This window comes from Triticum urartu, chromosome 7 (assembly GCF_003073215.2).
Source record: "Triticum urartu cultivar G1812 chromosome 7, Tu2.1, whole genome shotgun sequence".
In the NCBI taxonomy this organism is placed as follows: domain Eukaryota; kingdom Viridiplantae; phylum Streptophyta; class Magnoliopsida; order Poales; family Poaceae; genus Triticum; species Triticum urartu.
Window position 1 is genome coordinate 133304487 of NC_053028.1, and position 72089 is coordinate 133376575.

Here is a 72089-nt window from a genome sequence, read left to right on the forward strand (position 1 = left end):
ATAAATGTTTCTTATTCATGCTAGAATTGTATTAACCGGAAACATAATACATGTGTGAATACATAGACAAACATAGTGTCACTAGTATGCCTCTACTTGACTAGCTCGTTGATCAAAGATGGTTGAGTTTCCTAGCCATAGACATGAGTTGTCATTTGATTAACGGGATCACATCATTAGGAGAATGATGTGATTGACATGACCCATTCCGTTAGCTTAGCACTTGATCATTTAGTTTACTGCTATTGCTTTCTTCATGACTTGTACATGTTCTTATGACTATGAGATTATGCAACTCCCGATTACCGGAAGAACACTTTGTGTGCTACCAAACGTCACACGTAACTAGGTGATTATAAAGGTGCTTTGCAAGTGTCTCCGATGGTGTTCGTTGAGTTGGCATAGATCGAGAATAGGATTTGTAACTCCGATTGTCGGAGAGGTATCTTTGGGCCCACTCGGTAATGCACATCACTATAAGCCTTGCAAGCAATGTGACTAATGAGTTAGTTACGGGATGATGCATTATGGAATGAGTAAAGAGACTTGCCGGTAACGAGATTGAACTAGGTATTGAGATACCGATGATCGAATCTCGGGCAAGTAACATTCCGATGACAAAGGGAACAACATATGTTGTTATGCGGTTTGACCGATAAAGATCTTCGTAGAATATGTAGGAACCAATATGAGCATCCAGGTTCCTCTATTGGTTATTGAATGAAGACGTGTCTCGGTCATCTCTACATAGTTCTCGAACCCGTAGGGTCCGCACGCTTAAAGTTCTATGACGATCGGTATTATGAGTTTTTGTGTTTTGATGTACCGAAGGTAGTTCGTGAAGGAAATATGCCCTAGAGGAAATAATAAAGTTATTATTTATTTCCTTATTTAATGATAAATGTTTATTATTCATGCTAGAATTGTATTAACCGGAAACATAATACATGTGTGAATACATAGACAAACATAGTGTCAATAATATGCCTCTACTTGACTAGCTCGTTAATCAAAGATGGTTAAGTTTCCTAACCATAGACATGAGTTGTCATTTGATTAACGAGATCACATCATTAGGAGAATGATGTGATTGACTTGACCCATTCTGTTAGCTTAGCACTTGATCGTTTAGTATGTTGCTATTGCTTTCTTCATGACTTATACATGTTCCTATGACTATGAGATTATGAAACTCCCGTTTATCGGAGGAACACTTTGTGTGCTACCAAATGTCACAACGTAACTGGGTGATTATAAAGGTGCTCTACAGGTGTCTCGGAAGGTACTTGTTGAGTTGGCGTATTTCGAGATTAGGATTTGTCACTCCGATTGTCGGAGAGGTATATCTAGGCCCACTCGGTAATGCACATAACTATAAGCCTTGCAAGCATTGTAACTAATGAGTTAGTTGCGGGATGATGTATTGCGGAACGAGTAAAGAGACTTGCCAGTAACGAGATTGCACTAGGTATTGAGATACCGACGATCGAATCTCGGGCAAGTAACATACCGATGACAAAGGGAACAACGTATGTTGTTGTCGGATCACGGGTTCCGGCAGACCCTTGAGGTTCGAACTCTGGGGTGCGCGTGAAATTATTTCCCTCCTTTCGATCTACGCCCTAGCTCGCTAAGGTCTCGCAGACGAACTCGACGCACTCGCAACACAAAGACACAAGGTTTATACTGGTTTGGGCCACCGATGTGGTGTAATACCCTACTCCAGTGCGGTGGTGGTGGATTGCCTCTTGGGCTGATGATGAACAGTACAAAGGGGAAGAACAGCCTCCTGAGGTTGAGGTGTTCTTGTACTTGGTGTGCTAAGGGTTGGCCTTTTTATCAGGTCGGGTCTCCCTTTGGTGGTGGCTAGTCCTACTTGTATAGGCCCTGGTCCTCTCCCCAAATGTTGAGCAGGAAGGGAGCCAACAACGGCGGCCAATTTGAAAGGGGATAGCTAGTACAAGCTATCCTGACAAAAGGTGGTCTTCGCCTGCCAAAGGTTCTGGTGGTGACGCCGTCCTGGGCTCCATGGTGACCTCCGTCCTGCCGTCCTTCTGGTCTTGGTCTCGTTGCACTGATATGGAAACCTTTGCCTGATGCATTGGTACTCTGTGCCTCCAATTGCCTCCTTAGCACCAAAGAGGAAACAAGGCCGCTGCGCGCGCTGGCGCCCGCCTGGTGTCGATCGTCATGGCGCACGTCACGAGAGCCTCGCGAGGTTCTCCTCGCCTTGATATCTCCGCTCCTCGCGAGGCAGCCTAGTGAGGCCGCTCCTGAGGAGGTCTTGTGTTGTCTGCCTCGCGAGGGTCTTGGATGCCTTGTTGATGATGATGGGTCGTACAGACCTGCCAGCATAGCCACGCCATGGGCCGCAGGCAGACAAGTCTGGGGACCCCCATTCCCAGAACACCGACAGTTGTTATGCGGTTCGACCGATAAATATCTTCGTAGAATATGTAGGAGCCCATATGGGCATCCAGGTTCCGCTATTGGTTATTGACCAGAGAAGTGTCTCGGTTATGTCTACATAGTTCTCGAACCCGTAGGGTCCGCACGCTTAACGTTCGTTGACGATATAGTATTTATGAGTTATGTATGTTGGTAACCGAATGTTGTTCGGAGTTCCGGATAAGATCATGGACATGACGAGGAACTCCGGAATGGTCCGGAGATAAAGTTTGATATATGGGGTAATAGTGTGTGGTCTCCGGAAGGGTTCCGAAATTCACCGGAAGGGGTTCCGGATGTTTCCCGAAATGTTTGGGTATGAGAACACTTTATTTAGGCCAAAGGGGAAAGCCCGCAAGGTTTTTGGAAAGTGCAAAAGGAAGTTTTGCGGAGTCCAGGGGCCATACGCCAGGGTCCCAAGCGTCTGGGTCCAGACACCGGGAACCCTGGTGTCTGGCCCTGGAGTCCGAGAAGGACTCTTGCCTTTCGGGTGAAACCGACTTTGTGGAAGCTTTTACTCCAAGTTTCGACCGCAAGGCTCACCATATAAATAGAGGGGTAGGGCTAGCACCCAAGACACATCAAGAAACACCAAGTCGTGTGTCGGCAACCCCGTCCCCTCTAGTTTATCCTCCATCATAGTTTTCGTAGTGCTTAGGCGAAGCCCTGCGGAGATTGTTCTTCACCAACACCGTCACCACGCCGAAGTGCTGCCGGAACTCATCTACTACTTTGCTCCTCTTGCTGGATCGAGAAGGCGAGGACGTCATCGAGCTGAACGTGTGCTGAACGCGGAGGTGCCGTACGTTCAGTACTTGATCGGGACGGATCGTGAAGGTGTACGACTACATCAACCGTGTTGATAAACGCTTCCGCTTTCGGTCTACGAGGGTACGTAGACGTACTCTCCCCTCTCGTTGCTATGCATCACCATGATCTTGCGTGTGCATAGGAATTTTTTTGAAATTACTACGTTCCCCAACAGTGGCATTCGAGCCTGGTTTTATGTGCAGATGTTATATGCACGAGTAGAACACAAGTGAGTTGTGGACGATACAAGTCAACTGCTTACCAGCATGTCATACTTTGGTTCGGCGGTATTGTTGGATGAAGCGGCCCAGACCGACATTACACGTACGCTTACGCGAGACTGGTTCTACCGATGTGCCTTGCACATAGGTGGCTGGCGGGTGTCAGTTTCTCCAACTTTAGTTGAACCAGTGTGGCTACGCCCGGTCCTTGAGAAGGATAAAACAACACTAACTTGACGAACTATCATTGTGGTTTTGATGCGTAGGTAAGAACGGTTCTTGCTCAGCCCGTAGCAGCCACGTAAAACTTGCAACAATAAAGTAGAGGACGTCTAACTTGTTTTTGCAGGGCATGTTGTGATGTGATATGTTCAAGACATGATGCAATATTTATTGTATGAGATGATCATGTTTTGTAACGGAGTTATCGGCAATTGGAAAGAGCCATATGGTTGTCGCTTTATTGTATGCAATGCAAGAGCCCTGTAATTTCCTTACTTTGTCACTAAACGGTAGTGATAGTCGTAGAAGCAATAGTTGGCGAGAATACAATGATGCTACGATGGAGATCAAGGTGTCGTGCCAGTAACGATGGTGATCATGACGGTGCTTCGGAGATGGAGATCACAAGCACAAGATGATAATGGCCATATCATATCACTTATATTGATTGCATGTGATGTTTATCTTTTATGCATCTTATTTTGCTTTGATTGACGGTAGCATTATAAGATGATCTCTCACTAAATTTCAAGATACAAGTGTTCTCCCTGAGTATGCACCGTTGCCAAAGTTCGTCGTGCCGAGACACCACGTGATGATCGGGTGTGATAAGCTCTACATTCATCTACAACGGGTGCAAGCCAGTTTTGCACACGCAGAATACTCGGGTTAAACTTGACGAGCCTAGAATATGCAGATATGGCCTCGGAACACTGGAGACCGAAAGGTCGAGCGTGAATCATATAGTAGATATGATCAACATAATGATGCAACATAATGATGTTCACCATTTAAAACTACTCCATCTCACGTGATGATCGGACATGGTTTAGTTGATTTGGATCACGTGATCATTTAGATGACTAGATCGATGTCTATCTAAGTGGGAGTTCTTAAGTAATATGATTAATTGAACTTTAATTTATCATGAACTTAGTCTTGGTAGTATTAGCATATCTATGTTGTAGATCAATTCCTCGCTTTTAGCTCCCCTGTTTTATTTTTGATATGTTCCTAGAGAAAAATAAGTTGAAAGATCTTAGTAGCAAAGATGCGGACTAGCTCCGTGATCTGAGGATTATCCTCATTGTTGCACATAAGTATTATATCCTTGATGCACTGCTAGGTGACAGATGTTGTAGATCAATTGCTTGCGTTTAGCTCCCCTGTTTTATTTTTGATATGTTCCTATAGAAAAATAAGTTGAAAGATGTTAGTAGCAAAGATGCGGACTAGCTCCGTGATCTGAGGATTATCCTCATTGTTGCATAGAAGTATTATATCCTTGATGCACCTCTAGGTGACAGAACTATTGCAGGAGCAGATGCAGACATTTTGAACGTATTGACAAAAGCTCGGTATGATAACTACTTGATAGTTTAGTGCACCATGCTTTACGGCTTAGAACCGGGACTTCAAAAATGTTTTGAACACCACGGAGCATATAAGATGTTCCAACAGTTGAAATTGGTATTTCATACTCATGCCCGTGTCGAGACGTATGAGACCTCTGACATTACTTTGCCTATAAGATGGAGGAGAATAGCTCAACCAGTAAACATGTGCTCGGATTGTCTGAGTACTACAATCACTTGAATCAAGTGGGAGTTAATATTCCAAATAAGATAGTTATTGACAGAGTTCTCTAGTCACTATCACCAAGTTGCTAGAACTTCGTGATGAACTATAATATGCAAGGGATAACGGAAATGATTCCCAAGCTCTTCGTGATGCTGAAATCAACGAAGGTAGAAATCAAGGAAAGCATCAAGTGTTTATGGTTAACAAGACCACTAGTTTCAAGAAAAGGGCAAAAGGAAGAAGGGGAACTTCAAGAAGAACGGCAAGCAAGTTGTTGCTCGAGTGAAGAAGCCCAAGTCTGGACCTAAGCCTGAGACTAAGTGATTTTACTGCAAAGGGACTAGTCACTGGAAGAGGAACTGCCCCAAGTATTTGGCGGATAAGAAGGATGGCAAAGTGAACAAAGGTATATTAGATATATATGTTATTGATGTGTACTTTACTAGTGTTTATAGGAACCCCTCGGTATTTGACACTAGTTCAGTTGCTAAGAGTAGTAACTTCAAACGGGAGTTACAGAATAAACAGAGACTAGTTGAGGGTGAAGTGACGATTTGTGTTGGAAGTGGTTCCAAGATTGATATGATCATCATCGCACACTCCCTATACTTTGGGGATTAGTGTTAAACCTAAATAAATGTTATTTGGTGTTTGCGTTGAGCATGAATATGATTTGATCATGTTTATTGCAATACGATTATTCATTTAAGTTAGAGAATAATTGTTATTCTGTTTACATGAATAAAATCTTCTATGGTTATACACCCAATGAAAATGGTTTGTTGAATCTCGATCGTAGTGATACACATGTTCATAATATTGAAGCCAAAAGATGCAAAGTTAATAATGATAGTGCAACTTATTTGTGGCACTGCTGTTTAGGTCATATTGGTGTAAAGCGCATGAAGAAAATCCATACTGATGGGCTTTTGGAATCACTTGATGCTTGTGAACCATGCCTCATGGGCAAAGATGACTAAGACTCCGTTCTCCAGAACAATGGAGCGAGCAACTGACTTATTGGATATAATACATACTGATGTATGAGGTCCGATGAGTGTTGAGGATTGCGGCGGGTATCGTTATTTTTTGACCTTCATAGATGATTTGAGCAGATATGGGTATATCTACTTGAGGAAACATAGGTCTGGAACATTTGAAAAGTTCAAAGAATTTCAGAGTGAAGTGGAAAATCATCATAACAAGAAAATAAAGTTTCTATGATCTGATCGCAGAGGCGAATTTTTGAGTTACGAGTTTGGTCTTCAATTAAAACAATGTGGAATAGTTTCACAAACTCATGCCACTTGGAACACCACAGCGTAATGGTGTGTCCGAACATCATAACCGTACTTTATTTGATATAGTGCAATCTATGATGTCTCTTACCGATTTACCACTATCGTTTTGGGGTTATGCATTACAGACAGTTTCATTCAAATTAAAAAGGGCACCATCTAAATCCGTTGAGATGACACCATATGAATTGTTGTTTAGCAAGAAACCTAAGTTGTCATTTCTTAAAGTTTGGGGTTGCGATGCTTATGTGAAAAAGTTTCAAACTGTTAAGCTCAAACCCAAATCGAAGTAGTGCGTCTTCATAGGATACCCAAAAGAAACTATTGGGTACACCTTCTATCACAGATCTGAAGGCAGGATATTTTGTTGTTAAGAATGGATCCTTTCTAGAGAAGGAGTTTCTCTCGAAAGAAGTGAGTGGGAGGAATGTAGAACTTGATAAGGTAATTGTACCTTCTCCCGAATTGGAAAGTAGTTCATCACAAAAATCAGTTCTAGTGATTCCTACACCAATTAGTGAGGAAGCTAATGATGATGATCATGAAACTTCAGGTCAAGTTGCTACCGAACCTCGTAGGACAACCAGAGTATGGTTCGCACCAGAGTGGTACGGTAATCCTTTCTGGAAGTCATGTTACTAGACCATGACGAACCAACGAACTATGAGGAAGCAATGATGAGCCCAGATTCCGCGAAATGGCTTGAGGCCATGAAATCTGAGATGGGATCCATGTATGAGAACAAAGTATGGACTTTGATTGACTTGCCCGATGATCGGTGAGTCATTAAGAATAAATGGATCTTCAAGAGGAAGACGAACGCTGATAGTAGTGTTACTATCTACAAAGATCGAATTGTCACAAAATGTTTTCGACAAGTTCAAGGTGTTGACTACGATGAGATTTTCTCACTCGTATCGATGCTTAAAAGTATGTCCGAATCATGTAAGAGTTGCTGCATTTTATGAAATCTAGCAAATGGATGTCAAAACTGTATTCCTTAATGGATTTCTTAAAGAAGAGTTGTATATGATGCAACCAGAAGGTTTTGTCGATCCTAAAGGTGCTAACAAAAGGTGCAAGCATCTCAGAGTTGGAATATACGCTTTGATGAATTGATCAAAGCATATAGTTTTATACATACTTGTGGTGAAGCCTGTATTTACAAGAAAGTGAGTGGGAGCACTACAGCATTTCTGATAAATATATGTGAATGACATATTGTTGATCAGAAATATTGTAGAATTTTCTAGAAAAGCATAAAGGAGTGTTTGAAAAGAGTTTTTCAAAGAAAGACCTCGATGAAGCTGCTTACACATTGAGCATCAAGATCTATTGAGATAGATCAAGACGCTTGATAAGTTTTTTCAATGAGTACATACCTTGACAAGATTTTGAAGTAGTTCAAAATGGAACAATCAAAGAAAGAGTTCTTACATGTGTTACAAGGTGTGAAATTGAGTAAGACTCAAAGCCCGACCACGGCAGAAGATAGAAAGAGAATGAAAGTCATTCCCTATGCCTCAGCCATAGTTTCTATAAAGTATGCCATCCTGTGTACCAGATCTATTGTATACCCTACACTGAGTTTAGCAAGGGAGTACAATAGTGATCTAGGAGTAGATCACTGGACAGCGGTCAAAATTATCCTTAGTGGAATAAGGATATGTTTCTCGATTATGGAGGTGACAAAAGGTTCGTCGTAAAGGGTTACTTCGATACAAATTTTTTCACTGGTCCAGATGACTCTAAGTCTCAATCTGGATACATTTCAAAAGTGGGAGCAATTATCTAGAGTAGCTACGTGCAGAGCATTGTTGACATAGAAATTTGCTAAATACATACGGATCTGAATGTGGCAGACCCGTAGACTAAACTTCTCTCACAAGCAAAACATGATCACACCTTAGTACTCTTTGGGTGTTAATCACATAGCGATGTGAACTGGATTATTGACTCTAGTAAACCCTTTGGCTGTTGGTCACATGACGATGTGAACTATGGGTGTTAATCACATGGTGATGTGAACTATTGGTGTTAAATCACATGGCGATGTGAACTAGATTATTGACTCTAGTGCAAGTGGGAGACTGAAGGAAATATGCCCTAGAGGTAATAATAAAGTTATTATTTATTTCCTTATTTCATGATAAATGTTTATTATTCATGCTAGAATTGTATTAACCGGAAACATAATACATGTGTGAATACATAGACAAACATAGTGTCACTAGTATGCCTCTACTTGACTAGCTCGTTAATCAAAGATGGTTAAGTTTCCTAACCATAGACATGAGTTGTCATTTGATTAAAAGGATCACATCATTAGGAGAATGATGTGATTGACTTGACCCATTCCGTTAGCTTAGCACATGATCATTTAGTATGTTGCTATTGCTTTCTTCATGACTTATACATGTTCCCATGACTACGAGATTATGCAACTCCCATTTACCGGAGGAACACTTTATGTGCTACCAAACGTCACAACGTAACTGGGTGATTATAAAGGTGCTCTATAGGTGTCTCCGAAGGTACTTGTTGAGTTGGCGTATTTCGAGATTAGGATTTGTCACTCCGATTGTCGGAGAGGTATCTCTGGGCCCACTCGGTAATGCACATCACTATAAGCCTTGCAAGCATTGTAACTAATGGGTTAGTTGCGGGATGATGTATTATGGAACGAGTAAAGAGACTTGCCAGTAACGAGATTGAACTAGGTATTGAGATACCGACAATCGAATCTCGGGCAAGTAACATACCGATGACAAAGGGAACAACGTATGTTGTTATGCGGTTCGACCGATAAAGATCTTCGTAGAATATGTAGGAGCCAATATGGGCATCCAGGTTCCGCTATTGGTTATTGACCAGAGAAGTGTCTCGGTCATGTCTACATAGTTCTCGAACCCGTAGGGTCCGCACGCTTAACGTTCATTGATGATATAGTATTTATGAGTTATGTATGTTGGTAACCGAATGTTGTTCGGAGTTCCTAATAAGATCGCGGACATGACGAGGAACTCCGGAATGGTCCGGAGATAAAGTTTGATATATGGGATAATAGTGTTTGGTCTCCGGAAGGGTTCCGGAATTCATCGGAAGGGGTTCCGGATGTTTCCCGAAATGTTTGGGTACGAGAACACTTTATTTGGCCCAAAGGGGAAAACCCACAAGGTTTTTGGAAAGCGCAAAAGGAAGTTTTGCGGAGTCCAGGGGCCAGACGCCAGGGTCCATGGCGTCTGGGTCCAGACGCCGGGAACCCTGGCATCTGGCCCTGGAGTCCGAGAAGGACTCTTGCCTTTCGGGTGAAACCGACTTTGTGGAGGCCTCCAAGTTTCGACCCCAAGGCTCAACATATAAATAGAGGGGTAGGGCTAGCACCCAAGACACATCAAGAAACACCAACCGTGTGCCGACAACCCCGTCCCCTCTAGTTTATCCTCCGTCGTAGTTTTCGTAGTGCTTAGGCGAAGCCCTGTGGAGATTGTTCTTCACCAACACCATCACCACGCCGTCGTGCTGCCAGAACTCATCTACTACTTCGCTCCTCTTGCTGGATCGAGAAGGCGAGGACGTCATCGAGTTGAACATGTGCTGAACGCGGAGGTGCCGTACGTTCGGTACTTGATCAGGACGGATCGTGAAGGTGTACGACTACATCAACCGCGTTGATAAACGCTTCCGCTTTTGGTCTACGAGGGTACGTAGACATACTCTCCCCTCCAACTGCTATGCATCACCATGATCTTGCGTGTGCGTAGGAATTTTTTGAAATTACTACGTTCCCCAACAGTTCGGAGTCCCGGAAATGATCACGGACATGACGAGGAGTCTTGAAATGGTCGAGACGTCAAGATCGATATATTGGACGACTATGTTCGGACACCGGAAGTGTTTTCAGGAGGTTTCGGACATATACCGGAGTACCGGGGGGTTACCGGAACCCCCCGGGGAATATATTGGGCATAATGGGCCTTAGTGGGAGAAGAGGAGGGGCGGCCAGGGAAACCGCGCGCCCCCTCCCCCTCTAGTCCGAATTGGACAAGGAGGGGGCGCCCCCCTTTCCTTCTCTCCTTCATTCCATTCCTTCTCCTCTCCTACTCCTACTTGGAAGGGGTCCTCATGGGGCGCGCCATAGGAGGCCGGCCCTCTCCCCCTCCTCCACTCCTTTATATATGGGGAGGGGGGCACCCCTTGTAGACACAAGTTGATCATTGATCTCTTAGCCGTGTGCGGTGAAGGAAATATGCCCTAGAGGCAATAATAAAGTTATTGTCTATTTCCTTATATCATGATAAATGTTTATTATTCATGCTAGAATTGTATTAACCGGAAACATAATACATGTGTGAATATATAGACAAACAGTATGTCACTAGTATGCCTCTACTTGACTAGCTCATTGAATCAAAGATGGTTAAGTTTCCTAGCCATAGACATGAGTTGTCATTTGATTAATGGGATCACATCATTAGAGAATGATGTGATTGACTTGACCCATTCCGTTAGCATAGCACTTGATCGTTTAGTTTGTTGCTATTGCTTTCTTCATGACTTATACATGTTCCTATGACTATGAGATTATGCAACTCCCGTTTACCGGAGGAACAATTTGTGTGCTACCAAACGTCACAACGTAACTGGGTGATTATAAAGGTGCTCTAAAGGTGTCTCCGAAGGTACTTGTTGGGTTGGTGTATTTCGAGATTAGGATTTGTCACTCCGATTGTCGGAGAGGTATCTCTGGGCCCTCTCGGTAATGCACATCACTTAAGCCTTGAAAGCATTTCAACTAATGAGTTAGTTGCGAGATGATGTATTACAGAACGAGTAAAGAGACTTGCCGGTAACGAGATTGAACTAGATATTGAGATACCGACGATCGAATCTCGGGCAAGTAACATACCGATGATAAAGGGAACAACGTATGTTGTCATGCGGTTTGACCGATAAAGATCTTCGTAGAATATGTGGGAACAAATATGAGCATCCAGGTTCCGCTATTGGTTATTGACCGGAGACGTGTCTCGGTCATGTCTACATTGTTCTCGAACCCGTAGGGTCCGCACGCTTAAGGTTTCGATGACAGTTATATTATGAGTTTATGAGTTTTGATGTACCAAAGGAGTTCGGAGTCCCGGATGAGATCAGGGACATGACGAGGAGTCTCGAAATGGTCGAGATGTAAAGATCAATATATTGGACGACTATATTCGGACATCAGAAAGTGTGACACTCCAAAAAATTTCATTTGGTTTTCAGCAAAAACCTTGTTGGATTTGAAGAAGGTCATTTAAATTCTTCCTAAAACCTCTCTCTCAAAACTTCTTATTTTCCTTGGCAAGGATTTTACTTTTTTTGTATCTTCTTCAACTCTGGTGTTTAAATTATGAAAACTTCCTTCTCAAATAAATACTTGGAATTTATTTATTTCTTTAAAAAGTAATCCTATGAGTTTTGGGACCTCTTTCATTTTGAGACCACACATGGTTTTACCATGCCTCAGGTGGTAAGAGCTTCCCAAAACCCCTCCCTCCATTTTGGGCAATCAAAAACTTTCTGTTCCAACAAGTCCAAACCATTTTTGAATTTTATTTCAATTATTTTATCTCCCAAATCAATTCTGTCATTTATTTTGAACCTAGGTGATTTTCAAAGCAAGTACCATATTGCCTTTGAGTTTTGATCTCAAACCAACTCCTCTGGATAGTCCTTAGCACCCACAACCTAGAACCATCAAGATCCACTATTCTTATTTTCGAATTTTTCAAATTTCAGCCTCTGCATGTTTGGACCAGATTTGTCAAATTTGATGAAATTCATATCTTCTCTTCTCCAAAAATTCCACCAAAATTTAGGCAGCCCCTAGATGCACTGAGAGTCCACCCCACCAAAATTCAGCTCAAGGAGAGCCTCCCACATACCAAAATCATTTTGTCGAACACCTGGCCAGCACTGTTACTATGCACTTTAAGAAAAATTCAGAGTTTCAGAAGATTTCAGTGTCGTTTCTTCGTCAGTGTTCGGTCACCTGTCAATTGTGCGCCTGGCGCGTTGTGCACGGCCCCTCCTCCCTGTCCAGAGCGCCGCACGCGCACTTGGCTGGTTCCAGGCATCGGTGGCGGCGAGCATCGCCGGAGTTGGCGGCTTCTGCGGTGGCAGCACCACCAGTGGTGGCCAACAGAATACAGCGCCAGCTCGCAACGCCGTTCGGCGGCGCCCAACGCACCCCTGCCCTCCGCGTGGCCTCATGCACGCCAGCACACCCCGCTGCACCGTCGCCGTGGCCTGGCACACACAGGGCGCGCTCTCTGCCGCCGACGTGCTGCACAGCCGTTCTGTTGGCGACAGGCCGTAACCGCCCCTGCCTTGCGGAGTTAGGCACCAAGATGGAGTAAGTGCTCGGTCTAGACGTTGCTCAAGCCCTAAACCAACCGTCCAGCCACTGCGCCGCCGTAATCACTCGCCGGACTTATCCCGTTCACGGCAACCGCCTCGGGCCGGCTATAAATAGCGCCCCGAGCTCGCTCTCGACTCCGAACATCTCCACCACCTCACCAGAGCCCGCTCAACCACTGGAAGAGCATCGAGGGGCCCTTCTTCCCCAACTCCGGCCGCCCCGATCCGCCTCGGCCACCAACTTGATCCACTCCGGTGAGGCCATCCCCGACGCCCAAATCTCGTCAGTAGCCTCCTCTAGCACCCAGTGAATTAACCCCGGCGTCAATTTGGCCTTCGCAGCCCTCCCCGACGAGATCCAATTCCACCCGAGCCGCCGTCCGCCGGAGCAAGGACCGCCGTCGACGTGGTGCTCGCGGACGACCACCACCACCACCCATCGACGCGGAAGAACACACTGAGCACGTAGGTACCCTCCGATCCTCCTAACTCGCCGTGGATCGCCGCCGGCGACCACCGCAGCTCTCGGGCGCAGACGCGCTCTGTTCCTCCCCCTGTTTGAAATTTCAAACCTGACGGGTGGGACCCCCTCGTCAGTCTCTCTTTTCTTTTAAACGAAACATTTTCTGAAGGCGCCTTCTGCCAAAGTACGTTTCCCCTCTGGGCCGGCGTATTCTCAAACGAAGCGTTTTCTGTTTTTATAAGTTGGCCCCTGGAAACTTTCTGTTTCATCACAGATGAGTCCCTGGACTAAAACCTTTATAACTTTTAAACAGAAAATGATCTTTGATTGATTCTTTTTCTGCCCTCTTTAAATTTTTGTCTAGTTTTTTATCAGATTTATTTGAAAAATATTTGGAATAATTTTTGTGCACCTCATGGTATTTACGTTAGCGCGTATGTTTCTTTACACCGTAGATACCGAAGGAGGTGACGGAACCACGAACTTCACCGAGCTAGGCTCCGACTACTCTGAACCAGGCAAGCATGTTTGAACTTTTGATATGATGAGTGTCATTGGCATGTTTGCATTAAGTAGTTTCATGACATGTTTATGAGCATTTCGATGAATGTCATATTGCATGCAAAGTTGAGGCAAGTGAGTTTCGAAAATCCATAAGTTGTTGGATGTGAGTTTTGCATGGCCATGTGTTGGCATGAGAATGGGTAAGATGGCAGTGTTGTAGCATGCCAGTCTTATGCCAGACTATTTGACTCCAGTGTCAACATGAATCAGTCCAGTTCCCATCCGTTTTCCCTTCCTGTACTACCACATGTTTTCCGCAAGGGATATGGATTAGTAAGTTGCAAACCGCTTTCCTGGTACACACCAAATCGAGAGGCCGTGATGATGGTTCCATGGCCCTGGATTAAAGCCAGTCATCCGGTCAGGGGGCATGGGTGTTTCCGGTTGGGACCGAGAGGGGGGCACCCCTTAGAGCGCGCGTATATAAATTTGATCCCATGCTATTCGAGATTGTGATCTCCCCGTCTCAAAGTTTTTCTTGAACGCGGTCTAGGGTGATTCCTGGCATCGTGAGGTGGGATGGGTGTGTACTGGTTAGATGTGTTTCTTCTGAAATACCGTAAACGGAACTAGTCCTTCGTGACTACGGAAATCCGTTGGCTGTGGGAAATTTAGTACAAACTCTGCAGAGTCAAAAATCCTTGAATCATCTTATCCATGTCCAAGTACTGTGTTCAACTTATCTTGTCCAGTGTCAGTCTCAGTGACAGAAACTCCGGTGAACCACATGAGTGTTAAGTCCGGTTAAATGCTTATTCCTGTGGATGGACTAACCCGTTTATTATTATGTGTTGAATATTTCCTATGAGTATTATATCGTTGTGAGCTTAACAGTTAAGAATAATGAAATTTAAGCCCTTTCTATGATGTCGCTCAGACGTCCGAATGTGGCACGCTTGTTATTTACTTTTCAGTATAAGCCCTTTCTGTGATGTCGCTCAGACGTCCGACTGTGGCACGCTTGTTATTTACTTTTCAGTACAAGCCCTTTCTGTGATGTCGCTCAGACGTCCGACTATGGCACGCTTGTTATTTACTTTTCAGTATAAGCCCTTTCTATGATGTCGCTCAGACGTCCGACTGTGGCACGCTTGTTATTTACTTTTAAGTATAAGCCCTTTCTGTGATGTCGCTCAGACGTCCGGCTGTGGCACGCCTGTTATTTACTTTTCATTATAAGCCCTTTTTGTGATGCCGCTCAGATGTCCGACTGTGGCACGCTTGTTATTTACCTGCGATATAAGCCCTTTCTGCGATGTCGCTCCGACGTCCGACTGTGGCACGCATGTCATTTTCTTCTCAATATAAGCCCTTTTAGTGGTGTCGCTTAGACGCCCGACTGCGGCATGATTATTTATTTGTTCACCCTTCGAGGCGTCACTCCAGACACCCGATCGGCTTTTCAATTAATTTGTTGGGATTTCGGGAAGACTACCGCCCGACTCCTTTTTTTCACTTACCATGTTGTTCCAATAATTTATTAATTTGAATGTGCAACACCAATTACTAATGACGCATTCATGCATGCATTTGTTATATCTTATGTCCGAACTGTCTTGCGAGTACTTTCAAAGTACTCACCTGGCTTGTTGATTTGGCCAGATATTGACGAAGGCGATCTCATGGATGAAGAGTTCGATAGCGAGTCCGACGCCTAGAGGAGTCCCAGTCAGTCTCGAGTGATCCTGGATTTGGTTACTGTATTATATCCGCTTCCGCTACCCAAATAAATTCATCGAGCCTCACCTTGATGCTCGATGAGCTGCCAGTTTAGGAGTCATATTATCCACTCTCCACTGTGATATTCCACCACCACTTTTATCTCGAGTCAGTAGTATGCCACCACACCATTGTGTCATATCCGTCATTATGTATAATTATTGGCGTGCTTGTAATAATTTGTCGAGCAGCCATAGCTCGACCTTGTAATACATTTTATGCTACTGGCTTACTGTATCAAGAATTTTGTCTACCAGTAAGGAGGGTTTTTCCTCATACTGGACTCAAAAGATCGGCTTCTCAATAAACGTTTTACTGGAAAACCGGTCGTGACAAGCTTGGTACTAGAGCCAGGCTGACTGTAGGAAGCCACTAGGTGCGATCGCTAATCGGTTATTAGCATAAGATCTAATTCATATTTTTGCAATTGTAGTCATTTTCTGACAGTCAGCATAAATTTATGATCTGACCATTCAAAAATTTTGCCTACTTTTGTAGATGGCTGACAACAGCTGCGAGTCATAGATGTTCGCCAACGTGCCCGATGGGTTCGTCAAGCTCCTCTCCCTCATCGTTCAGGTCACGATGGGGCCATCTATGCGCCCAGTCTTCACACTCTACCAGCACAAGGTCAACGTCAGTCTGACCATGCACCAGGCCGTGGTGCAATTCAAGGGAGGGCGTGTTGAGTTACGCCGCTTCCGGTACTTGGGAAGAGCCATGCCCACGGAGAGGCACGCTATGCAGATGGCAGCCCGCGAGGCGATAGCCCATCTCAGGGATGTCCTTCCCTCGATGAAGACTCGTCGTTACCACTACCTTCCATGCCATGTGCCATACACCTGTCACTACGCGTTCTCTTTCCCCAGAGGAGAACGAGGCGAGGCTTTTGAGATGCTTATTGAGTACCTCCGGGCTCTGGAGGCAGCCTTTGACAACCTGGTGGACGACTTCGTGGCTGCCCGCATGGACTCAGTCCATGGCTGTGCCGCCAACAGGAGGGAGCTCCTGCACACCGCACCGCCACTGACTTTCGTCTCTTCCTTAGCATCTTATGCATCTACCACACTCGCCTCTGCTCGTCGCCTACCTACCACCGAAGAGTTCAACCAAGTCATTGCGTCATCTCCAGCCCGCACTGCACCACCCTTTGCGCCCATTCCTGTTCGTGTCGCTCCACCTCTGGCACCCGCTCCATCTACTCGGCGCATCACTTCACGTCTGGAGCCTATTAGTGAGGAGGAGGTCGATTCCCCAGCCTCTCTGTGCCTCACCCTCGGCAGGGAAAAGGAGATCGTCAACATCTCCTACTGAGTACGCTTAGCCGCCATGCGATGTACTGCTTTGTACGATATGTTTATATGTACATAGGTTGTGAGGAGTAGCTTGTTTGCGCATCATGTAGGAACTGGGAGAAGTGCACTAGCCTAAATAACATGTCAGGAATATGTACGCATATCCTGAGTGATGTAGTGTATAATTACCGCTTGCGTGTAAGATATGTAATGAGCAGTCCTTCTCCGTGTGCAATCGATCTTTTATCTTGAGTAATCCTGGAGCGTTTGATTATTTCCCATCTTTGTGCATTTATTGATTTTTGCGACTCTTTTCCCTTTCTTATGAGTTTTACAAAATATATCCCCAGAGTGAAAAATGTCTCGTCCTTGGACGCGCTCCATGCCAACTCCGCCAGAGGAAAATTATGGCACTCAACCGGGCAACAATTTCACACAGGGACAGTCGAGTCAACAGGACAGTGAAACAGCATTTTCCCAAATGTGCCGCCTTTATGAGCAAAGTCAGCAACAACACCAGGAAATGATGAACCAAGTCATCAATATGGGAAATCACCGTGGACAGTATCAGCAGCAATCCAAGTTATCTGAGCTACAGAAGACGCGTCCCCAAACATGTTCTCATACTGACAAACCTCTTGAGGCCGAGGATTGGCTCCGAGACATGGAAAGAAAATTAATTATTGCACAATGTTCAGACCTCGAGAAAGTACTATATGCTCCGCACTATCTCACAGGAGCAGCTGCATCATGGTGGGAAAATTTCCTACACATGCACCCTAACGAAAATGATATAACCTGGGAGGAGTTCAAAGAAGGTTTTCGTGGGGCACACATTCCTAAAAGTCTTATGAAAATCAAGAAGAGAGAGTTTGATGACCTCAAACAAAGGACCATGACGGTGCCAGAATACAACGGTCAGTTTACTCTATTGTCTCGCTACGCCAACGAAGAGCGTATGACTGAAAGCAAGAAGATGGAGAAATTCCTAGATGGTCTGGCGCCCGCGCTTAAATGCCAGCTGGTTGTGCACACTTTCCCAGATTTTAAAACGCTAGTGGATAAGGCCATTACCTTGGAAAATGAGAGACGCAGCTTGGAGGATTTCCGCAAGCGAAAAAGAGACCAGACTACTCTCTCACAACCACCGAAGCAAGACAGATTTTCAGAAAGGTGGGACACACAAACCTACGACAAACGTCTCACGCCCAACCAAGAATTTCCATGCAAGGGACAAGGAGTTCACATATCGCCCAGGCGTTACTTGCTACGCTTGTGGAGAGGAAGGGCACTATGCCAAGAAGTGCCCCAAGCCAAGGAATTCGACCCCAAAGCCGAACAACGGTGGCAATAATTCAGCACCCAAGCGAAACAATTTCAACCCCAATAACAACCACAGGAAGGGTCATCTAAACCACGTGACCAAAGAAGAAGCACAAAACGCCCCGGATATCGTACTCGGTACGTTTCCTGTCAACACAATACCTGCCATGGTTTTGTTTGATTCTGGAGCTTCTCACTCATTCATCTCGAAAAGTTTTGCTTTGCAAAATAATTTTTCGATGTTTCCCTTGGAAAAATCCATGATCATCAAGTCCCCTGGGATTGAGCAAGTTACTCAGAGTTACTACCAAGGTGTGGTTATTGAGTTTCAAGGATTGAAGTTTCATGCCAATCTTATTATATTGGAAAATAAAGGACTGGATGTCATCCTAGGGATGGATTGGTTAACCACCAACAAAGGTTTTATTGACTGTTTCAACCGGACCGTAATTCTCACCCACCACCACGGGAAGACAATAAGAGTTTCAGCCAAAGAGAGAAAAATATCCCGGCAACCGAGATTGAACAAGGTGGACGTTTTTGAATTAAGCAAGGTTCCAGTAGTGTGTGAATTTCCAGACGTATTTCCCGAAGAACTACCAGGCATGCCACCAGACCGAGAGATAGAATTTAGCATTGAGCTAGCACCCGGAACCACCCCCATATACAAGAAACCATACAGAATGGCACCATCCGAGTTGGTAGAATTGAAGAAGCAAATAAAAGAATTACTGGACAAAGGATATATTCGAGCCAGCTCCTCACCTTGGGGTTCACCAATTTTATTTGCCAAAAAGAAGGATGGAACACTGAGATTGTGTATAGACTATCAAGCACTTAACATGGTCACAATCAAGAACAAATACCCGATGCCCCGGATAAATGATTTATTTGATCAACTCGCTCAGGCCAAGGTATTCTCAAAGATTGACTTAAGGTCGGGATACCATCAGTTAAAAGTACGAACAGAGGATATCCCCAAGACAGCCTTCACCTCCAGATACGGACTGTATGAGTTCACAGTAATGCCATTTGGACTAACGAACGCCCCCGCATATTTTGTTCACCTCATGAACAAAGTATTTATGAAGTTTATGGACAAGTTTGTTGTGGTATTCATCGACAATATTCTGATATACTCCAAGACACCAGAAGAGCACGCGGAACATCTCAGAATTGTGCTAGGAGAACTCAGGAAACATCAATTGTAAGCCAAGTTCAGCAAGTGTGAATTTTGGCTAAAACAAGTAGGGTTTCTGGGCCACATACTGACCCAAGAAGGTATAGCCGTACACCCGGAAAAAGTCAAGGCCGTACTTGGCTGGAAACCACCAGCCAGTGTAACAGATGTACGAAGTTTCTTGGGAATGGCAGGATACTACCGGAGATTTATTGAAGGATTCTCCACCATAGCCAAGCCAATGACGCAGTTACTCAAGAAAGACAAGAAGTTTGAATGGACGGAAGCTTGCGAGAAAAGTTTCCAAGAACTAAGGAGGAAATTAACGACAGCACCAGTACTAATTGTGCCAGACATACACAAAAATTTTGAAGTGTATTGTGACGCATCCCGAAGGGGTCTCGGATGCGTATTGATGCAAGAAGGCAAAGTTGCCGCGTACGCGTCGAGGCAACTTCGCAAGCATGAAGAAAATTATCCCACTCATGACTTAGAATTGGCAGCAATCATTCATGCACTCAAGGAATGGAGGCACTTCTTACTTGGGAATCATTGTGAAATATATACTGACCATAAAAGTCTCAAGTATATTTTCACACAGCCGGAACTCAATTTATGGCAACGACGTTGGTTGGAATTGGTAAAACATTATGATGTGGGTATCCACTATCATCCAGGAAAAGCAAATGTAGTGGCAGATGCTCTTAGTCAGAACCCCAGCTCGGACGACAATAGTCTACAAGGCTTGAAACCTGAATTCCAACAAGAATTTGCCAAACTCAACTTAATGATGGTCGCGGAAGGCACCATAACAAATTTGGAAGTGCAACCCAACCTTGTGGAAAGAATTAAAGAAACTCAGCATGGGCACCCCAGCATCGAAGGCATAAAAAGAAAGGTGAGCATGGGCAAGGCCTCGGAATTCGTCATAGACGATGAGGGAACATTATGGTACGGAGACAGACTCTGCGTGCCAAATATAGAGGACCTCAAGCAGCAAATTCTAGCTGAAGCCCACACCGCTCCATATTCGATCCACCCTGGAGGAACCAAAATGTATAAGGATATCCAGGAAAGATTTTGGTGGCACGGTATGAAGAGGGATATAGCCACTTTCATTGCATGTTGCGATTCTTGTCAACGCATAAAAGCTGAGCATCAAAGACCAGCCGGACTACTACAACCAAACAAAATTCCTGAGTGGAAATGGGATGAAATAGGGATGGATTTCATTGTCGGACTACCTCGGTCACGACACGGGAATGATGCCATATGGGTCATCACCGATAGATTAACCAAGGTGGCACATTTCATTCCAGTGAAGACAACCTACACCACTCAGAGGCTTGCCAGGATTTATCTCTCCCGTATAGTTTGTCTGCATGGAGTCCCGAAGACTATAATATCCGACAGAGGCACTCAGTTTGTCTCGAGATTCTGGGATCATTTACAACAGGCTCTGGGAACTCAACTGGCCTTCAGTACAGCCTACCATCCCCAGACTGATGGACAGGCTGAACGCGTAAACCAAATTCTAGAAGACATGCTAAGAGCATGTGTCCTCACCTATGGGACCAGTTGGGAAGAAAGCCTGCCATATGCCGAGTTCGCATACAACAACAGTTACCAGGCTAGCCTGCAAATGGCACCTTTTGAAGCCCTATACGGACGGAGATGTCGTACCCTGCTAAATTGGTCAGAAACCGGAGACAGCCGTATCTTCGGCCCAGACATGCTCAAAGAAGCCGAGGAAAAGGTCAAGCTAATCAGGGACCGACTCAAGACCGCTCAAAGCCAACAGAAGAGTTATTACGATCGGAAACATCGTGAGGTCAGATTCGAACCCAGTGAATTTGTATACCTACGAGTATCACCTATGAGGGGCCTACAACGATTCAAGATTAAGGGAAAGCTAGCACCAAGATTCATCGGACCATTCTGTATAGTGGCACGAAGGGGCACTGTAGCCTACCAGCTAGACTTACCCGAAGAATTATCCGATGTCCACGACGTGTTCCATGTCTCGCAATTGAGGAAGTGCGTAAGAAACCCAGAAAAGCAGGTATCCCATGAGAACATTGACGTACAGCCAGACCTCACCTATTGGGAACATCCATTAAAAATATTAGAGGAGTCTGAAAGGAGGACCCGACAGAAAACCATCAAGTTTTTCAGAGTTCAGTGGAGCAATCACACCGAGAGTGACGCAACTTGGGAAAGAGAGGATTTTCTTCGGACAGAACATCCACACTTATTTGAGGATCAGCTGAAATCTCGGGGATGAGATTTTTCCTAAGAGGGTAGGTGTTGTGACACTCCAAAAAATTTCATTTGGTTTTCAGCAAAAACCTTGTTGGATTTGAAGAAGGTCATTTAAATTCTTCCTAAAACCTCTCTCTCAAAACTTTTTATTTTCCTTGGCAAGGATTTTACTTTTTTTGTATCTTCTTCAACTCTGGTGTTTAAATTATGAAAACTTCCTTCTCGAATAAATCCTTGGAATTTATTTATTTCTTTAAAAAGTAATCCTATGAGTTTTGGGACCTCTTTCATTTTGAGACCACACATGGTTTTACCATGCCTCAGGTGGTAAAACCTTCCCAAAACCCCTCCCTCCATTTTGGGCAATCAAAAACTTTCTGTTCCAACAAGTACAAACCATTTTTTAATTTTATTTCAATTATTTTATCTCCCAAATCAATTCTGTCATTTATTTTGAACCTAGGGACCAGATTTGTCAAATTTGATGAAATTCATATCTTCTCTTCTCCAAAAATTCCACCAAAATTCAGGCAGCCCCCAGATGCACTGAGAGGCCACCCCACCAAAATTCAGCTCAAGGGGAGCCTCCCACATACCAAAATCATTCTGTCGAACACCTGGCCAGCACTGTTACTATGCACTTTCAGAAAAATTCAGAGTTTCAGAAGATTTCAGTGTCGTTTCTTCATCAATGTTCGGTCACCTGTCAACTGTGCGCCTGGCGCGTTGTGCACGGCCCCTCCTCCCTGTCCAGAGCGCCGCACGCGCACTTGGCTGGTTCCAGGCATCGGTGGCGGCAAGCATCGCCGGAGTTGGCGGCTTCTGCGGTGGCAGCACCACCCGTGGCGGCCAACAGAATACAGCGCCAGCTCGCAACGCCGTTCGGCGCCGCCCAACGCACCCCTGCCCTCCGCGTGGCCTCATGCACGCCAGCACACCCCGCTGCACCGTCGCCGTGGCCTGGCATGCATAGGGCGCGCTCTCTGCCGCCAACGTGCCGCACGGCCGTTCCGTTGGGGATAGGCCGTAACCGCCCCTGCCTTCCGGAGTTAGGCACCAGGATGGACTAAGTGCTCGGTCTAGACATTGCTCAAGCCCTAAACCAACCGTCCAGCCACTGCGCCGCCGTAATCACTCGCCGGACTTATCCCGTTCACGGCAACCACCTCGGGCCGGCTATAAATAGCGCCCCCGAGCTCGCTCTCGACTCCGCACATCTCCACCACCTCACCAGACCCCGCTCAGCCACTGGAAGAGCCTCGAGGGCCCCTTCTTCCCCAACTCCGGCCGCCCCGATCCGCCTCGGCCACCAACTCGATCCACTCCGGTGAGGCCATCCCCGACGCCCAAACCTCGTCAGTAGCCTCCTCTAGCACCCAGTGAACTAACCCCAGCGTCAATTTGGCCATCGCAGCCCTCCCCGACGAGATCCAACTCCACCAGAGCCGCCATCCGCCGGAGCAAGGACCGCCGTCGACATGGTGCTCGCCGACGACCACCACCACCACCCATCAACTAGGAAGAACACACTGAGCACGTAGGTACCCTCCGATCCTCCTAACTCGCCGTGGATCGCCGCCGGCGACCACCGCAGCTCTCGGGCGCCGACGCGCTCTGTTCCTCCCCCCGTTTGAAATTTCAAACCTGACGGGTGGGACCCCCTCGTCAGTCTCTATTTTCTTTTAAACGAAACGTTTTCTGAAGGCGCCTTCTGCCAAAGTACGTCTCCCCTCTGGGCTGGCGTATTCTCAAACGAAGCATTTTCTGTTTTTATAAGTTGGCCCCTGGAAACTTTCTGTTTCATCACAGATGAGTCCCCGGACTAAAACCTTTATAACTTTTAAACAGAAAATGATCTTTGATTGATTCTTTTTCTGACCTCTTTAAATTTTTGTCTAGTTTTTTATCAGATTTATTTGAAAAATATTTGGAATATTTTTTTTGTGCACCTCACGGTATTTACGTTAGCGCGTATGTTTCTTTACACCGTAGATACCGAAGGAGGTGACGGAACCACGAACTTCACCGAGCTAGGCTCCGACTACTCTGAACCAGGCAAGCATGTTTGAACTTTTGATATGATGAGTGTCATTGGCATGTTTGCATTAAGTAGTTTCATGACATGTTTATGAGCATTTCGATGAATGTCATATTGCATGCAAAGTTGAGGCAAGTGAGTTTCGAAAATCCATAAGTTGTTGGATGTGAGTTTGCATGGCCATGTGTTGGCATGAGAATGGGTAAGATGGCAGTGTTGTAGCATGCCAGTCTTATGTCAGACTATTTGACTCCAGTGTCAACATGAATCAGTCCAGTTCCCATCCGTTTTCCCTTCCTGTACTACCACATGTTTTCCGCAAGGGATATGGATTAGTAAGTTGCAAACCGCTTTCCTGGTACACACCAAATCGAGAGGCCGTGATGATGGTTCCATGGCCCTGGATTAAAGCCAGTCATCCAGTCAGGGAGCATGGGTGTTTCCGGTTGGGACCGAGAGGGGGGCACCCCTTAGAGCGCACGTATATAAATTTGATCCCATGCTATTCGAGATTGTGATCTCCCCGTCTCAAAGTTTTTCTTGAACGCGGTCTAGGGTGATTCCTGGCATCGTGAGGTGGGATGGGTGTGTACTGGTTAGATGTGTTTCTTCTGAAATACCGTAAACGGAACTAGTCCTTCGTGACTACGGAAATCCGTTGGCTGTGGGAAATTTAGTACAAACTCTGCAGAGTCAAAAATCCTTGAATCATCTTATCCATGTCCAAGTACTGTGTTCAACTTATCTTGTCAAGTGTCAGTCTCAGTGACAGAAACTCAGGTGAACCACATGAGTGTTAAGTCTGGTTAAATGCTTATTCCTGTGGATGGACTAACCCGTTTATTATTATGTGTTGAATATTTCCTATGAGTATTATATCGTTGTGAGCTTAACAGTTATGAATAATGAAATTTAAGCCCTTTCTGTGATGTCGCTCAGACGTCCGACTGTGGCACGCTTGTTATTTACTTTTCAGTATAAGCCCTTTCTGTGATGTCGCTCAGACGTACGACTGTGGCACGCTTGTTATTTACTTTTCAGTATAAGCCCTTTCTGTGATGTCGCTCGGACGTCCGACTGTGGCACGCTTGTTATTTACTTTTCAGTATAAGCCCTTTCTGTAATGTCGCTCAGACGTCCGACTGTGGCACGCCTTGTTATTTACTTTTCATTATAAGCCCTTTTTGTGATGTCGCTCAGATGTCCGACTGTGGCACGCTTGTTATTTACCTGTGATTTAAGCCCTTTCTGCGATGTCGCATAGACGTCCGACTATGGCACAATTGTCCTTTACTTTTGATATAAGCCCTTTCTGTGATGTCGCTCAGACGTCCGACTGCGGCATGATTATTTATTTGTTCACCCTTCGAGGCGTCACTCCAGACACCCGATCGGCTTTTCAATTAATTTGTTGGGATTTCGGGAAGACTACCGCCCGACTCCTTTTTTTCACTTACCATGTTGTTCCAATAATTTATTAATTTGAATGTGCAACACCAATTACTAATGACGCATTCATGCATGCATTTGTTATATCTTATGTCCGAACTGTCTTGTGAGTACTTTCAAAGTACTCACCTGGCTTGTTGATTTGGCCAAATGTTGACGAAGGCGATCTCATGGATGAAGAGTTCGATAGCGAGTCCGACGCCTAGAGGAGTCCCAGTCAGTCTCGAGTGATCCTGGATTTGGTTACTGTATTATATCCGCTTCCGCTACCCGAATAAATTCATCGAGCCTCACCTCGATGCTCGATGAGCTGCCAGTTTAGGAGTCATATTATCCACTCTCCACTTTGATATTCCACCACCACTTTTATCTCGAGTCAGTAGTATGCCACCACACCATTGTGTCATATCCGCCATTATGTATAATTATTGGCGTGCTTGTAATAATTTGTCGAGCAGCCTTAGCTCGACCTTGTAATACATTTTATGCTACTGGCTTACTGTATCAAGAATTTTGTCTACCAGTAAGGAGGATTTTTCCTCATACTGGACTCAAAAGATTGGCTTCTCAATAAACATTTTATTGGAAAACCGGTCGTGACAGAAAGGTTCCGAGTGATTCGGGTATTTTTCGGAGTACCGGAGAGTTACGGGAATTCGCCGGGGAGTATATGGGCCTTATTGGGCCATACAGGAATAGAGGAGAGAGGCCAAAAGGAAGGAGGTGCGCCCCCCCTCTGGTCCGAATTGGATAAGGGGTGCAGCCCCCTTTTCCTTGTTCCTCTCCCGCTCTTTCCTTCTCTCCTACTCCAACAAGGGAAGGAGGAGTCCTACTCCCCGTGGGAGTAGGACTCCCCCCTTGGTGCGCCCTCCTCCTAGGCCGGCCGCCTCCCCCCTTGCTCCTTTATATACGGGGGCAGGGGGCACCCCAGAGACACAACAATTGATCTGTTTGATCTCTTAGCCATGTGCGGTGCCCCCCTCCACCATAGTCCTTGATAATATTGTAGCGGTGCTTAGGCGAAGCCCTACGTCGGTAGAACATCAACTTCGTCACCACGCCATCGTGCTGACGAAACTCTCCCTCAACACTCGGCTGGATCGGAGTTCGAGGGACATCATCGGGCGGAACGTGTGCTGAACTCGGAGGTGTCGTGCGTTCGGTACTTGATCGGTCGGATCGTGAAGACATACGACTACATCAACCGCATTGTGATAACGCTTCCGCTTTCGATCTACGAGGGTACGTGGACAACACTTTCCCCTCTGGTTGCTATGCATCACCATGATCTTGCGTGTGCATAGGGAAATTTTTGAAATTACTACGTTCCCCAACATGCGGTGCCCCCCTCCACCATAATCCACCTCGGTAATATCGTAGCGGTGCTTAGGCGAAGCCCTGTTCCGGTAGCATCATAATCACCATCATCACGCCATCGTGCTGACAAAGCTCTCCCTCAACACTCTGCTGGATCGTGAGTTCGTGGGACGTCACCGAGCCGAACGTGTGCAGATCGCGGAGGTGTCGTACTTCCGGTACCAGGATCGGTCGATCGTGAATACGTATGACTACATCAACCGCGTTGTCATAACGCTTCCGCTTACGGTCTACGAGGGTATGTGGACAACACTCTTCCCTTCTCGTTGCTATGAATCACCATGATCTTGCGTGTGCATAGGAAAATTTTGAAATTACTGCGTTCCCCATCAGTTATCCATATCAATATTATTGTTTTCAGCAACATGGAATGTACGACTATTGAGTTGTGGCAGCCATGGAATTTTTGGGATGCTTAGGGTTTAATGTAGACGTTTTTTTCTAAAATGTCAATGTCTCCTAAAACAAGCAATTGTCCAAGGTTTGAGATCCAATTGATCTATAAATCTCATTTAGATGTCTAAGGATCTACTGTTTAGCATATTTTCGAGTAAATGTTTGTATTTCATCAAGAGTAAATTCATAAAAATGTACTACCTCTGTAAACAAATATAAGATGTTTTAGAGACTTGGACAAGTCTCTAAAACAGGACAAGTATCTAAAACATCTTATATTTGTTTAGAGAGGGAGTAACTTTTGGACTATTGCTTCATTTATGTTAAATGAGTTTGTGGTCTATGTAAAATGGATCAAGCACACATTTTTCTTATGGGACTGGGCACATATTTTTAGTAAACATCAATGTTTTGTAACAAAAATGGTTATATTGCTGCCTAAAGTGAACCAAAAAAACATATGAGTTTAACTTATTTCATGTACTTCTTCCGGATGAGAATATAAGTCAGGCACGGATTTAGGTGTTCTACTTGATTAGTGAAAATGTGTTGTATGTCATAAAAGACATTTTTTAGATTCGCCGCTGAATGAAATTTTGGAACACATATTTTTTGTGGCATATTACAAATGTTTCGCTAGTTAAATTGATTATCTAAGTTACCATGTTTATACATTTGGTCGATTTGTGTTGGCTGCAACTGCGCAATGTTCTCTATGACAAAGAGTAGATAATCTATGACAAAGCAATTTTAAGTGGTGGTGGTTTTGGTAGTATTCTATCCATGTTGGTGTCGTCAGATTTAAAATCCATAGTAATGTGTTACCAAGCCATGTCAGCTACTAGTAGAGGTTCTAATAGGTCGGGTGCAAGACAGTGTTCACCCTTTCCTCTCTAATGGATAGGATATTGGGCAGTGTAGTTTTCAACGAATGTCTTCAGTCCTAGCCAGTAAAATATTGTTTTGATTTTGCGGTAAGTTGCTCTCATTCTAGAGTGCCCTCCTATAGGAGAATCATGTAAAGCACTTAATAACTTCAGTCTTAGGTCAATGTTACTTCCTACCAGCTACCACAATCTTTCTTTTAAATCTGATGATGCCAGCATGGAGACAATAATCACTTGGAGAAGTGTTGTTCTATTACAACAATTGTTCTAGGATGAGTTTGTATAAAATGTCATGTTGGTAGCTCTCAGATAAATCTTGTGCCTAGATTGGAATATATAGTTTTAGACATAGGCACATAGCCATAACCTGGTGAACTTTCCTTGACAAATCATCTGCCACCTTATTTAGAATTCCTTTCTTATACTAGATAGAGAAGTCAAATTCCAGCAACTTCGTCATGAGCTTGTGTTGGATTGCCTTTGTAATCCTTTGGTTTGTAATAAACTCCAGGAATTGTTGGTCAATTTTGATTACTATTTTGCTCCAAGGAAGTAGTGCCTCCACTTTTTGAGTGCTTAGAATGGCCAGAGCGTCTTTTTTATAAGTGGATGTCGGTGTCAAAACCGGCGGATCTTGGGTAGGGGGTCCCGAACTGTGCGTCTAGGCCGGATGGTAACAGGAGGCAAGGGACACGAAGTTTTACCCAGGTTCAGGCCCTCTTGATGGAGGTAAAACCCTACGTCCTGCTTGATTAATATTGATGATATGGGTAGTACAAGAGTAGATCTACCACGAGATCGGAGAGGCTAAGCCCTAGAAGCTAGCCTATGGTATGATTGCTGTTGTGTATGTTGTCCTACGGACTAAAACCCTCTGGTTTATATAGACACCGGAGAGGGTTAGGGTTACACAAAGTCGGTTACAATGGTAGGAGATCTGAATGTCTGTATCGCCAAGCTTGCCTTCCACGCCAAGGAAAGTCCCTTCCGGACACGGGACGAAGTCTTCAATCTTGTATCTTCATAGTCCAGGAGTCCGGCTGAAGGTATAGTCTGGCTATCCGAACACCCCCTTATCCAGGACTCCCTCAGTAGCCCCCGAACCAGGCTTCAATGACGATGAGTCCGGCGCGCAGATTGTCTTCGGCATTGCAAGGCGGGTTCTCCCCCAAATTCCGTGTACCTCTTGAATAAAGTCCGGTTTCTTGTAGATGTTGCGCTCCTTGGCTTCTACGCCCAATAATGTCCGCTTCCCACGTGTCAAACGAATATGAAAAGTCTGAGTGCTTTTACATTCACACCCCTAGCCGCGTAAATGAGCTGCCCCATTTAAGGGGACAAGGATTTAGATCCAAACCACATCTTCCCCCTTCGCGAGTGTTCATCACAGCGCATCCGACAAAGGTCCATTCCACCATGGCCAGCCGTCGCAACTCCTCCTCTCGCCCTTCCAGCCCTCGGCCTGGATATTGGGAGAGATGCTCCATCCCGCATAGCGAGCTAGTGACGCTCCAGACCAAGGGATTTCTTCCCCCGGCCTACATGATCCCGGTTCGAGCCGGTCTTGCCGTCTACAACGGCGGAAAGCAAGCGGAGAGTGCCCCCAATCCCTCCAAAGGAGAGCGGGTATGCCTTGTCCCTTATTTAATAAGGGGGTCGGGTTTCCAATCCACCCATTTCTCCAGGGGCTGCTGGAGTTCTACGGCCTCCGGCTACACAATCTCACGCCTGCCTCCGTATTGCATATCGTGGGCTTCGTAGCCCTCTACGAGCTGTTTTTAGGCGTCGAGGCTCATTTCGGGCTATGGACAAGGTTATTCTGCCTTGTGCCCCGCTCTAAGGAGGGGTCAATGTATCAAGTGGGCGGAGCCGAAGTGTGGCGCATCGCCGGGACCGGATATCTGTCCGGAACCCCAAAGAAGGCGTCCGAAGACTGGCCCTCGGAATGGTTTTATATAGAAGACGTCCCGCTGCCGGATCCTGTCCGGATCGGCCTCCCTAAATTTGACATTGCTCCCTTAAAGAAGTGCCTAAGCTGGCATCCATGGAACCCTCAGAGGGAAAGTGACAGGGACATCATTTACCTGATGGGCCGAATAAGATTGTTAGCCCATTCCGGACTAACCATGATCGGGGTTATGGCCGAATGCATCATGCGAGGGGTGCAGCCGCTTCAGTATAGAAGCCACCCCATGTGGGACTTCAACGGGGAGGACGACGCCACCCGCTACGGCCGTAAGGGGCCGGATTCAGCTGCCGCTCTACTAAAGATCTTGTCCACTTTGTATGAGGGAGAAGAGGAGGAATTCCTCCACGTCAACCCACAGGGTGGATTCTCTACGCACAATCCCCCAAGATGGGTAAGCGGTCGTATTTACTTGCCCATCTGTTTTGTATTCCCATTGTTAAATATCCAGTCTGACGACTTCAACGCAGGAACTGCACCGGGATGTTAAGGAAATAAGCAGCCCTCCTCCACAACCCAAGGACCCAGGACGGTCCCTCAATCTGACGTCTCAAGAGGATCCGGACATATCTGTGGAGCTGATTGATGGAGTGTTCCATCAATTGAGCAAGGACAACGCCTTGGTGGCCATTACGGCCGATTACCCGGGGCTAATCCCGGCCTCCCAGGTAACTGAGATCGAAGTCCCAGTACCCCGAATAGGTGTCCGCCCTCTCGTGTTTTCAGTTTCCTAATTACAATCGAGCTTTATAGGGGAGGTTTTTGAGGCGGAAGGCCGAACCTGTGGCGACAAGCCAACGAGGGGCCGCAGGGCCCCGTGGGCAGAAAAGAAGTGCAGTCCGGACCGAGATGTCAGCGCAAAGGTATGGCACGCCCCCTTATCCCAGGTGTTATACCTTCGAGGCACATTGACACTCGTGCTCTCTTCAGGACAAAGAGACCCCGCCGGACTATATCCGGAGAGGCTACCATTCGCGCCTCCACCAGCCAGGCTCCAAAGCCTGGTCCGGAGGCGGAGGCGAACGCAAGGCGCGCGTCAGACTCTCCTTTGACGGAGGATGTGGATGGGTTGTCTGCCACCAACTCTGAGGTGGAGAGTGCCATGAACCACAGGCGTCACCGGACAATTCTTTGCGACGCTTGTTTCTCCCAAGGGGCGTTAGATGCCTTCAATTCGGGAGATGCGTACCTCCGTGCCGCTCAAAATGGTCTAGCCAGAGCCATGGAGCAATATGTAAAAGACATACGGGTAAGAAAATTTTGGTAATTATATATATACCAGTAGCCCCCGATACTTGAAACAGTTAGAATAACTGATTTAAGGATCATTTGTTATGCAGGTTCTTACAGAAAAAGAATTCCCTACTGTCCAACGAGCTGGAAGAGTGCAAAGCCCAACTTGAGGCCGCACTAGCCGCAGCAGGGGAGCCCAAGGAGACCCCCTCTGGTAATATACACTTCGAAAGATAAGTATTTTGCGAAGCACGGCATGGGTGCGAATCTGAAAAATGAAATTGTAGATGGCGCCGGATTGAATCCATAAAGGCAACACCTCCTACGCCAGCTAAAGGCTGGTGAGAAGGTGCTGACAAAGGTGAGGCGGGAGAAGAACGATCTCCAAGATGCCAACACCAAGCTGGGCGTCGAGCTGAAAGATGTTCATGCCCAGCTGTCAGACTCCGTAAAGGAGAATCAGCGGCTTCGGCGCGACATATTTAGTAAGTGCTTGAACGAACCTTTGAAAGAAAGTTCGGCGGGGAAGTCGACTAATAGAGCAATGTCTGTAGGTGTGCTAACAGGTCGTCCTGTAGAGGAGATGCCCGGTTCTACGGGTGACCTTCTTCCCGAGCTCTCGCAACTGCTCGATCGAGTTCGGCAGTCGATGCAAGGCGTCGCCCAGGCCCTGTGGCCATCTGTCTCCATGCTCGAAGGTCTTGGAGAGCTTGCGGAGAAGCTAAAGGGAGCACGGCGGCGCTTCCAATTGTGGAAGATATCGGCCTGCCGTCAAGGCGCTAGGGAGGCCTGGGCCATGGTGAAGACGCGGTACACAAAGGCTGACCCCAACCACATGGCCGAGGTTGGTCCTGTAGGGCCCGATGGGAAGGAGATCCCTGTAAGCATAGTATACGGCCAAGTAGAGTTGGCCGCAAAGTATTCCCAGCAGGACTATAAATTAGACAGACTATTAGATGGTATTGAAGAGGAATACAATCAGTCAAAATGACTATGTAATTTAATTGACATTTATAATGCCTTCTAGCCGGATTGTAGATCATTTGTCATGGCCGACCTTTTCGCTTCAGCCTCGGGACCTGATGGTCCGGAGTGTGTCCGAATTCCCATGCGGTTATATAGGAACCGGGGAATGCATGGAGACCAGGCGTAGGGGTCATTAGTGCGTGAACAGACAAGTGCCCGACTAGTTATGTTATATTACATGGTTAGTAAGAAACATCTTCCAGGGAGAATAGTTCTGTTAGGGGTTCCTTTCCCTGGGAGGCATGCCCTAAGGTGCATGTCCATGCTGCGAAAAGAAACGCAGGAAAAACATCTGGGGGCGTATAGATAAATAAAATAAAATAAGATCATCTTTAGTTCACCGACCGAATATTCCTTTAAGAACGCTAGCTTTCGGCTTCACCCAGTGTGAGGTACACGTCCGGCTGACCCGGTAGTAACAATCGCAGAGGTGCTCCCTTTACCACCTAGCCGAACAATCGGGAACGTAGGGGTAAGCATAGGAGCCAGGCAACCCAGCTTGGCCAAAACTTAAGTCATATCGATGCATATAATGGTGAATAAAAGGTACATGTGGAAGTGTGACACATGTGTTGGGCATGAAGCCCGTATAAAGAAGCTTCTGTTTAAAGAAGCCCCCAGGTTTAATGAGCGCGGATAGCGCGTCACTTTATGAGCCTTTAAAGGCTATAAGAGAGAGAGAGAGAGAGAGAAGAAGAGGAATGTAAGACAGAAAGTATATAAAAAATGGACAGAGGAAGGAGACGAACATAGAGTCTGGCGCTAGGCATAGAATCTTCGGAGACGGGCTGCGTTCCATGGGTTCGGCTCGAGTCGGTTATCCGATGCATCCTGCAGGCGGTACGCTCCACCAGTCAGGACTTGGTCAATTATGAAGGGACCATCCCACTTGGGCTTGAGTTTGTCCTTTTTCTTGTCCGGTAGTCGTAGAACTAATTCGCCAACGTTGTAATTTTTGGCCCGTACTTCTCTGCTTTGGTATCTTCGAGCCTGCTGTTGATAGAATGCGGAATGGGCTTCTGCCACATCACGCTCCTCCTCCAATGCATCCAAGTTGTCCTGCCAATCGAGATCGGCTTCTCTTTCTTCATACATGCGCACTCGAGGTGAGTCATGAATTATGTCGCAAGGCAAAACTGCCTCTGCGCCGTACACCATAAAGAATGGTGTGTATCCGGTGGTGCGATTTGGCGTGGTCCGCAGCCCCTAGAGTACGGAGTCGAGCTCCTCTACCCAGTGCGTGTTAGATTCCTTGAGGGACCGCACTAATCTGGGTTTGATGCCGCTCATGATAAGACCATTTGCATGTTCGACCTGGCCGTTAGTTTGTGGGTGATAGACGGAAGCATAATCGAGCTTGATGCCCATGTTTTTGCACCAGAGTTTTACCTCGTCGGCCGTAAAGTTCATGCTGTTATCCGTGATGATGCTGTGGGGGACGCTGTAATGGTGTACAACCCCGAATATAAAGTCTATCACAGGTCCGGATTCGGCCGTCTTAACAGGCTTGGCTTCTATCCATTTGGTGAACTTATCCACCATGACTAGTAAGTATTTTTGCTTGTGGGTTCCGCCTTTAAGGGGTCCAACCATGTCAAGCCCCCAGACCGCGAAGGGCCAAGTGATGGGGATAGTTTGGAGGGCAGTGGGTGGCATATGGCTTTGGTTTGCAAAGAGCTGGCAGCCGGTGCATCGTTGGACTAAGTCCTGGGCGTCTGCCCAGGCCGTCGGCCAGTAAAAGCCTGTGCGGAAGGCCTTGCTCACAAGGGACCGAGCTGCAGCGTGATGACCGCCGAGTCCGGCATGAATTTCAGCCAAGAGGTTCTGCCCTTCCTCTTCGGAGATGCACCTTTGAAGGACTCCGATAGTGCTTTTCTTATAAAGCTCTCCCTCGTGGACTTTGTAGGCTTTGGATCGCCGCACTATGCAGCGTGCCTCATTTTGGTCCTCGGGGAGTTCCTGCCTAATAAGGTAGGTGAGGAATGGTTCTGTCCACGGGGCGATGACGGCCATTATTACATGGGCTGAAGGTGTTATTTCATTGGCAGAGCCGCCAATTGTGTCAGAATGTTCGGTGTCGGGCAGTGCGGTTGGGTCCGGGCTGTTGTTGTGCGGCTCCCCTTCCCATACTACGGATGGCTTGAACAGCCTTTCCAAGAAGATGTTGGGGGGGGACTACATCGCGTTTTGCGCCGATGCGTGCCAGGACATCTGCCGCCTGATTATTTTCCCGGGCTATGTGGTGAAATTCAAGCCCTTCGAACCGAGCTGACATTTTTAGGACGGCGTTGCGGTAAGCCGCCATCTTTGGATCCTTGGCGTCGAAGTCTCCATTTATTTGGGATATTTTGAGGTTCGAGTCCCCGCGCACCTCTAGGCGTTGAATGCCTTGAATGCCCATGGATACTGCCATCCGGAGACCATGTAAAAGGGCCTCATATTCGGCTGCATTGTTGGAGTCTGTGTACATAATCTAGAGTACGTATTGAACTGTGTCTCCTGTGGGGGACGTCAAAACAATGCCAGCCCCCAGTCCGGCCAACATCTTGGAGCCGTCGAAATGCATGATCCAATTTGAATATGTGTTGTACTCTTTAGGAAGTTTGGCCTCCGTCCATTCTGCGACGAAGTCGGCCAAGACTTGCGACTTGATGGCTCGCCGTGGCTTATAAGTTATGTCGAACGGGAGGAGCTCAATGGCCCATTTTGCAATCCGGCCCGTTGCGTCACGGTTGTTTATAATATCGTTAAGTGGTACTTCTGAGGCTACTGTTATTAAACACTCTTGGAAGTAGTGTCATAGCTTCCGGGATGCCATGAATACCACGTACGCAATCTTTTGATAATGCGGGTACCGTGATTTGCAGGGAGTGAGGACAGTGGACACATAATAGACCGGCTTTTGAAGGGGGAATTTGTGTCCGTCCGTTTCTCGTTCGATGACGAGTACTGCGCTTACAACCTGATGTGTTGCTGCAATGTACAATAGCATTGGTTCGCCAGTATTTGGCACGGCCAGGACTGGGTTTGTTGCCAATATGGCTTTTATTTCGTCGAGTCCGGCCGTGGCTGCATCCGTCCATTCGAAGTGTTTGGTACGCCGAAGGAGGCGGCAAAGGGGTAGGGCCTTTTCTCCCAAGCGGGAGATAAAGCGGCTTAGAGCCGCCACGCATCCGGTTAACTTTTGTATTTGTTTCAGGTCCTTTTGGGATATCTAGTTGCGACAGAGCTCGGATCTTGGCTGGATTTGCTTCAATTCCTCTACCGGATACAATGAAGCCCAAGAGCTTTCCGGCTGGAACGCCGAAAACGCATTTTTCCGGGTTGAGCTTGATGTCGTATGTTCGGAGGTTATCGAATGTGAGCCTCAAGTCGTATACTAGAGATTCGACATGTCTTGTTTTGACGACCACATCATCTACATATGCCTCCACTGTTTTGCCGATCTGGTTTGCCAGACATGTCTGAATCATGCGCTGATATGTTGCGCCGGTGTTTTTGAGCCCGAAGGGCATTGTGTTGAAGCAGAATGGGCCGTATGGTGTGATGAATGCCGTTGCGGCTTGGTCTGGTTCTGCCATCTTGATTTGATGGTAGCTGGAATATGCGTCGAGGAAACACAATGAATCGTGTCCTGCGGTAGCGTCGATAATTTGATCGATGCGGGGGAGTGGGAAGGGATCCTTTGGGCAAGCCTTGTTAAGGTCCTTAAAATCAACGCATAGGCGCCAGGATTTGTCCTTCTTTGGTACCATCACCAGGTTTGCGAGCCAGTCCGGATGTTTTATATCTCTGATGAATCCGTCCTCCAATAGCTTTGCTAGCTCTTCTCCCATGGCCTGTCTCTTAGGTTCGGAAAAATGCCGAAGAGCTTGCTTGACAGGTGTAACGCCCTCGATGTGACTATATCTCCCACGTGTCGAAGCACGACTTAGATGCATAACCGCATTGAAAGCAATGTCGCAAGTGAGGTAATCTTCACACAACCCATGTAATACATAAGGGAAAGAGATACATAGTTGGCGTACACTCGCCACTTCACACAATTACATGAATAAAGCATTACATCATCCAAATACAATCAAGGTCCGACTATGGAACCAAAATAAAAGAAGACTACCCCAAATGCTACACAGATCCCCGATCGTCCCGATTGGGCTCCACTACTGATCAACTAGAACGAAACAACACAAAGGACAAGATCTTCATCGAGCTCCTCCTTGAGCTTGGTTGCGTCATCTGCACGGTATCCTCGGCACCTGCAAGCTGGTTTTGGAAGTATCTGTGAGCCACGGGGACTCAGCAATCTCGCACCCTCGCGATCAAGACTATTTAAGCTTATGGGTAAGGTAAAGGTATGAGGTGGAGCTGCAGCAAGCGACTAGCATATATGGTGGCTAACATACGCAAATGAGAGCGAGAAGAGAAGGCAAGGCATGAGCGAAAAACTATGATCAAGAAGTGATCCTATAACAACCTACGTCAAGCATTACTCCAACACCGTGTTCACTTCCTGGACTCCGCTGAGAAGAGACCATCACGGTTACACACGCGGTTGATGTATTTTAATTAAGGTCAACTTCAGGTTTTCTACAACCGGACATTAACAAATTCCCATCTGCCCATAACCGCGGGCACGGCTTTCGAAAGATCATATCCCTGCAGGGGTGTCCCAACTTAGCCCATCACAAGCTCTCACGGTCAACAAAGGATATTCCTTCTAGCGGGAAGACCCGATCAGACTCGGAATCCCGGTTACAAGACATCCTCGACAATGGTAAAACAAGTCCAGCAAGACCACCCGTTGTGCCGACAAATCCCGATAGGAGCTGCACATATCTCGTTCTCAGGGCACACCGGATAAGATAAGCGTACGGGAGCCAACGTAAGCCAAGTTGCCAAGGGACGGCCCCGCATGGTGCTCTGGGTTGGACCAACACTTAGACAAGCACTGGCCCGGGGGTTTAAAATAAAGATGACCCTCGGGATGTGGGACTCCCAAGGGAAAAAGGCTAGGTGGCAAATGGTAAAACCAAGGTTGGGCCTTGCTGGAGGAGTTTTATTCAAGGCGAACTGTCAAGGGGTTCCCATTATAACCCAACCGCGTAAGGAACGCAAAATCCGGGAACATAACACCGATATGACGGAAACTAGGGCGGCAAGAGTGGAACAAAACACCAGGCATAAGGCCGAGCCTACCACCCTTTACCAAGTATATAGATGCATTAATTAAATAAGATATATTGTGATATCCCAACAAGTAAAACATATTCCAACAAGGAACAACATCTCCATGTTCCAACAAGGAACAAACTTCAATCTTCAACTGCAACTAACAACGCTATAAGAGGGGCTGAGCAAAGCGGTAACATAGCCAAACAACGGTTTGCTAGGACAAGGTGGGTTAGAGGCTTGGTTCAACAATATGGGAGGCATGATAAGCAAGTGGTAGGTATCGCAGCATAGGCATAGCAAAAGAGCGAGCAACTAGCAAGCAAAGATAGAAGTGATTTCGAGGGTATGGTCATCTTGCCTAAAATCCCGCAAGGAAGAAGAACGAGTCCATGAAGAAGATAAACGGACATAGTCGAACGGATCCTCACAGACACGACGTTATCGGAACTAACCCGAAGAAGCAACACCGGAAAGAAAGCAAACAACATGGTAAACAACCACCACATAAGCATGGCATGATGCACAACCAAGTATGATGCATGACCGGTTTAAATATGCATGGCATGGCAAAGTGCACCAACAAAACTACAAATTAAGTGGAGCTGAATATGCAACGAGTTGCATATTGACGGACACCACAATAATTATTTAGTTCTCTGATGTTTAGGTACCCAACAATATTAAATGTTGATTAACATGGCAAGAGGTGAGGCATAACAAAACTACACCATCTAAACAATTTAAATGGGGCCGGATATAACAAATAACGAATCTGGTAAATCCCCATATGCATTAGTAATTTATTGCAACAACCATTTAAACATTTTAATTGTTGTTATCATGATGCGGATGACATGAACAATCTTATGCAATTTTTATTAAAAGTTGACATGAGCGTGATGAGAGCATTTGTCATCATGGCGAAAACGAAAAGGGGAGCCACGAGAACGAATCCGAAAATGATGCCACGGCAACATCTCGGTTTCCGGTAACTCGATTGAGATGTCGGTGCAAAAGGAAGTGTGACGGGAGCGTGTCGTGCAAGATGGTGGGGTGATCCCGGTAACCGGGTTCCCCACGAATTGGCAGCAGAAGAGGAGCACCGAGCAAGTGACAACTCGGGCACGGTGCAAACATAGGGTGCAAACACATGCAAACGTTCTCGGACGGTCGTCTTGGGGTTATACCTTCGAAGCGTATCGGTTCGGTGCAAAGTAGAGGAAGTAGACGTTCTCACCACGTTCGTAGTGGTAGTAGTTGTACTAATGCCTTAGTGGAAGTAGTGGTTCGCGTCGATGGTAGTGGTACATAGCAATCGTGGACGAACTTGAGGGTCATCGTTAGACGTTCACGGTTCTTCGACGATGGTTGTGGTACACGTTCCGTAGATGTTCAGGCGGCAGAAGTGGTATACGTTTCGAAGGCGTTCGAGCCATCGGTAGCGGTACTTGGTGGATCCCAAAACGGTCTTGGCATCTTCGCGCGTAGGGGTACTTGGCGTTTTCGTGTAGTCGAACTTGAGGGGTCTCGACATCGTGGTACTTGGCACAATCCGCATAGTCGTGCACTTGTCGGAGAGGATCTTGGTGCCTCCAAAGCGAAGCAGCAAAAAAAAGCCTCGGGTCTTGGCGTGGCTGACAGCAGGCCGGAGCTGATGGTCAACGCAGTCGCAGGGTCGCAGGGAGGGCTCGGCGACGCTCCTGTTGCCGCTCACGACGAAGAAGGGAGGACCAAGGGCGCGCGAGGGGGCACTGCCACGCGGCTGGAAGGACTTGGTGCTGCGGAGGTCGGCAGCGGCAGCGGTGGCCGGCGAACTTGGAGCTCCGGGCGAGGCGGAGAAGCGGTGGCGCGGGCGCGGTCCACGAGATGGTGCGGGGCCGTGGCCTGGTTCTGTGGGATCCATGGCAGCATCGGACGGGATCCGGCGACGCAGCTATGGCTGCTCGATGCAGGGGCGCGCCGGGGAGGCTCGGTCGTCTCTGGCGGCTTGGAGGGGATTGGGCGCTGGGGCTCCTCCCCTGGCTCGAGTCGGACGAGAGGAGAGGGAGATGAGGGGAGGAAGGGCGAGGGAAACGGGCTCCTGCCGCTGCGAGCGCGTGCGGGAACGAAGGAGGAAGAGAGATGGGCATCGGGGAGGAATCGAGGGAGATGGTGAGAGAGAGATCGAGGGGATAAGGAGGGGATCGGGGCGAGCGCTCTATCCCTGTGTCCCTGGCGGCGCGAGAGGGAAAACGGAGGAAGGGAGCGATCGGGCTAGGGTTTGGAGGGGATCGGCCAGGCCTAGGGGGAGGGTGCCGGCTGGGCCTTGGGCCATCTCAAAGGAGGGAAAAAAATAGGAGGCCTAGCAGGCTGGATTAAAAGAAAAGAAGGAAAAAAATGATTTTCCTTTACTATTTACAGAAAGGAGATAGAAGCAAAATATTTATTTGGAGGGCCAAATAAATATAAGTTGAGTTGGAAACTGGCATGGAGATACTTTGACAAATTTCAAAGTGCCACAACTGGAATTGAAGTATTTGGAGAAGGATCAAGGACTTAGAATATTTGAAAAAAATGAGAGAGATTTGAAATGCAAGTTTGTTTGGGTTGATCCCATACAAATGGAATATTTATTGTAGCTCCCTAATAATATTGGGAGACTTTGAATATGTTATAAAGAGAAATCACCATTGTGAATATCCCTCGATTTAAATAGATCAACGATCTATGCAATTTATTAGTTGAGTTGAGATGCAAAGATTAATGACATGATGGCATGATGACATGATGCAATGCACAACACGCAAGCAATGACAAGGCAACAACAGCGAATAACTGGAGGACACCTAGCACAACGGTCTCGGGGCGTTACAACACTCCACCACTACGAGAGGATCTCGTCCCGAGATCTAGAATGGCACCGGAGGGACAACGGAAGAGAAAGAGAAGAGGTAAAACTAAGTTGCTTCTTTGACAAATGAGTGAAACCGAAGAACCTTGCGAGGTTGAATAGATTCGAGAAAAGAATACAACAAACGTGAACCAAGTCGAAAACACTCCATTAGAAAAGTGGGACAAAGAACATTGCGAAAAAAACCTTGAGGTTGAAGGGCAAGACATATATTGAAACCACTCCGGTTAAAACAAGATAGAGAAGGATTAAGAATGATATAATTTGGACAGCATTCCGACTGTAAATAGAAGGAATTGAACATGAATTTGACAAGATGAGGGGATACTTGATGAAAACAATAATACACTGCCTCCGGAACTATTCAAAGAATGGCACAAAGGGTAAGAACGATTTCAGGCGGCACTCCGGTTGAGAAGGGAGGCAAAACTTGACAGGATGGGAAGATCTCGAAAAGCGGGCATGAAACTCCGGTTAAAAGGATAAGGACGAAAAGAACACGATCCTGACAAAGCAAGAAGATGGGTTGGAGAGAGCAACATCACAATGCCTCCGGAACGAAGGGAAACAAGATCTTGAGAGAGCATGGTTACAACAAATGTTAGAACGGAGTTGTTGGAAAACCAACAACGAAAATAATAAGCTTGATATGGTCTTATGGAATACATCTCAAATTATGAGGTGACAACCTGCCAAGCAAGATTGGATTGATATGAACAAGAAGACGAGAAACTATTTCACCGGGAGGATAAATGAAGAACTTGGGACATTTATAAGCACCATAATTAGCAACAATCCTTAGGGAAGGCTTTAGGTGGAATATAACCCCAGATAACTCCAATGAATAGGTTGATGGATTTAAATATCTCAATCTTGTGAATGAAGAATGATATATCACCACCTCAAAAGATAAGGGAGAAACAATTGCAGTCCGGATTACAGGATGAAGAAAGCATGAGCTCCTCGGAAAAGAATCTCAATGAAAAACTTCTAGACGGAATTAAATCCTTTATGAACCATCATGTAGGACCTCCATGAAGAACTCCGGTAATGAAAGAATGATCAAACGAAAGAAAGAGAAGTTGAAAGCACAAGGTGAATCCTTGTAATGATTTAGATGGATCTCTGTGATAATTAGAGCTTTGAACTCCGGGAAAGAAAGACGAGCACTTGAAACCAAGAATTTAATCATCGTGAACAAACTCCGGAAGAAAAGATTAACATATGGATGAAACAAGAATAAGAATTACATTATGCTTAACCTTCACCAATTAAATTGATGACAAGAAATGGATTTCGCATACTACTTATTCCAGTTGCAATGGATTGAAGAGATATATAGCATGAACTTGGGAAGGTCTTCCACGAATCCACCGGTATAATTTGACAGAACAAAAGAATTGATATGACAGCCAAGGAAGAGAGATCTTCAACGAACCACCGTATGAATTGGAAAAGAATGAAGTAAAAGGTAAAGAAACACCGGGAAGAATTATGAAATGAATGAAGAAACTTGAGAGAATTTAGATGCAAGTGGACGAAAAATCACGAGTTGATTAGAGGATATTTGAATGATGCACCGGTAAGATTAGGAGGATGATAACTGACAGCTGAGAATGAATAAACCTGAATTGGTGGACTCCGGATAACACACTGAGAAGACTCTTGAATTGCTCCGGATAGGTGAAAAGAATTCTCACAATCAAAACAATTATGAGAGGATGGCAGAGAATGGGGCAAGATTTAAAAGAAACTCTTCTTCGGTCTTCAAAATCTGAGAATGACGACTGAAACACCACCATGAATTGTTGAGGCACTCCGGAATGAAAATTAGAAAGGTTGACCCAACGATGAAAAGAATTTAACCGATCTTGGAGAAAGGCATTTGACTAATGATAAATCATTCTTACGTCAAACTTTGAGATGAATATGAGGATAATTCCGGAAATTAGAAGAGTCAGGTAAGATCCTGGGAAAGACCTATGGGTTAGGGCCCACTCAAAAGAAACACCGTTGAAAAGATTTAAAAGAGAGGTTGCACCGGTTGAATTAAATGGCTTGAATAAGATAGGACCTCGAAATAGCTTGAACTGAGATATCTTGAGCACTCCGGAACAATTGAATAGCGAGAACTGACTGAATATGAGGTGCACCGGCATGAGAAGGTATTGAAACGAGGAAAAAGGTATGATCAACAAAACTTGACTTGAATCCACCGGAGAAGAAAAAGAACGAAGAACGATGAACTTGAAGCTCCGTTAGAATCTTTCTGAGAATCACCGGATAAGAGCATTGATGGAAAAAAATGGAGAGACTTCACATCAATAACATGATAAATGATTAAGAATTCTGAGTCCTTGAAGGAAATAAGGGAGGGAGGGCGGGAAAAAGCAAAAGCAACTTGGAGATGGATGAAACAAACATCGTTGAGAAGAACTGATGCTTGGTCTTGCGGATGTTGAAATGATCGGATCTACTTGAAGAGAAGCATGCCGGTTAAAAAAGGATTGACAAAACAATCTTGATGATCACGAAGGATTAGTGTTCACATCAGGGTATGAGAACACCGCTTAGGAAAAGGTATGGAATCAACATTTGACTTCGAAGCAACTCGAATACCACAACTCAAAAAAACAAAACAAAGGATTGGCTTGCAAAATAAGCCGGAACAAACATATGATAGAGATTTCGTCCGAAGTTTTCGTGGTGGGGCCTACACGGGCTCGATCGTACAACACCATCATGTACAAGGCAGTGCACATGACATACGAAGCGTCCCTGAGTCGGCATAGCCAAGGACTCTTTAAGACACAACGAGACCACTGTAAAACCAACCGTGAATAGGCGGACCACTAGACGTCGAACCCTAATTTCATATCATACATCTGTTGGAAAGATATCCTAAGAGCTACTTGAATTCCCACTTATAAACTCCAAAAAAATTCCCGGTTATGCAATCAGGTGTTGGGGATACAGGGGAAGCATAATATCTCACCCAAAACTAGCAAATCATACATCCAGCTGTATCCATCCTTCAACACATAACCAAGAAACCTTCGGAAATCGTCTACCTCAACCTTCGAAAAGCATCTGTTATACAAGTTATGGCAATACTCCCGAACTCCCGCCCCAGTACTGGGTGGCGTCGAGGTTATCCCACCAACAACTGCATAAAAGAGATTTTCGATGTCGGTGAAACTAAACTCAGGTATTCCAGAACTGCAACGATAAAATTGTGATGACAACACCTTGGAGCTCAACTCCCCGGGACACTGCCACAACCCCTAAATGACAGGAGGCACCAAAAACAATGTTCTCGTCACAAATCGATCGGAACGATTCCAAGATACCCGCGTGATCCTAAATTTTTATAGTGAAATTTGGGAAGAGAAGAGTCAAAACTCTACGTCAGGATGCCTTGCCAGAGCGATGAAGGGACTGGGGAGTAAAAGAATTCCTAAACTCTCTGATATATAATTCCTAAATGACTCAAAACATTTTTCTAGACTCAACAACGGCTGCTAAAAAACGATCAAGCAGTGGGGGCTCCTAAGGTCGGGGATGGCTCTGATTACCAACTTGTAACGCCCTCGATGCGGCTATATCTCCCACGTGTCGAAGCACGACTTAGAGGCATAACCGCATTGAAAGCAATGTCGCAAGTGAGGTAATCTTCACACAACCCATGTAATACATAAGGGAAAGAGATACAGAGTTGGTGTACACTCGCCACTTCACACAATTACATGAATAAAGCATTACATCATCCAAATACAATCAAGGTCCGACTACGGAACCAAAATAAAAGAAGACTACCCCAAATGCTACACAGATCCTCGATCGTCCCGACTGGACTCCACTACTGATCAACTAGAATGAAACAACACAAAGGACAAGATCTTCATCGAGCTCCTCCTTGAGCTTGGTTGCGTCATCTGCATGGTATCGTCGGCACCTGCAAGCTGGTTTTGGAAGTATCTGTGAGCCACGGGGACTCAGCAATCTCGCACCCTCGCGATCAAGACTATTTAAGCTTATGGGTAAGGTAAAGGTATGAGGTGGAGCTGCAGCAAGCGACTAGCATATATGGTGGCTAACATACGCAAATGAGAGCGAGAAGAGAAGGCAAGGCACGAGCGAAAAACTATGATCAAGAAGTGATCCTATAACAACCTACATCAAGCATTACTCCAACACCTTGTTCACTTCCCGGACTCCACCGAGAAGAGACCATCACGATTACACACGCGGTTGATGTATTTTAATTAAGGTTAACTTCAGGTTTTCTACAACCGTACATTAACAAATTCCCATCTGCCCATAATCGCGGGCACGGCTTTCGAAAGATCATATCCCTGCAGGGGTGTCCCAACTTAGCCCATCACAAGCTCTCACGGTCAATGAAGGATATTCCTTCTAGCGGGAAGACCCGATCAGACTCGGAATCCCGGTTACAAGACATCCTCGACAATGGTAAAACAAGTCTAGCAAGACCACCCGCTATGCCGACAAATCCCGATAGGAGATGCACATATCTCGTTCTCAGGGCACACCGGATAAGCTAAGCTTACGGGAGCCAATGTAACCCAAGTTGCCAAGGGACGGCCCCGCACGGTGCTCTGGGTTGGACCAACACTTAGACAAGCACTGGCCCGGGGGTTTAAAATAAAGATGACCCTTGGGATGCGCGACTCCCAAGGGAAAAGGCTAGGTGGAAAATGGTAAAACCAAGGTTGGGCCTTGCTGGAGGAGTTTTATTCAAGGCGAACTGTCAAGGGGTTCCCATTATAACCCAACCGCCTAAGGAAGGCAAAATCCGGGAACATAACACCGATATGACGGAAACTAGGGCGGCAAGAGTGGAACAAAACACCAGGCATAAGGCCGAGCCTTCCACCCTTTACCAAGTATATAGATGTATTAATTAAATAAGATATATTGTGATATCCCAACAAGTAAAACATATTCCAACAAGGAACAAACTTCAATCTTCACCTGCAACTAACAACGCTATAAGAGGGGCTGAGCAAAGCGGTAACAAGCCAAACAACGGTTTGCTAGGACAAGGTGGGTTAGAGGCTTGGTTCAACAATATGGGAGGCATGATAAGCAAGTGGTAGGTATCGCAGCATAGGCATAGCAAAAGAGCGAGCAACTGGCAAGCAAAGATAGAAGTGATTTCGAGGGTATGGTCATCTTGCCTGAAATCCCACAAGGAAGAAGAACGAGTCCATGAAGAAGATAAACGGACGTAGTCGAACGGATCCTCACAGACACGACGTTATCGGAACTAACCCGAAGAAGCAACACCGGAAAGAAAGCAAACAACATGGTAAACAACCACCACATAAGCATGGCATGATGCACAACCAAGTATGATGCATGACCGGTTTAAATATGCATGGCATGGCAAAGTGCACCAACAAAACTACAAATTAAGTGGAGCTGAATATGCAACAAGTTGCATATTGACGGACACCACAATAATTATTTAGTTCTCTGATGTTTAGGTACCCAACAATATTAAATGTTGATTAACATGGCAAGAGGTGAGGCATAACAAAACTACACCATCTAAACAATTTAAATGGGGCCGGATATAACAAATAACGAATCCGGTAAATCCCCATATGCATTAGTAATTTATTGCAACAACCATTTAAACATTTTAATTGTTGTTATCATGATGCGGATGACATGAACAAGCTTATGCAATTTTTATTAAAAGTTGACATGAGCATGATGAGAGCATTTGTCATCATGGCGAAAACAAAAAGGGGAGCCACGAGAACGAATCCGAAAATGATGCCACGGCAACATCTCGGTTTCCGGTAACTCGATTGAGCTGCCGGTGCAAAAGGAAGTGTGACGGAAGCGTGTCGTGCAAGATGGTGGGGTGATCCCGGTAACCGGGTTCCCCACTGAGGGAGTCCTAGATTAGGGGGTGTTCGGGTAGCCGGACTATACCTTCAGCCGGACTCCTGGACTATGAAGATACAAGATTGAAGACTTCGTCCCGTGTCCGGATGGGACTTTCCTTGGCGTGGAAGGCAAGCTTGGCGATGCGGATATTCAAGATCTCCTACCATTGTAACCGACTTTATGTAACCCTAACCCTATACAGTGTCTATATAAACCGGAGGGTTGTAGTCCGTAGGCAATCAACTCCATACACAACAATCATACCATAGGCTAGCTTCTAGGGTTTAGCCTCCTTGATCTCGTGGTAGATCTACTCTTGTACTACCCATATCATCAATACTAATCAAGCAGGAGTAGGGTATTACCTCCATCGAGAGGGCCCGAACCTGGGTAAAAAACATCGTGTCCCTTATCTCCTGTTACCATCCGGCCTTGACGCACAGTTCGGGACCCCCTACCCGAGATCCGCCGGTTTTGACACCGACATTGGTGCTTTCATTGAGAGTTCCTCTGTGTCGTCGCCTTTAGGCCCGATGGCTCCTTTGATCATCAACGACGATACGGTCCAGGGTGAAACTTTTCTTCCCGGACAGATCTTCGTCTTCGGCGGCTTCGCTCTGCGGGCCAATTCACTCGGCCACCTGGAGCAGATCGAAAGCTACGCCCCTGGCCATCAGGTCAGGTTTGGAAGCCTAAACTACACGGCTGACATCCACGGGGACTTGTTCTTTGACGGATTCGAGCCAGAGCCAAGCGCGCCACACTGTCTCGATGGGCATGATATAGCTCTGCCGCCGAACAGCGCCTTGGAGGCCGCATACGCATCGGTTTCGACCATTGATTCGGAGCATACTGCGCCGATCGAGGATCAGCGGTTAGACACTACCTCAGGGGCTGCGATCTCAGAGGCAATCGAGCCAAACTCCAGCCCCGCACTCCGCATGGCCCGTGACTCCGAGGATCCGGACTCCTCCCCGGACTCCGAACCCCCCGCGCCCCTGCCAATCGAATCCGATTGGGCGCCGATAATGGAGTTCACCGCCGCAGACATCTTTCAGCATTCGCCTTTTGGCGACATCCTGAACTCTCTTAAGTCTCTCTCTTTATCAGGAGAGCCCTGGCTGGACTACGGTCAGCGAGGGTGGGATACGGACGATAAGGAAATTCAAAGCCCACCCACCACCCACTTTGTAGCCACTGTCGACGATCTAACCGACATGCTTGACTTCAGCTCCGAAGATATCGACGGCATGGACGACGATGTAGGAGACGAACAGGAACCAGCACCTGTAGGGCGCTGGAAGGCCACCTCGTCATATGACATATATATGGTGGATACTCCAAAAGATGGAGATGGCGATGGAACAGTGGGGGATGACGCCCCCAAGAAATAGCCAAAGCGCCGGCGTCAACGGCGCCGCTCTAAATCCTGCCAAAGCAAAAATGGTGATTCCGGCACGGGAGATAATACTACCCCAGATAACGCCGAAGAACACCCACCTCAGCAAGATTCGGCACAGGAAGATGGAGAAGCCAGCCCTCATGAGAGAGCAGCAGACCGAGAGGTCGAGGATGATAACTATACGCCTCCCTCCGAAGATGAGGCAAGCCTCGATGACGACGAATTCGTCATACCATCAGACCCCGCCGAACAAGAGCATTTTAAAGCAGGCTTTTAGCCACGGCAAGCAGCCTCAAGAAAAAGCAGCAACAGCTTAAAGCTGCCCAAGATTTGCTAGCTGACAGATGGACTGAAGTCCTTACGGCCGAAGAGTATGAACTCGAACGCCCCTCCGAGAGTTATCCGAAGCGCAGGCCGCTACCCCGATCAGAGGAGGAAGCACCTACATCACCAGCGCATGACATGGTAGACCGGCCACCTCGCGGCCGCGACATAGAGGCCCCTCGGCCCTCCACCCAAGCCATGCCCCGACGCCGCTCAACTAAGGCACGGGAAAATGCGCCCGACCTGCGAGACATACTGGAGGATAAGGCAAGACAAACAAGATCGATCTACGGATCGCGTAGGTGCCCTACGGCATGTGACAATGATCTTCACTCTAGATACAACAAATCCGGCCGGGCCGAACACAACAGACATAGCGCTTCCGAGCTACGTCGTGATATAGCCCAGTACAGAGGCACCACACACCCGCTATGCTTCATGAATGAAGTAGTGGATCATAAAATCCCAGAGGGTTTAAAACCCGTAAACATCGAATCATACGATGGCACAACAGACCCGGCGGTATGGATCGAGGATTATCTCCTTCACATCCACATGGCACGCGGCGATGATCTACACGCCATCAAATACCTCCCACTCAAACTTAAAGGACCGGCCCGGCATTGGCTTAACAGCTTGCCAGCAGACTCAATCGGTTCTTGGGAGGACCTGGAAGCCGCATTCCTCGACAACTTCCAGGGCACTTACGTGCGACCGCCGGATGCCGACGACTTAAGCCACATAATTCAGCAGCCAGAGGAATCAGCCAGACAATTTTGGACACGGTTCCTAACAAAGAAAAACCAAATAGTCGACTGTCCGGACGCAGAGGCCCTAGCAGCCTTCAAGCATAACATCCGCGACGAGTGGCTTGCCCGGCACCTAGGGCAGGAAAAGCCGAAATCCATGGCAGCCCTCACGACACTCATGACCCGCTTTTGTGCGGGAGAAGACAGCTGGCTAGCTCGCAGTAACAACTTATCAAAGAACCCTGGTAATTTGGATACCAAGGACAAAAGTGGCAGGACACGTCGGAATAAGCAAAAACGCCGCGTTAACGGCGACAGCAATGAAGACGCGGCAGTCAATGCCGGATTCAAAGGCTATAAATCCGGTCAGCGGAAAAAGCCATTCAAAAAGAATACTCAGGGCCCGTCCAGTTTGGACCGAATACTCGATTGCTTGTGCCTGATACATGGCACCCCCAAAAGGCCAGCCAATCACACTAACAGGGATTGTTGGGTGTTCAAGCAGGCGAGCAAGTTAAGGGCCGAAAACAGAGACAAGGGGCTGCACAGCGACGACGAGGAGCCCAAGCCGCCGAACAACAATGGACAGAAGGGCTTTCCCCCACAAGTGCGGATGGTGAACATGATATACGCAACCCACATTCCCAAGCGGGAGCGGAAGCGTGCGCTACGGGACGTATACGCGATAGAGCCAGTCGCCCCAAAGTTCAACCCATGGTCCTCCTGCCCGATCACTTTTGATTGAAGGGACCATCTCACTCGCATCCGTCATGGCGGCTTCGCCGCATTGGTTCTCGACCCAATCATCGACGGATTTCATCTCACAAGAGTCCTCATGGACGGCGGCAGTAGCCTGAACCTGCTTTATCAGGATACAGTGCGGAAAATGGGCATAGATCCCTCAAGGATTAAGCCACAAGATCGACCTTTAAAGGCGTTATACCAGGTGTAGAAGCCAACTGTACAGGCTCAGTAACACTTGACGTGGTCTTCGGATCCCCGGACAATTTCCGAAGCGAAGAGTTAATCTTCGATATAGTCCCGTTTCGCAGTGGCTATCACGCCCTGCTCGGACGAACCGCATTTGCAAAGTTCAATGCGGTGCCGCACTACGCATATCTCAAGCTCAAGATGCCAGGCCCTCGAGGTGTAATTACGGTCAATGGAAACACCGAATGCTCCCTCTGTACGGAGGAGCATACGGCGGCTCTCGCAGCGGAGGTACGAAGTAGCCTTCTCAGGCAATTCTCCAGTCCGGCCATTAAAAAGCCAGACACTGCCAAGTGCGCCCGGAGTAACCCACAGCAGGACCGCCTGGCACACTCTGAGCAAGCGTAGCAATGCGGCCCCAACCCCAGCTATCGTGACATAGCGAAACCAGTACCTCGCGTACATAACTACGCCCTTGAAATACCATGGGCACAGGGGAAGGGGCACAATAACGGCACGCCCAGAATACGGCTTAAAACGTACTAGGGGCTGCCGGATTCTCTTTTTAATTTTTTCTTACCTTCAGGACTCCATACTTCGGACGACCTGTTCGGCAATTCGACTGCCGCACAAATGATGCAAGATCCAGGGAGGCAGACAAGCCATGCCGCACTATGGAACTCCCAGGTGGTCTCTGTTACGAGCGGTATACCTGTTTTAAATACAATTCCGCGGCCTTCCCCCGGTCAGGACATACTGAATAGTCCAATATCTTTTGCTTACCGCACTATTTGTATCTTTCGGCTTTGATAAATAGCCTTTATATAAACAATGCATAGCTTTTGTCTATTTTCTGCATTACTCTCTTTTATATACGTTCATTAATGACATGTTGCACCCGTACACTATGGTACGGCAAGTACGCCAGGGGCTTCAGTACCCTTTAATATGGTGTGAGAAGTCCGTACACTTTCACAAGTGCGGCACCCCAAACTTATAGCACTATATGCATCGGCTCTGAATCATGATTTGGGTCAATAGTTGGGTTTGCCCGGCTCCTATGTTTTGGTGCCTTACGTTCCGCTATATCGGCTAAGGTAGCACTAGGAGAACCACTGCGATTGTGCCCCGGTTGAGCTGGGTTAAGCACCTCAGTGGAGAAAGCTAAAACTGACTGTCATGATGAGGCGAGAGACCGGTCGCTGTTCGAGAGATTTTTTCGAGTCCCTAAAGACTTATGCCGCTTCGAGCGAGGAGCCGGATTTGTCCGGCCAAGGCGTGGATAGCGCCCCGAACTCGGTCTTCCGAACTAGGGGCTTCGCCGAAATTTAAAATTATAAAGTTCTATGGCTAAGTGAGAGTGTTCAAGCATTATAGTCCGATTGCCTGGTTCGTTGTGCTGAGCGCCTCCCTCGAAGGACCCAACTATGGGAAAAAGAGCGCTCAGGTTTATCCCGAACACCCCAACACTAGTGGCATGGGGGCAGAAGCCGACGACTGGCCATCTCTCAATTTTTTGATAAACGGCCACACAGAAAATAATATTTTAAATTCAACAAGCATTGCTTAAGCGCATATGAACAAGTTTTCAGCGCACAGGATAAAAACGAGCGAGTTTATTCAAAAATTACATCCTTGGTACATTCATCCGCCACAAGGCGGGCACCCGCAAGAACATCCTTGTAATAGTTCTCGGGCTTGCGATGCTCCTTCCCCGGCGGCGGCCCGTCCTTCACAAGCTTCTCACCGTCCAGCTTACCCCAATGCACCTTTGTACAGGCAAGGACCCGATGGGCACCTTCGATGCAGACAGAGCGCTTGATGACCTCGAGCCTTGGACAGGCCTCCACCAGCCGCCGCACCAACCCGAAGTAGCTCCCAGGCAAGGCCTCTCCGGGCCACAGCCGAACTATGAAGCCCTTCATGGCCTGTTCGTCCGCCTTGTGGAGCTCGACCAGCTGTTTCAGCTGGTCGCTCAAGGGCACAGGGTGTCCGGCCTCAGCATACTGAGACCAGAACACCTTCTCCGTCGAGCTGCCCTCTTCAGCTCGGTAGAATGCGGCAGCGTCGGATACACTGTGGGGAAGATCTGCGAATGCCCCTGGAGAACTCCAGATTCGGGTAAGTAACAAGTAGTTTACTTTTATATTTCTGCTTTGCATAAAGAATGCCTTACCCGCTGCTATCTTCTTAATCTCCTCCAACTCTGGGAGGGCCTTTTGGGCTTCGGCCTTGGCAGACTTGGCAGTCTCAAGGGCCGCCGCGAGCTCGGACGCTTGGGTCTTTGACTCAAGCTCCAAACTCTCATGTTTTTTCATGAGAGCCTGAAGCTCTTGCTGCACCTCGCCGACCTGAGCCCCAAGTTTCTCTCGCTCGGTGCGCTCCGCGGCTGTTTTTTTTTCGGCCTCGGACATCGCCTGCTTGAGGGTCGCCACCTCAGTCGTGGCCCCTATAATAAGCAGTGCAATCCTGTTATTTTTTGCAATCACGCCTCTCTATAGGCACTTTTTCTGTAAGGTATTTCCTACCTTCTTTTTCCTCGAGTTGCCGCTTGGCAAGGCCGAGCTCTTGCTCGGTCCGCTTGAGATCCTGTTTCAGGACACCCACCTCCGCAGTCAGTGGGGCGGTGGATAGCAGCGAAGCCTGCACACGCATATTGACTCTTTATTGTTAGACTCCTGCGAAATTTACTAGATCCTCTATTCGGCTTTTCTTTCCAAACGCCAAACAGAGCATCAGGGGCTACTGTCTATGCGGTTATATTTTTACATATTTTTACTTACCTCGAAGCCCGTTAGGAGGCTAGCGCAAGCTTCACTCAGTCCGCTCTTGGCGGACTGAACCTTCTGGATCACCGTACTCATAATAGTACGGTGCTCCTCGTCGATGGAGGCGCCGTCAAGCACCTTGAGCAGATTGTCCGGCACCTCCAGTTGGACGGAGGCCGCCGGCTCAGAAGGCTTGCTCCTCTTGGAAGGAGTTCGCCTACCGCGGTCCGGAACTGTTGAAGATTCCGGCGCGGTGTCCGGCACAAAGCCGGACTTGGAGCCCTGGGGGGTCTTGTCCCCTTTACTCCTAGGGTCCGGGAGGTCGCCCTGCGGCTCCTCCAGGACCACCTCCTCCTGCCCCAGAGCTCGTTGCGACGCCACTTCGGCGTCGTCCGCAGTGTGGGGGGAGACAGCGGGCGGAACTGAGTTCACATCCGATGAATCCAGGGAGCCGCTCGACGACTCGTTGAGTTCGGCCTGAGGCGGGCTGCATAATTATGTTCGACATTAGGGAAAGCTGTGCAACAAAGGAACATCATGAGTTATTCTGATATCCGAACTTACGATTTCGCCAGACGCTTGGCCCTGTTTAGCCACTCCTCTTTGCCCTCTTCGGCGTTGGCGGCGTAGTCCGGTGGAGGGGTCTTCCTTTTCCTAGACCCCTCGGCCTCCCCCGTTGGGGCGGCCTTCCTCTTCTCTCCTCCCCTCGCTGGGGGGAGAGGTTTCTTCTTCCTCCTCCTCGTCTTCATGGGGGGAGTGCGTCTCGGACTCGTCGGACGACGAGTCCGACACCACCATATGCCGGGAACTCTTTCGAGTCCCTGTGGCCTTCTTCTTCTTGGCCTTCTTCTCCGGCACCACATAAGGTGCGGAACCAGTAGCTTCGCTAGTAGAGCGGGGGCTGGGTCTTCGGGCAAGGGAGCCGGACAGTTAATCGATCCGGACTTCGCCCGCCAAGCCTGTCAAAGGTAAGGGAGCTTAGATCCCGCATAGAGTCAAACTATGAAAAAACTTAACATCCTGTAAAAGGTGAAAATAGCTTACCTCGCTAGCGTGACGCTGCGAGCTATATCCGCGGTCCTCGGAAGCGGATGTGGGAGCCTCGGCGCCTTTGGTTAGCACCTTCCAGACATCTTCATACGTCGTGTCGAAGAGCCTGTTAAGGGTTTGGTGCTGCGCCGGGTTGAACTCCCACAGATTAAAGCCCCGTTGTTGACACGGGAGGATCCGGCGGACGAGCATAACCTGGACTACATTGACGAGCTTGATCGGCTTGCTCACCAGGGACTGGATGCATGTCTGCAGTCTGGTCACCTCTTTTTCATCGCCCCACGACAGGCCCGTCTCTTTCCAGGACATAAGCCGCGTGGGGGGTCCGGACCGGAACTCGGGGGTTGCAATCCATTTCAGATCGCGCGGCTCGGTGATGTAAAACCACCACGATTGCCACCCCTTCAGGGTCTCCACGAAGGAGCCCTCGAGCCATAGGACGTTGGCCATCTTGCCCGCCATGGCGCCTCCGCATTCCGCCTGGCTGCCGCGCACCACCTTGGGCTTGACGTTGAAGGTCTTGGGCCAGAGGCTGAAATGGGGGCGGATGCGGAGGAAGGCCTCGCACACGACGATAAACGCCGAGATGTTGAGGACAAAGTTCGGGGCCAGATCGTGGAAATCCAGGCCATAGTAAAACATGAGCCCCCGGACAAATGGGTGAAGTGGAAAACCCAGTTCGCGGAGGTAGTGGGGAAGGAATACTACCCTCTCATGGGGCCTTGGGGTGGGGAGAAGCTGCCCCTCCTCAGGAAGCCAGTGCGCGATGTCTTTGGACAAGTATCCGGCCTTCCTTAGCTTTTTGACATGGCCCTCCGTGACGGAGGAGACCATCCACTTGCCTCCCGCTCCAGACATTGCTGGAGAAGGTTGAGGTGGGAAGTGCGGGCTTGGGCGCTGGAGCTCGAGTGCGCAAGAGATGGATAGGCAAAAGAGGAATAAGGCGTAGGTAAAAGGGTGGATCCTTATCCCCTTATATGGGCGGATGCGGTTGTGCATCCCCACCAGCCTAGTAAAACTCGCTTGCCTCCCAAGCGCCGTGATAAATGGCGCGGTTGGGTTACCCACGTCCGTATTGATGAGAATCCCATAAAGGGGGTACACGATCTCTACTTTGACAAGACGTGCCAAGGAAACCGCCTCGCAAAACATGCTAAGGTGGAAAAGTAAAAACGATTCGAGTAAAGGACTTGGCCGTAGTGTGATGACGCACTGCGGAATACATCGGCAGATTTGATTTGTGTCAATATTATTCTCTCTATGGCAATATGTGGAAACTTATTTTGTAGAGCCAGACACTACTCTTGGTGTTTACAATCTTCTATGAAGGACTTGGAGGAGGAACCCGCCTTGCAATGCCGAAGACAATTTGCGCGCCGGACTCGTCATCATTGAAGCCTGGTTCAGGGGCTACTGAGGGAGTCCTGGATTAGGGGGTGTTCGGGTAGCCGGACTATACCTTCAGCCGGACTCCTGGACTATGAAGATACAAGATTGAAGACTTCGTCCCGTGTCCGGATGGGACTTTCCTTGGCGTGGAAGGCAAGCTTGGCGATGCAGATATTCAAGATCTCCAACCATTGTAACCGACTTTATGTACCCCTAACCCTATCCGCTGTCTATATAAACCGGAGGGTTGTAGTCCGTAGGCAATCAACTCCATACACAACAATCATACCATAGCCTAGCTTCTAGGGTTTAGCCTCCTTGATCTCGTGGTAGATCTACTCTTGTACTACCCATATCATCAATATTAATCAAGCAGGAGTAGGGTATTACCTCCATCGAGAGGGCCCGAACCTGGGTAAAAAAAACATCGTGTCCCTTGTCTCCTATTACCATCCGGCCTTGACGCATAGTTCGGGACCCCCTACCCGAGATCCGCCGGTTTTGACACCGACACCCACGAATTGGCGGCGGAAGAGGAGGACCGAGCAAGTGACAACTCAAGCATGGTGCAAACATAGGGTGCAACTCATACAACACATGCAAACGTTCTCGGATGGTCGTCTTGGGGTTATACCTTCGAGGCGTATCGGTTCGGTGCAAAGTAGAGGAAGTAGACGTTCTCGCCACGTTCGTAGTGGTAGTAGTTGTACTCATGCCGTAGTGGAAGTAGTGGTTTGCGTCGATGGTAGTGGTACATAGCAATCGTGGACGAACTTGAGGGTCATCGTTAGACGTTCATGGTTCTTCGGCGATGGTTGTGGTACACGTTCCGTAGATGTTCGGGCGGCAGAAGTGGTATACGTTTTGAAGGCATTTGAGCCATCGGTAGCGGTACTTGGTGAATCCCGAAACGGTCTTGGCATCTTCGCGCGTAGGGGTACTTGGCGTTTTCGTGTAGTAGAACTTGAGGGGTCTCGACATCGTGGTACTTGGCACAATCCGCATAGTCGTGCACTTGTCGGAGAGGATTTTGGTGCCTCCAAAGCAAAGCAGCAAAAAAAAGCCTCGGGTCTTGGCGTGGCTGACAGCAGGCCGGAGCTGATGGTCAACGCAGTCGCAGGGTCGCGGGGAGGGCTCGGCGACGCTCCTGTTGCCGCTCACGACAAAGAAGGGAGGACCAAGGGCGCGCGAGGGGGCACTGCCTCACGGCTGGAAGGACTTGGTGCTGCGGAGGTCGGCAGCGGCAGCGGTGGCCGGCGAACTTGGAGCTCCGGGGGAGGCAGAGAAGCGGTGGCGCGGGCGCGGTCCACGAGATGGTACGGGGCCGCGGCCTGGTTCTGCGGGATCCATGGCAGCATCAGACGGGATCCGGCGACGCAGCTATGGCTGCTCGATGCAGGGGCGCGCCGGGGGAGGCTCGGTCGTCTCTGGCGGCTTGGAGGGGATTGCGCGCTGGGGCTCCTCCCCTGGCTCGAGTCGGACGAGAGGAGAGGGAGACGAGGGGAGGAAGGGCGAGGGGAACGGGCTCCTGCTGCTGCGAGCGCGTGCGGGAACGAAGATGGAAGAGATCGAGCGGGAAGAAAGATGGGCATCGGGGAGGAATCGAGGGAGATGGTGAGAGAGAGATCGAGGGGATAAGGAGGGGATCAGGAGCGAGCGCTCTATCCCTGTGTCCCTGGCGGCGCGAGAGGGAAAACGGAGGAAGGGAGCGATCGGGCTAGGGTTTGGAGGGGATCGGCCAGGCCTAGGGGGAGGGTGCCGGCTGGGCCTTGGGCCATCTCAAAGGAGGGAAAAAATAGGAGGCCTAGCAGGCTGGATTAAAATAAAAGAAGGAAAAAATGATTTTCCTTTACTATTTACAGAAAGGAGATAGAAGCAAAATATTTATTTGGAGGGCCAAATAAATACAAGTTGAGTTGGAAACTGGCATGGAGATACTTTGACAAATTTCAAAGTGCCACAACTGGAATTGAAGTATTTGGAGAAGGATCAAGGACTTAGAATATTTGAAAAAAATGAGATAGATTTGAAATGCAAGTTTGTTTGGGTTGATCCCATATGAATGGAATATTTATTGTAGCTCCCTAATAATATTGGGAGACTTTGAATATGTTATAAAGAGAAATCACCATTGTGAATATCCCTCGATTTAAATAGATCAACGATCTATGCAATTTATTAGTTGAGTTGAGATGCAAAGATTAATGACATGATGGCATGATGACATGATGCAATGCACAACACGCAAGCAATGACAAGGCAACAATAGCGAATAACTGGAGGACACCTGGCGCAACGGTCTCGGGGCGTTACAACAGGCTTGAATTCTTTTAGGATATTTAAGCTGTGCTCGGCCAGCCTGCGTGGGATTCCTGGCATGTCTGAAGGGTGCCAGGCGAAAATGTCCCAGTTCTCTCATAGGAACTCTCGTAGTGCGGCATCTACATCAGGGTTTAAATGTGCCCCAATGGAGGCTGTTTTATTGGGGTCCGTTGGATGGACCTGGAATTTGACTATTTCGTCCGCCGGTTTAAAGGAGGTGGACTTGGATCTTTTGTCAAGTACCACGTCGTCTCTATTCACCGTGGAGCGCAGCGCAGTCAGTTCCTCAGCCGCTAGGGCTTCGGATAGTGCCTCAAGGGCCAGTGCCGCTGTCTTGTTTTCGGCGCGGAGTGCTATGTCCGGATCACTAGCGAGAGTGATGATCCCGTTGGGCCCGGGCATCTTGAGCTTCATGTACCCGTAATGGGGTATTGCTTGGAAGATTGTAAACGCTTCCCGCCCTAGCAGAGCGTGATAACCGCTGCTGAACGGAGCCACATGGAACATGACCTCTTCGGACCTGTAATTATTCGGCGTGCCGAACACCACATCTAGTGTGATTTTTCCTGTACAGCGCGCTTCCCGACTGGGGATTATTCCTCTAAAGGTTGTGCTGCTTCGCTCAATGCGGTTCCAGTCTATTTCCATTTTTTGAAGGGTTTCCTAATAAATGAGGTTCAATCCGCTGCCGCCGTCCAGGAGTACCTTGGTAAGACAAAAGCCGTCCACTATTGGACTGAGGACCAATGCGGCTGGTGCTCGGGCTGTTCGGAATTTAGGTTCATCACTAGCGTTAAAGGTAATAGCCGTGTCACTCCATGGATTTATTGTTGCTACTTGGTAGATTTCGGCAAGGCTGTGGAGTGTCCTTTTTCGCATATTATTTGATGCGAAAGTCTCGAAGACTGTTAATACCGTATTGGTGTCTCTGGGGTGGCTTTCTGTGGCCTTCGGAATTAGGAGATTTTCGCCAATTTTGGCCACCTGCCGGAGTATCCAACATGCTCTAAGGCTATGAGTTGGTGTGGCGTCCTCTGTACTGTGAATTTTACAGGGTCCATTAAGCCATCCTTCCAATACGGTTCCATGCCCTATAGAGGGTTTTTGCTTTTTGGTGTTTGACCCGGGTGTCTGGCGATGATGCACCCTTTTATTTCGGACTGGGTTTGCATTCAGGGCCGGATTGTCCCAAAATTTTATTTCGGTTTTCCAGGCGCTTTCCATCGCACAGTACTTTCGTACTATGGACGCCAAGTCAGCGAAGCGTGTAATATCACGGTGACTTATGGCATTGAGGATTCCCTTGTCCGTGCAATTATTGCAGAAGAATGAAATCGCGTCTTCCTCGTGGCAGTCCTTTATCCTGTTCATAACCAAGAGGAATCTGGCCCAATAATGATGTACTGTTTCTTTGGGCTCTTGCCTAATTTGGGATAGATCGCTAATGTTCGGGTGGGTGGGTGGAATTAAATCCGAAGCCTCACCCCATCTGAGGCTCAGAGGCCGAGAAATTTCCGAACTCGAAAATTTGGATTCCTGGATGTTGTCCAATGAATCCAGTCCGTCGCGTGACTCTAAGTTCAGGTCTTGAGTGATATCCTCCCCTCCGCGGGTATCCGGCTTGGAGGGATCAGGAATCCGGACGTAACGAGTCCTTAAGATAGATGAAGGGTCGCCGCACTGTCCCTCTACCACGGCAACATGATTGGTGACTTGGGGAGAGTTAATCTCTCTCAGATCGGGTTTAGGCCCAATCTGGTCATAATCCGTAGCGACTCCTAGGGCGGCGAAGCGATCCAAGAGCTCGTTTATGGAGGAGAGCTCCATTGGATCTAACTGCTTGGCGAGTTCCGAGCTGACATGAAGATTGTTTTCGATGGCTCGAGAGGTCATCGTCGGTGCAGAAGCCGAACAGGCGGTCATAAGAAAACCACCTAGCCGGAGGGTTTGGCCGACGGCCAAAGCTCCCTTAGCAACGGTGCCGTCTTTAAAGACGGGGCGAGGCATCCTTCCTGATGGCGACGACACAGAGGAACTCTCAATGAAAGCACCAATGTCGATGTCAAAACCGGCGGATCTCGGGTAGGGAGTCCCGAACTGTGCGTCTAGGCCGGATGGTAACAGGAGGCAAGGGACACGAAGTTTTACCCAGGTTCGGGCCCTCTCGATGGAGGTAAAACCCTACGTCCTTCTTGATTAATATTGATGATATGGGTAGTACAAGAGTAGATCTACCACGAGATCGGAGAGGCTAAGCCCTAGAAGCTAGCCTATGGTATGATTGTTGTTGTGTATGTTGTCCTACGGACTAAAACCCTCCGGTTTATATAGACACAGAAGAGGGTTAGGGTTACACAAAGTCGGTTACAATGGTAGGAGATCTGAATATCCGCATCGCCAAGCTTGCCTTCCACGCCAAGGAAAGTCCCTTCCGAACACGGGACGAAGTCTTCAATCTTGTATCTTCATAGTCCAGGAGTCCGGCTGAAGGTATCGTTCGGCTATCCGAACACCCCCTTATCCAGGACTCCCTCAGTGGACATGGCAACATTCCTTGGGCAAGGAGTTGCACTGTAGTAAGCCAAAGCTCTTGAATTTTGCATTGGCATAGCTCCAATCCCAGTGCCAGATGCATCGGTTTCTAACACAAATGTTATGTTGAAATCTAGCAGAGCTAATACAGGAGCAAAGATCAATGCTTGCTTCACTTTCTCAAAGGCCTTCTCCTTAGTATGTGTCCATGGAAACTGGACCTTATTAACCATGTCATGTAGAGTCTTGCACATAATTGCATAGTGTTTAATAAATATTCTCTAATATCTAGCCAGCCCCAAGAAGCTCCTCAACTCATTGACATTTGCAGGAGTAGACCAATTTGCAATTGCTTGGATTTTGGAAGGATCGATAGAAACCCCAGCTCCAGAGAGGATATGCCCCAAATATTCAACTTATGGAATAGAAAATACACACTTTGACATCTTGGCAAACAACTAATTTTTCGTCAGTACTGAGAACACCATTTGCAGATGTTGCCTATGTTTAGTTAAGTCTGAATTGTACACAGGGATGTCATCAAAGAAAACCAAAACACACTTCTTAAAAAATGGTGCAAATATGTTTTTCATCAATGCTTGGAATGTGCCAGGAGCATTGGAAAGTCCAAATGGCATGACTAAAAAATATAATGCCCAAAATAGGCCGTAAAAGAAGTTTTGTGGATATCATGCTCATGCATTATTATCTGATGATAACTTGACCCCAGTTTGGAAGAAATATTGGCACCCTGTAGCTCATCTAGGAGGTCTTCAATAACATGAATAGGGAATTTATTTCGGATTGCTTGCTCATTCACTTTTCTAAAATCAATGCCAAATCTATTGGTAAAGTTATTTTTATTTACTAAGACAGCTCAAGATGCATATGGGCTTTGGCTAGGCCTGATAAGGTGTTTGGCAGTTAATTCTTTCACTTGGTTCTTCATTTCCTACTTCTACATATGGGTTACCCTGTATGGTCTCACATTAGGTGGTATTGACCCTAGTTTCAAGGGTATAGTGTGGTCGAGTGCTCTTGGAGGAGGGAGAGAATCTGGCTCAGCAAAAATGTCATTTTACTCTTGTAATAGCTTCTTAAGAGCCGGAGGAACTAGAGTTTGAATATCTGGTTTCAACTATAAGTGGTAAAGTTGAATGACAAATCCATAAGCTCCTTTTTTCTGCCTAAATTTCCATAGGTGTAATAACACCAATGCAATGGTAGTAGATATGGCCGTTTCATCAGCCAAAGTGAAAGAGAATAAGTTCCTTGGTATGTCAAAAGAAATTGGATTGACAAGTGTAAACCAATCACAACCCAGTTTCACATCATGATGGGGAAGAGGCAAAATTCTGAAAGTATGCTTGAACTTGGTTTTAGCTATTAGTACTTAACTATTTGGATTGACAATAGTTGATGATAACAACGCTCCACCTACCACTGTAATATCTCTAGGAACAGTAGGCAAAGCACAATTGGAGGAAACAACAAATAGTGCGTTCACAAAGGATGAGGTGCTCCCAGTATCTAGCAATGTGATTCTCTTTTTCCATTGAAGTATCTAACTACACTAGGAGTAACTTTTGAGCATGTGCCACTCAGTGCCTGGGCAGAATGCACACGGCAACTTTAGTAGATTTCCTTAATTGTTTTTGTTGTTGCAAGTCTCCTTCTTCAAGTTCAGTTTGCTGAGTTTCAGTTTGATCTTCCTCCATAAGATGAATATTTGGCACTAATTTGCACTGGTGTCCTTGCATCCATTTGTCACCACATCATCAACATTCCCCCACTTTTCATGCTCTTTGGAACTGGGTAGAGGGAAGTTCTAATTGTTTCACAGGGTGTGGCTGTTGTACTTGTAATGGAACAATCCTATGTTGTATTCCTGTATTTTGTTTCTAATAAAGGTTGTTGTAAGGAACCATATTCTTCTTGGGAGGGTGACAAGGCTCAATTTCTCTAGCCAACCAATAGGCATCAATAATTTTCTGTGTTTATAGGGTCTGACTTGGAACTTAGTGCTCTCTCTTAATCCATTAATATGACACTTGACAAAACAGAGTTCAGGTAATTCAGGTGTCTCCTCTTGTAACTCTGCCATCAGGTCCTAAAAGATTTTTGTTCACTCTGCCACAACTTGATTGCTCTGCTTTATTGTATTGCATTTCTTTATGAGACATAAGATCCTTATGCTGAAAATTGTTTTTTCAGTTCCTTGCAAAAGACATGCCATGTTAGTAGTTTCTTCAGTAAGCCTGATCTCCTAAGCCATATACCTGCTTCTCCAATGATAGAAAGTTGTACCAGTGATACTTTGTAGTCTTCATGAGTTGCATCCATTTGGAAGTACTTATTACACTGTCTGACCCACCCCACGGGATCTTCTCCTCCAAACCTAGGAGAATCCATCTTGGGCCCATTTGTAGTTGATTTCATGAATTTGGTTTTCATTTCCTACTCATAGGTTTTGAAATAACTTTTCACAGTTGTCTCTTTGTGCTTTGGTTGAATTGGTGAAACCCTGATTATGAGTTCAAGCAGATGGTGATTGATTCCTGCCCCCAGTGTCTTGTTGATGTGGTCTTCTAAATCCTGGAGCTACATAGGGTCTATTGGTTCTGATGGGTGGTAAATTATCACAATGTGTGCCAGTTTCTGTTTCTATCTCTAACTGCCTTCTGAATGGGTCTGCTCTTGCATTTTATTACTCCCTATGCTCTTGTTGTAGTGTTGGAGACTTGATCTGCTTCTTTTCTTCCGTAGCTGGTTGTTTATCTGTTCATGATCTAGAAGGTTGCAAGGTATGGAGAATAGTACTCATAGCAGCTAGTTGTTTAATTCATAAACAGCTTGATGTACATCTCCTACTTGTTCATAAATTTCACCTTGGAACGAACGGATGGAAACAACATCTGCCTTGAGTGAATTCACTTCTGAGCGCAAATTTGACGTTGCATGTTGTTGTGCAATGAACTCATCCTTCATCGTCAGAACCTCTTGCAAGTCCGCATCATCCAAGGTCTTCGGGTCGCGCCCCATTGCCTTGATCGGAAGGAGGAGAGATGAATTTTACCATTGGAGGTACCAGCAACCTGATCTCCTCGTCTGATCCTTTCTACCGCCTAGGGGATGCGCCACCAAAGAACAACACCACTCGTCCATGAACCTGAAATTTTACCACTAAATCGATGTGATCCAGAAACCAGTTCCACCCAACGAGTTGCCGTCGAATGGATCTACCTCTGCCAATGTTGCCCCGCGCATGCCACTGCCATGGATCAAGGTGAGGAGGGAGGGAAAAAATTGTTGTTCTCCAATCTCTGGTCATCTCCGAGGAAGAAAAACCTAGCTCTAAATACCAATTTGTCATATCCTAGCCAATTTAACCTATGATCTAGGAGTAAGAACTCAAATTGTAGAGCAATTTATGTATCTGCAAGGCCGATCAAAGATGCCATCTCTCTATTATCTATAATTGTTCTAGCCTTTCGACAGAAATAGAATAGCAAGCATGCCCTAAGCTAGCCACACACGGCTTATATAGAGGCTTTTTTTAAACCCTCAAAGTTTATTGCTCATATCAAAAGAGATATATCATGTAGTACAAGGGAAACATGAAAAAGGGTGGATCACCATCCCAAATTAAATCTAACTTAAGATCATAAGAATTTTCTGCCAATTGATGGGCAACATTATTCACTTCTTGTGGGCAGTGTGTAAATGAAATTCCCTCAATCAGCGATGCCTTCGCAAAACACTCCGCTAACATTGCAGTATAGGTGTTGAAGATGCCAGCTTCCCCATTACATGCATTGATCAATTTGAAATAACCAAATTCAATAGTGACCTACGTGCACCCTAAACTCTCGACCGTCTCAATCCCTTTCAACACTGCAATGACCTCCGCCGAGGAAGCATCAAGAACAATCCTTAGGTAGCTCGCAGTACCATCCACGCCTTCCCCTCAGTGGTTGCGAAGTACAGCACCGACAGCTCTCGTTCCATTCTCATGAAAGGACATCCATGTTTAGTTTATAGTAGACAACTCTTGATTTTGCCCATAATATTTCTTGTGGTTTGTTAGTGGGTACAACAACCCCATAATTCAAAGTCAGCATCTGAATTACAAAAGCAATATGCGGAGGTTCAACAGTTTCTCCCTTAGAGCATCTCCAGCCGTTGCCCCCCAGGAGGCGCTAAAAATTGCCGCCTGGGGGCGTACCGGCGCTAAACCGCGTGTTGGGGGCATGATGCTCCCCAGTCGCCGCGCCCATGTTTTTTTTTTGAAAAACAAAATCCGACACAAACAAGGCGCAAGTTCAACCAAACTTCGGTGAGTTCATAACATATTTAAAATATTTTACAAAAGAAGGAAAAAACACTACTAGACCCGCCCTCGCCCTCGCCGTTCCTCGCCGCCTGCCGCCCTTGAAGCTCTACATGCCGAGGAGCCTGTAGAACTGCGTGTAGTCGCCGTCGCCGTCGCCATCGTCGTCGTCGTCGCCTCCTCCGCGGCCACCGTCCCTGCTGCTCCATTGCCCAGGCCGACGCGCGGCGGGTTGGACGGACTGGGGGCGTCCTCGTCCTCGTCGCTGTCGAGGATCACCACGACGTTCTCGTCCTCGCGCCCACGCTGGCGGGCGGCTATCTCCTCTAGGGCTCGGCGCTGCCGGACCATCTCGTCATGGAGGTAGTCATCCCGCGTCCACTTTAGGGCATCCTCGTCGGAGAAGCCGTGTCGGACTATGGCCTCGTACTCCGCGGGGAGGCCGGGCTCCACCTTCGGCCTGACGAGCCGGGCAAAGGTGGGGGAGGGCTCGGCGATGCGGACACCGGAGCTACGGGTACGCTGGCTGATCGGCGCGTCCTAAGGCTCCGGCTTGACGGGGAGGAGGGAGGGAGAGCCGGACGAGCGTCCGGACGAGGAGGAGGACGCCGGGTCCATGCATCTCGGCGTCCACGAGCTCCCACACCGGCGGGAGAATGAGGGGGGGCGGGGTACTCCAGCCTGGGCGTGTTGCTGCCCTCGATGTACTCGAAGACGGCCTCCAGCGTGCGCCCGGGCTCGCCCCACCATCGGTGGCGGCCGTCGGAGTTGAGCCTAACGGAGGGCACAACGCTGTTGGTGGCCTCGAACTGCTCGGCGTGGCGGCTAATACGTCTCCGTCGTATCTATAATTTTTGATTGTTCCATGCCAATATTATTCAACTTTCATATACTTTTTGGCAACTTTTTATATTATTTTTGGGACTAACATATTGATCCAGTGCCCAGTGCCAGTTCCTGTCTGTTGCATGTTTTTGGTTTCACAGAATATCCATATCAAACGGAGTCCAAACGGGATAAAAACGGACAGAGCTTATTTTTGGAAAATATGGAAAATTCGGAAGGAAAATCAACGCGAACCAGTGCCCGAGTTGGTCACGAGGCAGGGGGCGCCCCCCCTAGGGCGCGCCCCTACCCTCGTGAGCCCACCGTAAGGCGGTTGACGCTCTTCTTTTGCCGCAAGAAAGATAATATTCGGAAAAAAATCATGGCGAAGGTTTCAGTCCAATCGGAGTTACAGATCTCCATATATATACGAAACGGTGAAATAGAGCCAAAACAGAATGCAGAACCAGAGAGAAACAGAGATAGATCCAATCTCGGAGGGGCTCTTGAAGGAAATATGCCCTAGAGGCAATAATAAAGTTATTATTTATTTCCTTATATCATGATAAATGTTTATTATTCATGCTAGAATTGTATTATCCGGAAACATAATACTTGCGTGAATACATAGACAAACTAAAACGTCACTAGTGTGCCTCTACTCGACTAGCTCGTTAATCAAAGATGGTTATGTTTCCTAACCATAGACATGTGTTGTCATTTGATTAACGGGATCACATCATTAGGAGAATGATGTGATTGACATGACCCATTCCATTAGCTTAGCACCCGATCGTTTAGTATGTTGCTATTGCTTTCTTCATGACTTATACATGTTCCTATGACTATGAGATTATGCAACTCCCGTTTGCCGGAGGAACACTTTGTGTGCTACCAAACGTCACAACGTAACTGGGTGATTATAAAGGAGCTCTACAGGTGTCTCCAAAGGTACATGTTGGGTTGGCGTATTTTGAGATTAGGATTTGTCACTCTGATTGTCGGAGAGGTATCTCTGGGCCCTCTCGGTAATGCACATCACATAAGCCTTGCAAGCATTGCAACTAATGAGTTAGTTGCGAGATGATGTATTACGAAACGAGTAAAGAGACTTGCCGGTGACGAGATTGAACTAGGTATTGAGATACCGACGATCGAATCTCAGGCAAGTAACATACCGATGACAAAGGGAACAAAGTATGTTGTTATGCAGTCTGACCGATAAAAGATCTTCGTAGAATATGTGGGAGCCAATATGAGCATCCAGGTTCCGCTATTGGTTATTGACCAGAGACATGTCTCGGTCATGTCTACATTGTTCTCGAACCCGTAGGGTCCGCACGCTTAACGTTACGATGACAGTTTCATTATGAGTTTATATATTTTAAGTTTGTTCGGAGTCCCGGATGTGATCACGAACATGACGAGGAGTCTCGAAATGTTCAAGACATAAAGATTGATATATTGGAAGTCTATGTTTGGACATCGGAAGTGTTCCGGGTGAAATCGGCATTTTACCGGAGTACCGGGAGTTTACCGGAACCCCCCGGTAACCTAATGGGCCTTAATGGGCCTAGTGGAGGAAGAGGAGAGGAGGCCTAGGGGCTGCCGCGTGGCCCCCCCCCCCCCCCCAAGTCCGAATTGGACAAGGAGGGGGGCGGTGCCCCCCCCCTTTCCTTTCTTCCCTTTCCTCCTTCCCCCCAAGTCCTAATCCAACTAGGGAAAGGGGGGAGTCCTACTCCCGGTAGGAGTAGGACTCCTCCGGCGCGCCTCCTCCTAGGGCCGGCCGCACCCCCCTTGCTCCTTTATATATGGGGGCAGGGGGCACCCCTAGACACAGAAGTTGATCTCCAAGATCGTTCTCTTAGCCGTGTGCGGTGCCCCCTTCCACCATAGTCCTCGATAATATTGTAGTGGTGCTTAGGCGAAGCCCTATGACAGTAGAACATCAAGATCGTCACCACGCCGTCGTGCTGACGGAACTCTTCCCCGACACTTTGCTGGATCGGAGTCCAGGGATCGTCATCGAGCTGAACGTGTGCTAGAACTCGGAGGTGCCGTAGTTTCGGTGCTTGATCGATCGGGCCGTGAAGACGTACGACTACATCAACCGCGTTATCATAACGCTTCCACTGTCAGTCTACGAGGGTATGTAGATTACACTCTCCCCTCTCGTTGCTATGCATCACCATGATCTTGCGTGTGCGTAGGAAATTTTTTGAAATTACTATGTTCCCCTACAGTGGTATCAGAGCCTGGTTTATGTGTTGATGTTATATGCACGAGTAGAACACAAGCGAGTTGTGGGCGATATAAGTCATATTGCTTACCAGCATGTCATACTTTGGTTCGGCAGTATTGTTGGATGAAGCGTCCCGGACCGACATTACGCGTACGCTTGCGCGAGACTGGTTCTACCGACGTGCTTTGCACATAGGTGGCTGGCGGGTGTCAGTTTCTCCAACTTTAGTTGAACTGAGTATGGCTACACCCGGTCCTTGTGAAGGTTAAAACAGCACCAACTTGACAAACTATCGTTGTGGTTTTGATGCGTAGGTAAGATTGGTTCTTGCTTAAGCCCGTAGCAGCCACGTAAAACTTGCAACAACAAAGTAGAGGACGTCTAACTTGTTTTTGCAGGGTATGTTGTGATGTGATATGGTCAAGACATGATGCTAAAATTTATTGTATGAGATGATCATGTTTTGTAACCAAGTTATCGGCAACTGGCAGGAGCCATATGGTTGTCGCTTTATTGTATGCAATGCAATTGCGCTGTAATGCTTTATTTTATCACTAAGCGGTAGCGATAGTCGTGGAAGCATAAGATTGGCGAGACGAAAACGATGCTACGATGATGATCAAGGTGTCGCGCCGGTGACGATGGTGATCATGACGATGCTTCGAAGATGGAGATCACAAGCACAAGATAATGATGGCCATATCATATCACTTATATTGATTGCATGTGATGTTTATCTTTTATGCATCTTATCTTGCTTTGATTGACGGTAGCATTTTAAGATGATCTCTTGCTAATTATCAAGAAGTGTTCTCCCTGAGTATGCACCGTTGCGAAAGTTCTTCGTGCTGAGACACCACGTGATGATCGGGTGTGATAGGCTCTACGTTCAAATACAACGGGTGCAAAACAGTTGCACACGCGGAATACTCAGGTTATACTTGACGAGCCAAGCGTATACAGATATGGCCTCGGAACACAGAGACCGAAAGGTCGAGCGTGAATCATATAGTAGATATGATCAACATAGTGATGTTCACCAATGAAACTACTCCATCTCACGTGATGATCGGACATGGTTTAGTTGATTTGGATCACGTAATCACTTAGAGGATTAGAGGGATGTCTATCTAAGTGGGAGTTCTTTAGTAATATGATTAATTGAACTTAAATTTATCATGAACTTAGTACCTGATAGTATCTTGCTTGTTTATGTTTGATTGTAGATAGATGGCCCGTGCTATTGTTCCATTGAATTTTAATGTGTTCCTTGAGAAAGCAAAGTTGAAAGATGATGGTAGCAATTACACGGACTGGGTCCGTAACTTGAGGATTATCCTCATTGCTGCACAGAAGAATTACGTCCTGGAAGCACCGCTGGGTGCCAGGCCTACTGCTAGAGCAACACCAGATGTTATGAACGTCTGGCAGAGCAAAGCTGATGACTACTCGATAGTTCAGTGTGCCATGCTTTATGGCTTAGAATCGGGACTTCAACGACGTTTTGAACGTCATGGAGCATATGAGATGTTCCAGGAGTTGAAGTTAATATTTCAAGCAAATGCCCGGATTGGGAGATATGAAGTCTCCAATAAGTTCTATAGCTGCAAGATGGAGGAGAACAGTTCTGTCAGTGAGCATATACTCAAAATGTCTAGGTATAATAATCACTTGATTCAATTGGGAGTTAATCTTCCAGATGATTGCGTCATTGACAGAATTCTCCAATCACTTCCACCTAGCTACAAGAGCTTCGTGATGAACTATAATATGCAAGGGATGAATAAGACTATTCCTGAGCTCTTCGCAATGCTAAAAGCTGCGGAGGTAGAAATCAAGAAGGAGCATCAAGTGTTGATGGTCAACAAGACCACTAGTTTCAAGAAAAAGGGCAAAGGGAACAAGAAGGGGAACTTCAAAAAGAACAACAAACAAGTTGCTACTCAGGAGAAGAAACCCAAATCTAGACCTAAGCCTGAAACTGAGTGCTTCTACTGCAAGCAGACTGGTCACTGGAAGCGGAACTGCCCCAAGTATTTGGCGGATAAGAAGGATGGCAAGGTGAACAAAGGTATATACGATATACATGTTATTGATGTGTACCTTACTAATGCTCACAGTAGCACCTGGGTATTTGATACTGGTTCTGTTGCTAATATTTGCAACTCGAAACAGGGACTACGGATTAAGCGAAGATTGGCTAAGGACGAGGTGACGATGCGCGTGGGAAATGGTTCCAAAGTCGATGTGATCGCGGTCGGCACGCTACCTCTACATCTACCTTCGGGATTAGTATTAGACCTAAATAATTGTTATTTGGTGCCAACATTGAGCATGAACATTATATCTGGATCTTGTTTGATGCGAGACGGTTATTCATTTAAATCAGAGAATAATGGTTGTTCTATTTATATGAGTAATATCTTTTATGGTCATGCACCCTTGAAGAGTGGTCTATTCTTATTAAATCTCGATAGTAGTGACACACATATTCATAATGTTGAAGCCAAAAGATGCAGGGTTGATAATGATAGTGCAACTTATTTGTGGCACTGCCGTTTAGGTCATATCGGTGTAAAGCGCATGAAGAAACTCCATATTGATGGACTTTTGGAACCACTTGATTATGAATCACTTGGTACTTGCGAACCGTTCCTTATGGGCAAGATGACAAAAACACCATTCTCCGGTACTATGGAGAGAGCAACAGATTTGTTGGAAATCATACATACAGATGCATGTGGTCCGATGAATGTTGAGGCTCGTGGCGGATATCGTTTATTTTCTCACCTTCACAGATGACTTAAGCAGATATGGGTATATCTACTTAATGAAACATAAGTCTGAAACATTTGAAAAGTTCAAAGAATTTCAGAGTGAAGTTGAAAATCATCGTAACGAGAAAATAAAATTCCTACGATCTGATCGTGGAGGAAAATATTTGAGTTACGAGTTTGGTGTACATTTGAAACAATGTGGAATAGTTTCGCAACTCACGTCACCCGGAACACCACAGCGTAATGGTGTGTCCGAACGTCATAATCGTACTTTACTAGATATGGTGCGATCTATGATGTCTCTTACTGATTTACCGCTATCGTTTTGGGGTTATGCTTTAGAGACGGCCGCATTCACGTTAAATAGGGCACCATCAAAATCCGTTGAGACGACGCCTTATGAACTGTGGTTTGGCAAGAAACCAAAAGTTGTCGTTTCTGAAAGTTTGGGGCTGCGATGCTTATGTGAAAAAGCTTCAACCTGATAAGCTCGAACCCAAATCGGAGAAATGTGTCTTCATAGGATATCCAAAGGAAACTATTGGATATACCTTCTATCACAGATCCGAAGGCAAGACTTCTGTTGCTAAATTCGGAAACTTTCTAGAGAAGGAATTTCTCTCGAAAGAAGTGAGTGGGAGGAAAGTAGAACTTGATGAGGTAACTGTACCTGCTCCCTTATTGGAATGTAGTACATCACAGAAACCAGTTTCTGTGACACCTACACCAATTAGTGAGGAAGCTAATGATGATGATCATGAAACTTCAGAACAAGATACTACTGAACCTCGTAGATCAACTAGAGTAAGATCCGCACCAGAGTGGTACGGTAATCCTGTTCTGGAAGTCATGCTACTAGATCATGATGAACCTACGAACTATGAAGAAGCGATGGTGAGCCCAGATTCCGCAAAATGGCTTGAAGCCATGAAATCTGAGATGGGATCCATGTATGAGAACAAATTGTGGACTTTGGTTGACTTGCCCAATGATCGGCAAGCAATTGAAAATAAATGGATCTTCAAGAAGAAGATTGACGCTGACGGTAATGTTACTGTCTACAAAGCTTGACTTGTCGCAAAAGGTTTTCGACAAGTTCAAGGGATTGACTACGATGAGACCTTCTCACCCGTAGCGATGCTCAAGTCTGTCCGAATCATGTTAGCAATTGCCGCATTTTATGATTATGAAATTTGGCAGATGGATGTCAAAACTGCATTCCTGAATGGATTTCTGGAAGAAGAGTTGTATATGATGCAGCCGGAAGGTTTTGTCGATCCAAAGGGAGCTAACAAAGTGTGCAAGCTCCAGCGATCCATTTATGGACTGGTGCAAGCCTCTTGGAGTTGGAATAAACGCCTTGATAGTGTGATCAAAGCATTTGGTTTTGTACAGACTTTTGGAGAAGCCTGTATTTACAAGAAAGTGAGTGGGAGCTCTATAGCATTTCTGATATTATATGTAGATGACATATTACTAATCGGAAATGATATAGAATTTCTGGATAGCATAAAGGGATACTTGAATAAGAGTTTTTCAATGAAAGACCTCGGTGAAGCTGCTTACATATTGGGCATTAAGATCTATAGAGATAGATCAAGACGCTTAATTGGACTTTCACAAAGCACATACCTTGACAAAATTTTGAAGAAGTTCAAAATGGATCAAGCAAAGAAAGGATTCTTGCCTGTGTTACAAGGTGTGAAATTGAGTAAGACTCAATGCCTGACCAATGCAGAAGATAGAGAGAAAATGAAAGATGTTCCCTATGCTTCAGCCATAGGCTCTATCATGTATGCAATGTTTTGTACCAGACCTGATGTGTGTCTTGCTATAAGTCTAGCAGGGAGGTACCAAAGTAATCCAGGAGTGGATCACTGGACAGCGGTCAAAAACATCCTAAAATACCTGAAAAGGACTAAGGATATGTTTCTCGTATATGGAGGTGACAAAGAGCTCATCGTAAATGGTTACGTTGATGCAAGCTTTGACATTGATCCGGACGATTCTAAATCGCAAACCGGATACGTGTTTACATTAAACGGTGGAGCTGTCAGTTGGTGTAGTTCTAAACAAAGCGTTGTGGCGGGATCTACATGTGAAGCGGAGTACATAGCTGCTTCGGAAGCAGCAAACGAAGGAGTCTGGATGAAGGAGTTCATATCCGATCTAGGTGTCATACCTAGTGCATCGGGTCCAATGAAAATCTTTTGTGACAATACTGGTGCAATTGCCTTGGTAAAGGAATCCAGATTTCACAGGAGAACCAAGCACATCAAGAGACGCTTAAGTTCCACCCGGG